The sequence below is a fragment of the Grus americana genome, chromosome 11 (assembly GCF_028858705.1).
Source record: "Grus americana isolate bGruAme1 chromosome 11, bGruAme1.mat, whole genome shotgun sequence".
Classification (NCBI taxonomy): domain Eukaryota; kingdom Metazoa; phylum Chordata; class Aves; order Gruiformes; family Gruidae; genus Grus; species Grus americana.
In genome coordinates, this window is record NC_072862.1 from 2,062,074 (window position 1) to 2,132,461 (window position 70,388).

Here is a 70,388-nt window from a genome sequence, read left to right on the forward strand (position 1 = left end):
TATTTTCTTTTAAACGAAAACATGACATTTAGAATTCATTTAGAATTAGCCTCATTCACATATTCAAGGTCATGGTTTTATGACAGTTTAAAACGTGAAGTTTCCTTATTAGGCCAAGAAACACTTCTTGAATTGACTACCTGAATGCATCTGCCTACACGGAACTGGTGCCACCTACTCTTCATGGTCAGAGGAGTGCTTCAAGGAGTCAGCCTGTTTGTTCCTCTCACAGATGATCTAAAGAATTAAATCATAGCACAGAAGTGTTTAGTTTAGCTTGAGTGTAACAATGTTTCCCACAGTTTGGTAATAAGGGCTTCTTACATATTTCTAACAATATCAAAAGCAGCTGTACTACTACAGATGAATATGCCAAAGAATGGTTTTCAACAACACTTTATTGAAGCACTTCAAAACGGTCACAATGATAGATGTTGCCTTTAACAGAATAAAACCTGTACTGTCATAATTAAAAGGCACTAATCCTGGCACAAAGGTCTACTTACCCACCTTCCACTGTGACAGAAAAAAAAACATCAAATATTTTACTTCTCCTTTAAAAGAGTATGTGCATACCCCCTTGACTGCCATTCCATCTTTATCATTTCAGTGACATGTAAAAGAACCCACCCCCCCCCGATGTTTCACCAAGGCATACTTTAACGTTCAGCATCGGTACTCCTAAAGCTGTAGACTACTCATTGAAGGTTTACGGTTTAGTGAGACAAGTCCTTCCACACTCATGTTTTGGGAATAAAAGTCCTGAAGCACAGACTAGTCTCGGGCATTCACACATGACTTCTTTAACACGATTCATTGCTTTGCTGCTCCTGTGATCAGCAATGCACCGCTCTCAGCAAGACAGCTCAAGTAACCTGATTTAGACGCCCTATTCAGAATTCACATGGCTCTCTCTAGTCAGGGTCAGTGCAAAAGCAAGCCAGCATGGAGCAGCGCTGGGGCATGCTACCAGGAGGGAGCACATTTCTTTCACATTCAGTAAACACGCACAAAGCAAATCACAACATGCTAGTGCACAGCCACAGTAACTATAAAATTAAGCATTAGAAAAGTTAAAAGCTTGATAATCCAGCTAAGTCATACTTCAAGTTATTATAGATCCCTGCACAACATTCCTATTCATTTAACCAGAGAGACTGTTTAAGGCATTTTCTTTGGCCTCCTTTCTTCTACCAGAAAGTGAAGATTATGCAGTTGTATGTCAGCATCCAAAAAGGACCATCTTCCCAACCTGCTTCCATAAAGATGCAAAGAGAAAGCACACATTGGTAAGAAACTAGATTATTAGTTCCACAGACCACAAAACAGCTCCACATTGTGGATTTTTCATGTTGCCAAGTGGTAGTACAGAATTGCTCTGTGCAGCTGCTAGGACACTCAGCTGTACTCGGGGCGATGATGAGAATTACGCTGCACTGTAATTGCACTTAAGAAACCACCATCTACACTTGAGTTCATAGGACTTTAATGCTCCAAGGAAAACTTTCACACAGCGCGGTGCTGTGGCTGTACGCACAAACGTTTCTTCCTAGTCTAGTCTAGAGACGCACTGTTTTATGATCAGTAAGAGTGATCACTTGTATGGAGCAAAACCGACAGCAAGTTCAGCAGACAAGACTGCTAATGCCTACCTTAGGTTCCACACCTTTACTAGAACAGAAAAGGTCTGACCTTGGACTTCACTGTGCCAGGTGAGCAAGTAGTTTTTTCAGTCCAAGGCTGAAAGGTGGCAAGAACAGCCTCACCTCTGGAAAGACTTACTACACATCCCTTCTGTTTCAAAATGAAGGTAGTTGGGAAGTTAATCAAGCCCTCAAAAAGAAAAGTGTAATCCTCTGCACCGGATTCAAATAGTGTCTTCAAGGTCTACATTTCCGCCATGTGAGTAACTAAAGGCATCTGGAAGAACCATACAAGGATGGCTGTGAAAACCTAGGTGGAGTCATCTCGGGAAGTAATGCAAATGTACTTTAAGAGTACACACATCACAGGTGGCCAGCGTACCTCTCCTTGCCAGTTACATTTAGAAGTAGAAACTCTTACTTAAACACCACATCAAGCAAGCAGCTGTTGGCCAAGTTCACACCACAGCTGATTTAAGTCATTAGTACTGGTATCAGACCAACCAGGGTGACAAATCTTACAGCAGCAACACTGTTTTCAGGTTTTGCATCAAGTGGCATTTTGCTTTGAATGCTAACTACAGGTAGCTTGTTTTGCATGCAGGAAACCCCATCAACTGAAGAAATATGCACATGATCTTTTACTCAACAGTTCATTAGTCCTTCCCACCAGCCGAGTTACACCTGAAGGATGCTAAGTGACCAGTACTCAGGCCTAAAAACTAACCTGCTACAGCTCAGTCAGTCTGAAAGCTTACATGGAGACAGGCCGTGAAGAGAAGACATGCAATTTGTTACCGTTACTTGGAAGATGTTGACATACGGTCCTGTAAGTTAATTGGTGACCCAAGAGAAATTAATGCAGCAAAGTATTTGGGAAGAACAGTCAGCATAACTTCATACTACAATCACGACAAAGATTTTGTTCAAGACCTCAGTCAAGGAAAGCCTCACTTTCCAATGAGATATGAACCTTTACACTTTAATTGGCAGTGAATGATCAGGCACTGCCTAGATCTGACACTTGTGCTAGAAAAGCAAAGGTTTTACTCTAGGCTTGACAACAAGAAACAAGCTTGTAGACACATGCATTTTTCTCCTGAAAACAGAGCTCCAGAAGGCCGCCCCTACTCAAGACCCTTCAGCTGCCCAGTGCTTTTCATAAACATAAAAAAGCACCAAAGTCTGCTGAGAGCGACTAGCTAAGCTTGCTCGTGTAAACTGAGAAAGCCCCAGGCCTGGAAGGTAGTTTTATAGGCATTTCACTTGAATAGTTGAAGCACAGAACATGAAGAAGCTCAGGTATTTACCGAGCCTTCTTCCTACACTGTAATCTTGTGGGAGAGGAGACGGATATCCCATAACATATTTCCATGAGTTAAGCCACATCAACTCAAGTCAGTTAAGTGTCAATACAACCCTCAAAACATAAGTTTATTGAATAAAGCTGAAGAGCAGTAAACCAACATATGCATCCACCTAAATAAAAAAATTCACGTATTTACAAAGTTCAGTAATTGTATAAGTTGTTCACATGCAGAGAGTAATGCACAGGTTAACAATTGGTAGTGTTTGGATGCCATAAACGCTGAAAGCAGTGAAGTATATAAACACCAAACACATCAAGTTTAGCTATAGGCCAGTTAACTAAACAGTGACCTGGTCCCCCACAAAGATTCACACATTCTAGTTTATTTTCCTTATTTAGGCACAAGCAAGTTTGCTAAATAAAAGTAACTGTAGCAGTTCCTGGTGAACTAGGGACTACAGTAGCAAGTTAATATACCCTCTCCTCTACAGCACCAGAGTATGAATTAACTGAAATCATGCTTCAGAGAACTGAAAGGGGACAAAAAGTTAAAATGCAAGTTCAGACCGAATGCAGGCAGCACGTAGTGTCTGTGCAACAGCGCGATAGTTGGTACAGAACAGTAAGGCCATGGCAGTCTAAGTTAAAACTGGCTTGTCGTAACTGATATGGACTACACGGTGTTTCCAACCAAAGGCTCTGACACAATGCAAACTACATTTAGGTGAAGAATCACACACAGTGTGAGGCAACACAAGCAGGTGTACGATGTATTTGCATACACTAGTAAGCTACACTGACATTACTGTATGAACAAACCAGTCTTAAGTCTGTTCCTTTAAATATACTGAAGTCATTGAGAAAGTAAAGCTACAAAAACATTACAATCTTTAGTTTGTACATACTTCCCTATACTGTAGGAGCTAGTCAAGAAACAGGATCGATTCATTGGCTCTCTTGTGCTTTGACACAGTAGAACATTTCATCTTGCAACTTACAGACTTTGCACATGGTTACATCAAGAAAGCAGGCAGGTCTAGAGTTGTCACAATAGCCTAGATATTCCATAGCACCAGGTGAAACTGTGCCCAGCCATTTCATGAGCAGGAGAGACACTAGACAATTACATAGATATTGTGCTAAAGGTCGACTGACTCTATACAAAAACACCAGTAACTTAAGTGTCATGCAGCTGCTCAGAATGTGTGTTCTGGTTTCAGATAGAGACCACTAGTATCTGTAGATAGAAAAATGTATTTGAACAAAGTCTGATGTTCCTAGCAATTTGTTTTCATGCTGGAATACTCCAATTTTTGTAAGCTTGACAAAACAGTCCATCCCCATCCCCCGCACAAATGTTAAACAGAAGCAACAAAATGATTTTAAACAGTTGACTCTTTCCTAATTCATCATGAGAGTTTTCTTTTTCAAGTGACAGGGTAAGATCTCAGCTGTAGATTAGTGATGCTGATCTATGCCTTGTGCTCCCCTCTGCAAACAGTTTCCATTTCTCTGCTTACATACACACATCACATGCATTTGTGAGATAAATCAGTATCCCACAACTCACGCTTAAATGTTTTCTAACTACTGTATGTGGCATCTTACAGAATCTTAATGCTGTCAAGCATCAGCATCTTCAAGCCACTAAACACTAGAAATAAAACACTTGCTGAAAATCATATAAAAACCTGGCCCTGAAAAACCAGAACAGAGTGTACCATCATAGTTAACATGGTAGAGAGATTTTTTTTTAAAAAGCCCCCCCACAACCCACCCACCACAGATGGTTGTAAAATAAATATTTGTGCTGACTTTATCATGACAACTCTAGTTGTTTTGTGACAGAATAGGAATACAAGTCTTCAGCAGTGCACATGAGAAATGAACCGTGAAAAGGCAGATTCTTGATACAGGATTTTTGGGTAATATCTCATTATGGAGGGAAGTGGACAATTGAGATTATGGCCAACTGGTACTGGAGATTCCAGGAAGACTTCAGCTTCTTCTAGATTTTGAATGCTGAATAAGCCACTGAAGCGTGATATCTAAAGAGAGAAAGAGAAGTTCAGTTCCGTATTCAAGTGTCTATTTGTATAACTGGCAGGGCTTTGGTATGCCAGTGTCCTCAAATACATGACAGCAATATCCAGCCCCTCTCTAGAGGATGGTCCAAGACAGATCAACAGAAGGATTTTTTTTGAATGCTTGCTGTCAGTGCTTTGGTCCTATAACTGCCCAGCATCCTTTAAGTAACTTTTCAAGGAATTGCCCCAGTCATCCTGGTTCCTCAGTCAACTACACCTCTAGGAAAAAGACATCCTTTAATCTGATACTTTGCTATGGCTCACATAATTAGTTTCAGATCAACATTTGTCTATTTAGCCAGTCTGCCTCTCCTCACTGGTGAGAACAAAGTCAGTTTAGCCCTACAGTACAAGGCATCAGGCTGCCCCATGCTTCAAAGTGGGTCTCCCAAGGAAGTGACATGCACTAGCGTCACACCAGCCCAATGCTTCCAGCAGCACCTTCCCTATAGCATCAGTGGTGCTCAGCTGTGCTGTGAGCCTTGTGCAGGAGACAGGATAAGAAGGGAGTATCTGCTCCTCCTAGCCACCATGTTCGAATCTTTTACTGATGGTAAGGTGACAGGGGCTTCTTGGATAAGAAGCCAGAAGAGTTCCACAGGCTGTTCATTCTTCTTGGTAAGAAGTTGAGTCCTTAATAAAAGCAGTCCTAGTATCCTCTATAGCTTCTTCCTGTGACCACCAACCTCCAGTTTCCCCCATCAGTAAACTCACGTCAGCTTGCCAATGAAGCAATGTTAATCTCACAGCAGCCACAAGAAGGCATCAGGAGAGGGATGGCCAGCATTGTTAAGTACTGTGTTTTCATTCAGTTGCAAATACTCAGTTTACTTACAACATAGTGGCAAGACCTTGGTATTAAACAGTAGCAGGGTTTCTGCCTTTGAACTCCAGAAATTCTAAAGCAATTGATGTCAGCACCAGAAAAATCTACTGTTTGGCTGCATGGCATAGTGACTAGCACAGGCCACAAGATGAAGCGCTTTGATAAGACAGCAAGGGAATATGATTATTTCAAGGGAGTAACTGTTGAGGAAAAACTTGCTGCAAGTATTTGCTAGCCTGATGAAGTGAGGCAGAGTTGAGAGTACCAGATAGAAGTATAAAATCATGTAGGCCAAGCTAATAGTGAGACTAGTCAGCTATTTTCTGCCAACTAAAGAAAGGCAGCAGATTTCACAGGAGACTGACATGTGTTTTGATAACTACAACCCTTACACAACTTTAATACCAGTCAAGCTTCCTCACTGCCATCAGGAGTTATACCTAATTTAACCAGTGAGCTTACACACTGTTCTTTGATTTGTTACCAGTTTCCTGAAGCCAGGAAGCTTGTGTTTAAGAAGTTACAATCCCCCAATCCATCCTCCAACAGCACTTCATAAAGCTTAGCATTTTAAGTGAATAGTTACCTATATTATCTTTCTCTTTGCACGAAATTGAGTAGCAGCAGATTTCTCTGTCCTGAATAGCAGCAAGGTTCCTATGAAAGACAGAACATTTCAACATTCACTTCACTTATAACAAGGACTCTTATACTGAGAATCTAAACTGTTCCACTTCTTCTCCACATAACTTGTTTCTGTGCAATGTTTTGGCTACCTCCCATTGCTTGGTTTTCAACTTATACATGCAAGCTTCTTGATCTAACAACCCTATATGGACATTAATTCACTTATTGAGTAAAGTAGCCTTTCTTAGAAGAGTTAGACTTACATTTTTTCAATTAGCTGTTTCTCATCCAAAGCATTAGGAAGGTCTCTCTTATTTCCAAGTACTAGAACCTGAAATCCAGAGCAGAAGGAAATGGTTGCAGCTTTGCTTTTTAAAAACAACACAAACCCCCCAAAACCCCAAAACCAACACAAGCAACCCACAAACAACAAACTTCAGGGGAGTCTGACAAGCAGTTTGCACTAGGCTATTAAATCTAACTGAATGAGACATTCACTATTAAACCAGATCAAGAAGGAAGATTGACCTAGTCACAGGGAAAGAGGGGGTACAAATAAGCAAGCATGAGAACACATCAGCTGATAAAACTGAGAACAATCAACTTTCAGCTGAAAATTCCCCAAACTTACTCTATACTTCTGTACTACAGTCTGGTTAACCTGTACTATAGTAGACTCTAGAAGAGAGCACAAACTCATACTGTGGAATACTCTAAACCATTGTTCCAATCTTTTTTTTTTTGTGGACACTGAACAAGAATAAGATCACTGAAGGATTGACTGAGTTCAACAATTTGATTTAAGGCACTAGAGGCAGGTATTGTTCATGCTTAATCAGTAAGGTTAGGCCTTACATGTGAGTTAAGAGTTCAAGTTGGACTTCAGAGTTGCTGAAGTTATGCACATTCACTCCTCAAGCAAGTTTAATACTGTGTAAGGCAATACTACTTACAGGGATCCCTTGTAACTGTGGCTTATCTAGAAGATTGTGCAGCTCATTTCGAGAGGCTTCTATTTTTTCACGATCTGCAGCATCTACCATGTAGCTTTAAAGAGAATTTAAGGTTAGGTCAGCGAGACTGAACTACTTCAGAAACAGCAGCGTTTCCTTTACACTGTCAGTTTTGAGCACATTCAACAAGGCTTTAAACAAAGCTCAGTCTTCTGAGCAAAGAATTTGGTTCTTTTTTAAAAGTTCTCTAAGATCAGAGAACATGAAAGATTCTTTCAGTTAGATAGCACTGCCACCCAGTTCAGATAGGATGTAGTTAGTACTTCAGATCAGACACTGATAAGAAAATAACCCATCTTGAGCCCTAAACTTAAGGGTAAAAAAAGGTCAATACAGTTGCAGTTCAGTTTCAAAATTAAAACGAGTACTACAGAGTCAAGCATGCACTGTTAGAAAGGCTACACACAGAAGAGAAGCAAATCTGCAGTTAAGTACTAGCTGAAGGAAGATGACACTTACACAATAGCATTAACTCCTCTGCAATATCGCTCCCACATGCTTCGGAATCGTGGTTGCCCTCCTATATCCCAAATCTTAAGGCAAGGGAAAAAAGACAATTTAGCCATGCACTATGTTTAAATGTGTCACACAAAGATAAGACAAGAAATCAAACCCCAGTTTTTCCTTTCTCCTTAGGCCAGCTGCATGACCTCTCACATATTAGAACAGAAATAATCCCTCGTACAGCTGCTCAAAACTTGCAGGCCCAATAGCATAAGATACAAACTAGAGCATCTCACACCAGATGCAAGAACACACTTGTGTGCTAAGTTTACATACTGCAGTATACAAGAAAATAAAGTAAGATACATTGACTTAAAACTTTGCTTTTGATGTAAGGTTTCCCTTAAGCAATGTTGATGAGCAGAAGAGGAGGATCTCTTGGCCCTAAACATGTGAAAATTAACTCAGATTAAAGCCAGACAGCATTATCACAACATTGTTTTAACTATTCCATGAACCTGGAAATCACACCCAGGTTCTCATTTAAGAAACCCCATAAATAAACCTAAGTGTATTCTTAAAGCTATTTGACCGATTTAGCTGAGCCTCTGCAGTTTCCTGTATTTGTCCCAACGGTGGAAGCAAACCAGAGCAAACATACAAATTTTAAACTAGAAGCTGAAGACAACCTTGCATGGGTTTAACAAGAGGCAGTCATTAATGGTGACATACCTTTATTGTAACATTACCCTTCGTAACTTTTCTCATGTTGAAGCCCACAGTAGGAATCATATCTTCACTGAATTGACCTGACTGGAAAAAAAGGAAGTTAAATTTAGTGCTTATCTGATGCAGCTAGTTTACATAGTAAAATATCATAAGCTTTTCCTAACCATTTGCCTTCCAAACAAAGGTTTTATAGTCAAGAAGTCATAGATGTTATATTAATGAGTACTGAAGCTTGTGTGAAGTCAGTCATTTTTTACAAGCACTTACATAACTTTTCAAGCCTTGAAACAGTCAGGGGAGCAAAGTTACTCGGGCAGAAGTGTTTTGCATAGCTGAACAGATGGACAGCCAGGACAAGTATAGGAAAAGAGCCATTCACCTACTTCTGCTGCAGCCATGTTCTGTACGTCAGGATCTCCTAGTTACCTGGAAGCTAGAAATATCCAGAAGATTTTTCCTCTGATGCAAGCTACTCTATGGACAGCATTTACAGTAATAAATCACTCTTGTGGAGTACGCCTCCAACCCACAGGTTAACTCCCTGAGGAGTTTTAAAAGGCTGGAAAGTGGAAGGACCTGACAGGTCTGCTTCCTGCTAGGCTACACAGCATCCAACTTGTTCAGCAGCGGAAGAGGCAATCGAAATGCAACCGGAGAGGATTTCAGCCTGTTTCCACCAGAAGTTCAGCATCATTTTAAGCTCTGACATAACTGCTACAAAACAGTGTCATGTTAGAGAGGTTCGTTCTCTAGTGGCAGATGTTTTTATCTGTAACAGCTTGAAAGCCAAGTTCACAGCTATGTCCTGTAGCTAACCCAGGAGCCATAACAAGCATTATCAACAGGAGTACAGATTTCTCCCATGCTCCCTTGGCTATTTGGCAGAAAGGGAATCTCAGCCACAGTAGTCATTACGTATCTACAGCCATTATGTGTAATAAAAACAGACAGTCAACTAGATTTGGAAAAAAGGTCGACTCAAATGCATCCAGTTGTCTAATTAGGGTTCAATATCATAGCAGCAGAAAGTCTGCTTCTCTCCTCTGAAGTTGCACAGAGAAGCTAGTCTGAGTTAAAAGCCCTTTAGGATCCCTGAAGCAAACATCACATTGCCCTACAGAGTTAGGGCCCAACTGCTCACAAGCTGGAAGTAGTACCTAGGTCTGCTTTGAGTACATGCTGTTCAGAGTTTGCAACCAGAAGACGAGCAGCTTGTAGTACCAATGCTTTGTCATTCACTTCTATGTCTAGAACACCACACTTTCTTCAGTTTGTTTCCCCAATTTCACCCCCTAAAAACCCTGTGATTTTCCACTAGCAAACCAAAGTGGCAAGCCTCACACAATACAGACTCCTGTATAATGCTGATAAATATCAGAAGTCAACTGAAAACACAGAGATAATAGCAGTCTCATTTGGGCTTATTTGGCCAAGTCCTTCGGCTAAATGGCACATAGATCTTGCTGTTGACCTCCAAAACAGAAACACATCCAGAGCTTGGATTTGAAGCCAGCAGTCCCCTGAACAGGTGGTAATTTTTCACATTTAAGATCTGCTGTTCAGTGCATGGCTACACAGACTAACAGTCTCTTAAAAGGAGTAAAAAAAAAGTCTTGGATCCAAGGAATGCAACAGTAAAAACAGTGATGACCTGAAAAATGGACAGCTTAAACCTCATTTGGCAGGTGTTTGGCGTTCTCATTTGAAAGAACTTCCAATCATTTAAGTTATGCAGAAGAGGATGTATCAATCTCACACAGCACTGTTTCAGCAACCTCACTAATCATTCTGCTAACTTAGCAAGGTAGGTGCAGGACCTGAACGCCTGCTCATTAGCTTCCCGTTCCTGCCCTGGAAGCCCAGTGCATGAGTTGTCCACCTCAGCCAGTTTCATGATGTGTGGCTCAGCAGCAGATGGTTAACCATGCTTTCCAGGCCAGATGCAGTTCAGTGCAGTTCATAAAGCATGCACTGTCAATCTTGCCTTTGAAGGGTCAGCTTGCCACGGTTGCTCAAGAACCACTGCATTCCTGCCTCTCCAGTCGCACCCTACACCCACATCTGCTAACCAAACATCTCCCAAGCACTCCCTGAACTTCCATCTCTGTGCTACTTCGTATTACCCCATATGCTGTCAGCTGTTCCCACTTAGATACTTCCAGATTCTTCACTTAAGAGCTGTTCCTATCAACAGTTCATGCTTTCTCGCCATTCTTTTAGGATACAGATTCCTTCGGATGGGAGCAGCGCCTCATTTGCCATGTGTTTAACGTAATGTTGAAGAAATCACTGTGATCCACCACAAGGAAGCTTTTACAGAATCCTCAGAAATGCTGCTGCACCTTATACTACTTTCCAGGTACTCTCTACCCATGCTACACATCCAGGTGGCATAAAACACTGAAAAACTACTCTAGGGAGTTGCTCAGTTACAACTTGAGTTTCAGCTTTCTGTACTCTGCTTTGAGGTGAGACAAACCAGCACTACCCAACATACTTTCTGATGTGTCAGAAACAGAAGGAAAGGGTAGGAGGTGCCTCCACTGAGCTGCCTCCAACACACAAGCATGTCCTTTCTCTCTATAGGAAGGCTGGTGGCTCTGGATTCTGAGGTGAGGCACCTTTGAGAAGCACACCTGACTGCAGGTTGATCAACTCAGATCTTCAATCGAAAGACCTTACTCTGATATAAGTGTGGGTGTTCCTCTGTTCACAGTTAGTGTACCTAATGAAAGCTACTGGCAGTCATCTTTTAAGACAGGTCAAAAAATGGTTAAAACGATTGTAATGAACTGTGCTAGCAGGCAGTGATCTCCTTTGATAGGTTCTGCGATGGTCTCCAACTGTCTTGGCCCAGAAACAGTTCTCTAAACCCAGAATTTAGAGTGCTTTTGTTTACTACCTCTGCAGAGGAAGAAAGGCGGGAATTCAGCTGCCTCTTAGAGTACTCATATGCAAAAGCTATTCACATAGCAGAACAAAAAGAATATGCTTTTATTAGTAGGCAGTTCTGTTTGAATCAGATTTCCCTGTCCCCCATAGAGCAGATTACTCAGTCCTATCACTGTGTGTTCACAATACAATGCTTTCTCCTTCTAAAATAGGCATCAGCTTTAAAACAAGTTTGATAAGCACAGAAATACTTTCAATTCCCAATCTGAAAGTGCTTGGCTGTTGTCATACACATTAGCATTGCTCAAACACTCATCAAGGACAGCGAAACTAGTTGCTTACAAATCTAGCATCTGTTTTCAGCAGTTGCAAGCATTCCAATAGGCAGACACTGTACTTCATCCAGGCCTCCTTGAAGATCAGTCTTGTGTACTAGAAGTGATTACGAATTAAGCCATTAACTCTGAGATCATACAGACCATACAGCAGTAATACAAACAGTTTGCTGAAGGTCACAAAACAAAGTTAACTCTAGCCCCTATGTGAAAGATAAGAAAGAGGGAGACTAAACAGACCAAAGTTCAGAGACCACATACAGAAAGAACCTGTGGGACTAGTCTCTAAGCCTCCTGGTTTAAGAGATATTCCCCTTTCAATACTCCAAGCTCCTGGAGAACCCAAGCATTGTCATTTTAGTGTAACATGAACCCATTTACCTGCTTGAGTACTTATGTTAGATAAGGATTATTCAGAGGAGCAAAACTGCTTCCAGATTGAACTCGGTCCCTGCACTGTATTCCAGTACTGTAGGACTACAGGGCAGACACCCACCTGCATGAATCCGTTTGGGTTCAGCACACCTCCTGTCTAGTATTAGCACCAAATCTTGAACAGACTGTACCATTTATCCATTGCACTCTCCACCTCACTACCAGATCCAAGTCTGGCCCACCTGTTACACACCAGCTATCACTAGCTTTAGCATGTGCTCTGAAACACCACCATACAAGCCGAAGCAGAGCCACATTCACAAGCATGCTTTTGGCCTGTAACTCTGGCAGACCGCCTCTCCGGGTCTGCACCCGCTCCCTCAGCCCCCCAACAGGCCAGGGGCAGCTTTGCCAGCCAGCACCCGCACAAGTCTTGCCTCAGGAACATGCCAGCAGTGTGCCAGTTATGGGTACGCTTCATTCCCACAGGGTAGGATCAGAAGACTTTGGACAAGTGTTTAACTTACCATCACCTAACATGCCAGAAGTGTACAAAGGATACAAGTTTAGTCTTTTTTAATACATAGTTAATATTAAAACAAGCTGCTTACCAAACCTACCATTTCCAGCTGTCTTGAGTAAAAAAGCCATCCCAAAACAAACCACACTGGCTACTTCATCTGTCTCTCCATAGCCATAAGCCACAGCCAGAAGACTGCCAAGTTCCAGGGAGTTATGCCTACCAGACTGTCAGCATCAAGCCCTAAGCAGCTTGATCAAGTAATTGAGTGTAAGACTGGAATTCCTGCTTCCTGCATCTTCCTTAAAAATTCATTTCAATACATTAAAGGAACCATTAAAGGCAGAACTCAGACTGCAGCAGTAGAACTGGCATTGCCGCCTCTTTCTTTCCAGCCAGAGCAGTAGCTCTCTCGTGCTGGCACTGGAAAGCACGCTGCCTACAATGGTCTGTCCACATGGTCTTCAACCACCAGTTCACAGCTACCAGATTCTGATTCCACACCCTGCACAAGAAGATTCTTTATATCAACAGAAAAGGCCAGGGTAGCCTTTAGTTTGCATCTCATAAAGCTAACATGATTCATTACTGTTACAGGACAAATTTCTTCATATAGGCTTTGCTACTACACAAAGATTTTTTTATCATCTTTACTCATCATACTTTTCATCCATCCAGAAGAGATCACAAACAGGCTTAGCCAACTAGGAGACAACATCATTGGAGTATGGATTCCAAGCAGGACACTCCCAATCCACCTGAACCAGCACAAAAGCCCCGCTGTTCATTCCTGACTATCTTTCTATTCACACTAAGAAAAACATCACATCTCTCAGAAATCTCTTCTTAACAAAAAAAAAGCAGAGTCATTTCAGCATTACATAAAGCTACCCCTACACTAAGCCTCCTCTGCAACATTCATAGCCTCGACCAAGAAGTGATGGACAAATCAATTCTCTAGTTTCTGTAGTCCAGCTTCCTTCTTGAAATACTTCGGTGTTTCAGCTACTTGTTGTGATCACATTCAGAAGCCTGAACACTAGTTTAGAAGCTTCAATCCTTGTGATCTAACAGTCCCTTGAAAGGCTTTACAACAGCAGTTCTATGAATGATTGCTGCAGAAAGCAAAATAGCAGTATCTGACAAGAAAACACATTTTTATTCCCCCAACCCTTACTTCAACTGGATATTTAAAAGGACATGGACTGTTTATCATGCAACTACCACACAGCAGTAAAACAAGACCTAAAAAGGCATATTTCTATCTAGCAGTCAGTCAGGTAAGAGCTTAGGACATTTCATGCCTCTGACAGTCACGAAAGCATCTTTTTCCAGGTGCTTAAAGAGTGCTATTCAGGAACTTAGGACCACGATGGAGAAAGTAGATTCCAATTTCAATCACCTGTTTCAGACCATGTGGGGTATAGCAAGCAGGACCTCAAAGAAAGAGTATTAACTGGAGTATGAGTCACCTCATATTAGCTTTATTACCCAACGAAGTGAGGCAATCCATTTAAAGAGACTTCTGCGATTAAGAAACAGTTCACTTAAAAACATATCAACCTTCTTTCTCGCTTAACTATTATGTGTATGAAGTGTCAACGTACGCTATTTATGACCTACTTGGGTGTTTCAGAAGGCACTAAAGTAGCAGCGAAGCTCTTTAGAGCCATCTCTTTCCACACTTCTCCTGTGTGGCTTAAGTCAAAGTTACTTATAATAGTCCTGAGGACTGAAGGAAGCCACAGCTCCCAACTGGCCAAAGGAATCTTTAGTTGAGAGGCACTGCAAAAATTGCCTCTCTCTCTGGAAACCAAGACCTCACTCAAAGGCTTGTCAGATATTCCAAAGTTAAAAACCAAACCACACTAATTCAGGCTTTGACACAAATCCTAAAAAGGAATCTTATTTATCTTATCACCACAAACAGAACAGGTTGAGTTTAGCTCTTAAACCTGACAACTGTATCAGGAAAGTCTGCCTGCCTCCCACCCCTGCAGTTCCCCTCTCCTGCCCGCTGAGGATCAGGCTATCAAGCTTCAGCATTCCAGTGCCAAACGCCTGGATCAAGGATCAATCTACTGGGCTCCAAGCAAGACTTCACAATAGGAAATGCCGCTCTTCCACGAATTACTTTTCTAAAACCGAACAAGTGCCCCATTATTCACCAGCATGCACTGCCCGCAGCCTGGAAGCAGAGTCAGTTTACTTGAGTCATGTTTCAGTTGCATCAGATGGCTGTGGAGCGGAGCTGCCGCTCGTACCTCCCCACACCAGCATGGCGGGGACTGCACACTTTGACAGCAAGTCTGATGAAAGCCTGTTCACAGACACTAACTGCAGAGATGCAAACGATAGAAGATCCTGCAGACTCCAGTAAATAATGGGCATTTCAAGCCCTCAGATAAGAAGCTAACAATTCAAGATGTGATACTGGGATGACATGCAGTTTCTCTAAATAAGAGCCATAGGCCATCTACATTATGGAAATTAGGACCAGGAAGAAATTATATCCTCCCTTGTGAGCAAGTTTACTCACGCACAGGGAAAACTTATGCTTAATATCTAATTAGAGACAGTGACTAATACGGAGCCTTAGCAAAGCAGAAGCTGCATTCATTGTATCCAGCTAAGGATATTCACTGCTAAAGTTGGTTTTTAAACCTTTTAGTCAAACTAAGTTCAGTCTGATTACTTAGTGTAGTGCTTGCTTGCACTGGAGGAATAAATATGGTCCAAACCAGCTACCAATCTACAAAAAGATTATTCTAGAACTGGATTGTCTGCCTTTCATGGCCCTTCCATTCCAGCAGCAGTCCAGTGTTGTATCAGGCCTCCTGTGTAATTGGCTTGAGTTTCTCCCCTAGTTACACATGCCTGATTTGATTGGCACAGATTACATTACAGATTTTTATTAGATTAAAGTCACTGCTGTCAAGAGATTGGTAACAGCCCTTTGTTAGACAAAATGCAACCTTATAGACCATACCAAGTTCCTGCTATGCAATCCAGCTTTTAGAGCCATTCTGTAGGACTAGCATCTTGCTGTGTCATTCCCTTCATTTTAGTTTTAAGGAATCCCAATGCTTGATAGCTACATCCATCCCAACCATTGACTGGCCTGCAGAGGCCAGTTATTCTTTTCCAGCACTCATTTCCAAACGCATACTCTGAATTACAGTCAGTCAAGGAAGCACTAACAAGAAGTTAGCTCTTCGTGCCATAGTCAGCACTACTCCTTCTGTAAGAAGCAATATTGCACTGATAACTGAAGCTCACACTATTATTTTTTTCAAACCAATAACAAAAACCTGAGCAAGTCCCCTCACTCTGTTTTTTTGTAAAGAGTCACCAGATTTCCTAATTAAAAACTTCAGGCATGTGACTTGCTGCTTCCAAACCTAAACCAGCTAACTAGGCTGTGTCATTATGCATAACAACTTCCTTATTTCACTCAGTTTTGCAAGGCTATTTGAATGACACTTACTCAGATAAATGTCTAGGCGTGATCCTAACGTGTGGTTGAAACCTTGCAAGATTCAACCCCTAGCAAAGCAAGCTGGAAACAGATGTCAGCTTTACTTCGGAGTACTTCTACCATTTGAGACAACTTAGATGGACTAAACTAATGCACAACTACTACAACAACTCTGTACTCTGTACTACTGCTCATATCTGCAGTACAGATTCACAGATGAGATGTGCTGCTGGTACTATGCAGACAGAACAGCAAAGCAGTACTTTGTTAAGTGTCATCACCATCCAGGACTCCAGAAGACAAAAAAATCTGCAGAGTAACCTCAGCGCTCAAAGTTGCATGAACACACCAATCAGTATCAGCTCAGCGGCCATAAAGTGAGGTTGTTCAACAATTTCAGAGTTTCATTTTTAGAAATCCAAGCCCAGAAGTAGTGGCAGCCACCACTGTGCATGAAAGAAAAGGCTTCTGGCATTCTCAGGTTAGCTCAGCAACTTCCACCTAACATAATTAGGCAGAGGAAGAGTTACCTTCTATGAGGGCAGACCCATTTCTCAGAACTATCATGTAGCCCACTGAGTGCTGGCATCCTCAACTACACAGGAGCTTGGTTACGTTTTGACAGCTAGTCACAGTAACAAGGATTACATATAAATGCAAGAGAATAAGAGCCCTTTTCCTATCCAGTAACTCACTTAACTGACAAATACATACATTCATAAAAATACTCAGTAATATTAAGGAGATAGCCTCCAAAAAAAAAGTTGAAGGTCTGAGGTTGAAGACATCAGCTTTCTCATTCTAGGTGCAGACTCAAGTCAGTCACACTCCCTGCAAAACCAAAAGGTATCCCAGTTGCCCATTTCGGTCTCCCTACAAGGGCTTCCAAATTCCAGCTTCTCTCTTTGAATGTTTTCTGCCACATGCATCCACAGAACAGGACACTAGCAAAGCTGAATAAGCCATTTAAGCAAGCCACTCTATCTTGTTCAACAATGGAAAAGCTTAATGTAGGAGGATTCCCACACCCTTCCTTCATCTGCTCCAGGCAGATCACCAGATAAGTAGGCCCAAGTTCAGCAGTCTACTGCTGTTAGGCTTGGAAGTTGGACTTCTTAGCGCATACCTTAAGAGAAAATGGATTATTCAGTACAGGTTTCAGCAGTCAGGATAAGCAAAAATCTGAGAAAAGAACCATGAGCGGGAAACATTTAAATCATTTACTGAGGAGCACTGAAAAAGAGTCAAATGGGAGGAAGCAGCCGAAGACGCTCTTCACATTATGCTACAGTGAGCCCAGGCATACTACTGCGTTCACCAAAACGGGCCTCCGGAGCACACCGCAGAGCTGTGCTCTGACACGGCTATCGGTGACTCCGCGGGCCCCATTACGCACGAAGGTTTACGGAGGCAGCACGGTATCACGGCTGTACGCGGCGGCTCGGCCACCTCCTCTGCGAGCCTGCCCAGCAAGGGCAGACATGCCCGCTCCCCACGGCGGGCGGCCCAGCCGAGCAGCTTCACCCGCAGCTCAGCGCAGCGTGCGAGACACGACCGTGAGCCAGGGCCAGCCCAGGCCCAGCCACCGGCTGCTGAGCGCGGGGCCGGACACCAGGCCGCTACCGGCCCGGCTCGGCCGCAGCCCCCTCCTGCCGGGCCCGTACAGGCCGCGGCGCCCCCTCAGCACCGCGCGGCTCCCCCGGAACCCCTCCCGGGCCCCGCCGCCGCTCCCCGCCGCGGCCTGCCCCTCGGCCTGCCCCCGGCCCGGCGCGGCCCACTCACCGCGATGACGTTGACGAAGGTGGTCTTGCCCGAGTACTGCAGCCCCACCAGGGTGAGCTCCATCTCCTCCTTCCAGAAGAGGGAGCGGAACCAGTCCAGCAGCCGGGAGAGCAGCGCCAGCATGGCGGCGGCGGGCGGGCCGGGGGCACTGGCAGGCTCGGCCCGGGCACTGGCGGCGGCGGCGGCGGCTGTCGGACACCCGCACGCTCCCACACGGCCCGGCTCGCCCCCGCGCCACGGTCATATGACGCCTCGGCACGGCCCGCGAGGCGCACCAAGAGACGCCGCGCCGCCGCCGGACCCCCGCGCCGCCCCGCACCGCCCCCTGTCGGCAGCCGCCCGCGCCGCGCCCGGGGAGGACCGGCGGAGGCGGGAGGGCGGGGAGGAGGCGGGGCCGCGCCGCGAGGGGCGGGGCGTCTGCCGCGAGCCCAGAGCCCCGCCATCTTGGGCGGGTGCAGGCGTTGGGGGTGTTCGTCTGCTCAGCCCCGCCGGCCTGGCTGGGAGCGGGGCGTCCGCTCAGCCCCCCCCTCGGCCTGGGCTGTTCCCGCGTTCTGAGAGCTGCTCTCCTGCCTTCAGAGGCACTGAGCTGGAACCTGGCCTGCAGCAAGTCCTGGGCTTGCAGAGGGCTAGGGATTAAGAAATACTGACCAGAATATCTTCACGTGACAAAGGCAGAGTATTTTTTAAGCGAGTGAAATAGCTCATAAAACCTCGTGTGTGCTCTTAGAACTTACAAAAACTAAGGGTCAGCCCACGTGACCTGTTGTTCCCAGCTATTCTCACGTAACTGGCCGTTCTCTAGAAGCTTTTGCCAAGAACCCGCAGCTCGCTGCTGTGCTGGTCGGGTAACTCTGGCTGGTTCTCCTCATTCCCGGCCAAGTTAAGCCCGGTTCTGTACAGAAAAGCCGATAGCAGGTGGAGATTAGGGATCCCCCAACTTCAAACGACAGCAGAATGAGAAGGCAAACCAATGCACGCGTCTGCGTGTTTATTGAAAAGAACAGCAATCGGGGTGATACAGATTTACAAGCTCTAGACATCTTCATTTATGTAATACATTCCGCACTTTCTCTAAACATCTGTCCTCCAGAGCGACGCCACTGAGGATCCCGGTGTTTGTACTATTCACAAATCCGGGTAGTTAAACGGTGACTTTTGCAGTGCGAGGCCAAGGCAGGAGGGACAAGAGCTGAGCAAATGAAGATGTAGCTGAAAAAAAATTGCAAGGAGTCTACGATATGCCCAAGGAATAAGAATATTTCCCTTCACCTCAAGTACAATCTTTTTCCTCAGGATTTCTTATGAAAACTTTTGTGACTCAAATGGATCATCGCCATTAAGAGACATTAATGGATATTAAACAGGATTTGTAGGTTGTCAATAGGTTGGAAAACAGCTACTCTTTGCTCTTGTCTGCAATTGTTTTCAAAACATTTACTAAGAACCTGAGCCACTGCCCAGTGTTGTATGAAGAGTGGAAACAGCGTCAAGGCTCTCTGCCTTGCTTTATTAGCCTGCTGTGCTTCATTAACTCTGCAGCATTTTTCAGGGCACAGGGATCAGGCTGAGGACAACTTCTCTCCCCAGTGAGAGCTGAAGTGCACAGCAGCCTTGGCAAAGCTGGAAACCTCCTGCCTCCGGACGCTCGCCCGCTCCCCGGCTCCTGGGGACCAGCAGCCCCCGCCATGCAGCCTCCGTCACCCCGAAGGCCCGTCCCCCCCACCGCGGTGCCGCACTGGGAGAGGAAGGACCAGCGTGGGTTGGGTTCCATTCCCCCCTCGCTCCTGGCTCACCTACCTGGTTACGGACATCCCAGCTCCAAAGGGAGCAGGGTGGGAAGCAAGTTAAGGAGTTTTATGGAGGCTGAATAATGACGAGAGAGGGACCAGGCAGCTCAGACAGTGCAGAGGAGCACACAAGGAAGCAGTACGATCAGTACCAGGGAATTTTGGCATTTTGGGGTATTGCTCATATTTGCGAAGAGCAGCAAATGGAGCACCGGGTATAACCCAGTGCCAGGAGAAGCTAACAGGCCCTTTCCTTTTTTTCAGAGGAATGCTACAGCTTAGCTAGCCTAGTCCCTGGCTAACAAAAATCACATACAGGAACTACTTTTAAACATGGACAGGCCATGCTATAGTGAATGCGACTGGCATTTCTACTCCTGGATGAAGAGAGAGCAGCGGCGTGTGCAGCTGATGACTTTCGGGCAGCCAAGCGCCAGGCGCACAGCCCTCCTGAGCCTCCCCTGCAGCAGCACGGCTCCGGTCTCCCCTCTAGTGCCTCAAGATCACAGTTCGCCCCAAACACGCCAGAAGAATATATTTCATAGCTGAGACCAACCGTATTTGGAGGTAGAACCAGTCTGTTGCGGAGATGTGGTTCCTGCGAGGCTTGCCTCCGTGTGCCTTCTCAGGCTCTCCTCTGGTTTGCACTCTGCATTGCCAGCACGAATGAGGTAAATGCAGCCGTAATGCACATCGCAAGCAGGGATTTTAGCATGGACATACATAAGAGGACAGATAAAACATGCAAGAAACACATTGGTGTATCCCAGTGCAGTCATCGCTAATCATCGTTATCAACAAAGGTGTCATCTGAAAAGACAGCGGGCACCCTGAGCTGGCACTGCAGTGCAGGGCACTCGTCAGCTTGCTGCGGGAGGCAAAATAACGGGTTGTTGTTTGTATTTCATTCTTTGTCCAAGGACCTGGCAGCCCACAATATCTTTATTAATTATTTGTTTCACAGCTGCACAGGAGAATAATATCTCCAGAAGTCCCTTTCTGACTCTGGTTTGCACTTGTGTATGTTCAAGGTTTCACGGAAGGTGGAAGCTACGCCGAGGCACTGGGATTACAAGAGTCGGCTAAGAGCCGGTCTGCGTGGTCGGTTGCTTCTGTATGTCCATCATTACTTCAGAGATAAAAGCTTCCTGAGGTACACGTCATAGCTCACTGCAAACAGATGTGGAACAGGCAACAGCACATCTTACACAGCAGTCATGTTTTCCATGAAATGATAAATGAATATTTTACTCCTGGGAGCAAATCCAATTTGCTAATTCACCCACTGGAACAAAATAGTGCGAGAGCACTTTTATAGCTGAAAACAACAACATGATGCCCCCTCTCCCTGTATTGCAAAGATATCGCAGACACTTTCTACATGGACTGCAAATTCTGCACAGAGGAAGTCTCTTCTCATTTGTGGCGTGTTTTCAGGCAACAGACTTGTGATTTACTATCAGCTGCTGCCAGAGCCAGCAAACGGGGATGCTGTGTCTGTTCTCCCAAGCCTGGTGAAGCCGCAGAGTATTTCGGGTTCTCATATGTCTGTGTTTGAACACCGTGAATATTTCTCCCAATAAAATCCTGCTGTAACGTGTAGCATAACAAAAGCTGTGTCAGTGTGTCTAAACTCAACGGAATGATAAAACTCATTATGCTAAGTTAATAGTATGTTCTTGGCATTCACCTCAAATTATGGGACTCTCCAAAATGCCTTTTGCTCTGATCAGGAAGGCAGCACTGACCACTGATCTGGGTACATAATTCTGCTGACTGTTCCACGCAGGGTTTCTCCGGCCTTTAGACTTCGACTCTGCTCCCCGTTTCCACCGTCAGCTGTCTGCATAAGCACCCTGGGGATCTTTGCACTCAGTAGTGCGTCAGCACAGAGCACTTACAGCAAAGCAATTACTGATGCCCCGGCTTGCGGGGTATTTCTGGCATCTGAGGAGGACCAGTCTCCAGATGGCCAGGGCAGAGGCAGAGAGCACACAAAAGCAGGACCAGATCATCACTTTCTGTGTCTAGACATTTCCTGGAAGTTCTCTGGAGGTTGGAGGCTGCAAAACACGAGGAGAACCACTGGATTCACCCAGTGATACAATACATCCTTCCAAATATCTTATGAATGGGTACGCAGTTTGTTTGGCATTTGTGTAATTACAAACTGCCTAAATTACCAAAGTTCTGTAATACCATGAAATGGTATATTTCTGTATCCTCAGGTGAAATATAAAAGCTCATAATGTTTGGATAATGAAAGAAAAAATACTCCGTTACTGCTCCTAAGGACAAGAGCTTCAGGTTTTTCCATGCCTGCTCAGGAAAATACCGACATCACGAAAGGTAGTAGGGAGTATTTAATCAGTGTTACATGGTGCCAGATCAGCGCTGACGAGTACGGGGTGGGGGGTGTACGGGGATATTCTGTTTCACCTGGTTACCTCAGGGTTCCAAGTCATCGCACTGAGTGATGTCATTGGGATCCTGCGACCCGATGCCACGTCTGGGTCACCTGCAAAGGGTTCTCCTTTTCCGTCACTGCCAGAAGGAAATTTTCTATATCACACGGCATTATTTTTCTGAGCCGACAGGTAAGAAAAGGAGGGGGACAAATCTACTCTTACAGACCAGTTTCAAACAAGTGCAAAAAAGCAACTGGAATGAGATTGGTGTAAAACAACTGGGGCTGCACGCTAGCGCACCATTGTCTGGCATCAGCGATGCTGGCCACATCAGAAGGTTCCACGCTGCCCTGACCGGCCCTTTATCCGCCTGGCAGCTCCCCCGACCTTGCTGGGAGGGCTGCACTAATTGGCTTCTCTCCGCAGGGCATTACGCGGGAGGAACGCTAAGTACTGCACGCAGAGGAAAAAGCTGTTTCTGTCCTTCTCGGCTGCACAGGCTGCACGGTGAGCTGTGGAGCGTTCGGGAAGGTGCCTGCTGTCAAACCGCACCACTCTGCGGCACCAAAATTAGAAATTTCCCAGCTCCCCAGTGGCAGGGAAGGCGTCTGTGCATGTGCTTTTCCACCCCAAAACATGGCTTTCCTTTGTATCCATAAAAAGCCAACTAATACACTCCTTCCAATTAAGCTGTGATATGAACTGCACTTTGAAAGTTCTTAATCCATTTTATGGTTCATTAACTCAGAAAATTTCATACCCATGGTTAGCCGTATCAAAGAGGATGGAATGCCTGGCACCAATTAGTTCTAATAATGAGCTAAATTGTGCACAGATTTCTGAGTCTGTCAGTATGAGAAAATAGGACAGCTCCTCTCAAAATAGAATATCTTACTGGACGTTTCTTTAATTTGTCTTCAGCTAAAGACTACTCCCACTAGCTGATGCAGACAAAGAAACTAATTGGTTTGATGAGTTACAGAAGCCTGCTGTGCAGCACTTTCCCCTGCTGCTGAGCAAGGAACCACGGCAAAATAATAGTGTCAGTCTTGCTCTGGGATTTTGCATTTCTGCTTGTTCATGGTTTGTACTTTAAGGAGGCAAATACACATGGCCTGTTGGTGCCCTCAGTTCGCTTTCACACTCATTTTTCTTTCAAGAAGGATTGAGCAGGTCATTTGTAAAATGCCTTAGAAAGTGCGGGTGCCTCCCAGGTCAGGCATCCCCCCTTGTCGAGGGAGGCAGAAGCTCTCTGAGCTGGGGAAGCCGAGGAGGACTTGTGCTCACAGCGTGGCCCTGGCCCGGAGCCCTGCGGCGTAGCACCGGCCCGTGGGGTCTGTTTCCAGCTCTGCATTTCCAAGTCCCGCTTAAAATATTAGCAACAGAAACAGAGGCGTACGGCAGCGTATATGAGATATGTGTCACCCTTATGTTACAAATGCTTAAAGGAAAGGATAAGATCAGTGGTCGCTTCTAAAGAGATGGACATTAAAGAACCTGAAGAAGGGAAGGAAGGATTTCACTGTGTCTTCCCCACAGCTTTCCTGAAAAAGAAGCATGTCTATTGTGCTATTATTGCTTGAGCTAAACCAGAAATATTCCTTTGCCATTAAGAGGCAGACACGCCTTGAAAACTAAACCATAACTCTTACTTTCTTAGCAATGTTTGCATGCTGCTTGCATGCCTTTCAGTCCTCCCTCTTTTCTGCAGCCCAGGACAGCATCAAGCCTTCACGGCTCTGAGCAGGAGAGAGGCAGGAGGGCAAGGAGGTGCCGGTGGGGAAGCACAGCCCCACTTCCCAGGGACCCTGGGGCTGCAGGCAGCCGTGACTCCTGCGTGAGCTGAAGCATCTCATTTCCCAGCGTCTCGCCTGTTTGTCTGAGACAGACTGGTATGTCAGAGGCGTGCGTGCTTGGACACTAGGTTTTTCCGAATCCCTGAGAGGACTGCCTATAGGTGAGCCCGGGTGAAAATGCTCGGGCTGTGGTGGCACTGAGATGACCTGGTGTCGGGTTTGCCGGCAGGCATTACCTTTCATGCACCTCCTTTACCTTCCAGTAGTCTAGCAGACTGGAAACGTGGCAGCTACAAGGCTGGCAAGCTGTAAGATTTTCCGTCACTGACAGTGAAAATATAAATTATCAGAGCCGTTTTAGCATTTTGATTTGGTAGATGCTGGCAAACACTTTGCGGTGTGAGCTGCTGCATGCAAGTGATGACCTTCAGGAATGCTGGCGTCTCCCCACGGCGAAGCAGCAGGAGCATGAATCAGCAGAAGGGAGAGGGGAAAAAATGATGGTTAAAAAAGAGCCTGCTGTTAGCAGCAAGTTAAAAAAAGTTTCCTCCAGGTCCTCCAGTCAGATTTATTAGCAGAGACCTTGGCACTTGCACAGACCCCTGCGCAAAAGCTAGGCCCATGCTTGCAGATTTATTGCACAGTCAGGGCCTTCGCCAGCTCAGTCACAGCATTTCACCCTTTCTGTGATTTTGATTTAAAATCCAAAAAAGAAACAAAACCATTCTTCCAGCGCTAAGTCTAAGCACAAACAGTCTCCAAGCGAGCCTCTGAAAGAAGGGCATAGAGCCCTCAGCCTCCAGCTCTGGGCAGCCACGTGTGCTACCAGATTTAGAGGAAGCCAGCACCAAGGGGAAGCCCGTAGCAGGAGGTTTTTAAAGGTCCTTGGCCAGGCCGAGCCATGAGCCGTCCACCCAGGCACCATGCACGTGGGGCCACGGTGGTGAGCCCCCGCCGCCACCACAGTCGCCGGCCCTGCTTGGGGCTACCACGAGCCCTGCGTCCAGCCCTGGGCTGGCGGAGAGGAAAAAAAACCTGAGCTCCAGCATCGGTGCTCGGGGTAGGGGAGCTGCCCGCCCTCGCAGCCCGGTGGGAGAGGGTGCCAGGCCCAGGGGAGCTGCCCTTGTGCCAAACGCCTCCATACAGCCATGCCTAGAAATGACACCCCCCCTCCCTCCCCACTCCCTGCCACTGCTCGCCATGTCTCTTGCTGCCGCCTGTTTCCCTGGAGCGCCGGCTGCCTCCGCCACTGACACGCTGCTCTGTGCCCCACAGCTGCCGGCGGCTGCCTTCCCGGCACGCAGGACAAGAGCTGACCCACCGGGATGGACATTTTCTCCAGGCTGATAGGGCTCCCTACCAGCTGCTTGGCAAGAAACCGTAGACAGCTCCGCAGCACCCTTCCTGACAAATCTAGGAGCCTATGGTTCAGGTTTCCTTGCGTATTAAAGTCCCACCAAGGTGTTCTGCACCTCAGTACCCATCAGCCGTGGCCCCTCAGCACCACCCGGGCTACGAAGCAGCTCCGAATCCAGCAGCAAAGCACCGACCTTGTCTGTGCAATTCTGCTTACCGATCTTCTGGCTGCTGCCAGAGCCTGCCACGTAGTCAGGACCTGCCTGACCCGCGGTATCACCCAGCGCGGGTCCCAGACCCCCCGAGCGGGACGATCCTTTGGGGACACCCAGTGCCCAGCTCCCCTCTCGTGTGCCAGCCGCCGGCATCGCTGCCCCAGCCCCACTCGCCTGTTCCCGCGGTGGGGAGCAGGCTACGCCCGGCACAAGCATCCCAATTTCTGCAGAAAATTTCTGATCGTCCCCAGCAAGAGCCCTCTCATCGCGGCCTGCAGCGGACAAACCCGCAGCTTCAGATTAGGCCGGCTGCCCGCAGTGTCCCCCGCGGCCCCCGGGGCTCACTTCCCTTCTTTGCACATTTATTTACTTTTTTTTCTCACCCCAGTTTTCTCCTTGGCCGGCGGGTGCTCTTCTGCCTTTGCTCGGATTTTCCAGCAGAGGGGGATGCAACCTCACCAAAACTGTGCTCCTCGCCCAAAGCCTTCAGAAATGCCTTAGCCTTCATCCTCACCCTCACCTGCATCCTCACCTCACCCAGCAATGGGCTCCCTGCGCAGCATGGCCCCCCCGGCCTGGCAGAGCCGGCACCCACACCCTGGCGCTCCCTGGGCACATGGGTGCCGCGGGGTCCAGCAAATCTTCTTTTTTATTGCTCATAATAAACCCGAAGCAAGGGATTTGATCTGCAGTAAGCTGTTAATGAGAGCTGAACGGACACAAACAGCGAGGCGATGTCCACATGCCAGCCCCCGCCTCCACCCTGCGAACGCCTTTGGTTTCCCCGGTGTTGTCATGGACAAGGGGAGAGATAATCCTGGGAAGGGGGTGTCGCTTTGAAATGAGGGGAACAGAGGGATGTTTATTCCCAGCCACAGTGGCTGTATAATCTACATCAAGCCCGCAGGACAAGCCGGTCTCATTTAATGCTTTTTAATCGGTGAAATTCAAAGTCCTTCATAAAGCGTCATGCAGTCGGGGAAGCTGAGGCAGAGACGGGAGAGGCGATGTGCCCGAAGGTGGCAGGCAGCAGTCAGGCACAGATCCCAGGCGCTGGGAGCTGCAGTTTCCCTTGCACGCTGCAGACCAGATAGCATGAAGCGATGCGCGAGGAGGTGTGAGATTTTGCTCAGGTATCGCTCCCCGCTGTGGTCCTACAGCATCAGCGTGGAGAAGCTGCCCCCACTCCTGCCTTGCGGTGAGGGAGCGTCCGGCTTGCTCCAGGTGTGAGGGGCAAGTCCCAGGCGACGTCTTTGCCTTCAGTGGGGGAAGAAGCAACACACCTACGCAAACATCCTCACGTGAACCAAGTCAGCTGAGCTGCACTGGCTTACACCAGCCAAATACTTGACTTGTTGCCCCAGCACCTAGTAGGGGTCCTAAACTGAACAGGAGGAACTTTACGTATGTCGATGCTGAAACGGTTTCTTGATCAGGAGCAGAGGAGCAGAAGGGAGCACCCAGCCTGCTCTGCAGTCTCTCTTGCATGGGATTCTGCGTGCTCCGGTTGTCTGTATTGTCCTTTGTCGTCTCCTCTGGAAGTTACGTTCCCCATTGGCATTTTGCGGAGCATGGTTGTCTCAGGAAGCTGAGCACCTCACACGCCATCGTGTCCGAGAGCTGCGCTCCAAGGTTATTTCCTAGCGAATGCTCCTTCTTCCAGCCATCCAGTTATTTTCTCCTTGGCTAAATCATCTGAAAATAGAAATAGTCTGCAGCCATCCTGGTTCTTCCTGCTTTGTATGCATGAGCAGGAAAGGGAATTTAGGATTTTGCTGTAATGCCATACACAAAAGCCTGCTGGAGAGCATCACTTTGATTAGCTCTTATTCTACAACCAAGAAAACAAAAAAGAATAAAAATAAGGGAGAGCCCAGCATGTGGCTTCTGTGCCTTGCTGCTTCAAGGCTCCTCAGAAAATCTGCCCGGTTGCTCAGGGCCCTCATCAATGGCATATTTGTGCATATCCCAATAATTGGTTGGGTTTTATCCTCTTTTAATAATGAGGAAACGAAGTGCAGGAGCGGTGTAATGATTTGCTCAGTGTCACATCAGAAAGCTCTGACTCCATTTGGCAATAAACCAACGCAGTGCCTACCCTTCGGGCCTCCCCTCAGTCATCGCTGTTGCAGGCAGGCAGGCACCTCCGGCATCTCAACGTGCGGTACGGGGCATGGCAAAGCCGAAACAGCTTCATAACTGCAAACAACGCATCCCAGCTTGGAGGTCTGAGATGGAAAAATTTGATTTAGATCTGGGAATTAAATTAGGAAAAGGGATGAAAAAGAAGAAAAATACCTCACATCCAAGCACGCATCTTTGGCAGAATGTGTTGCTGGAAAAAAAAAAATAAAGTTAGGATGTGAATTTTGCAGATAGCTCTGATGTGTGATGGACTGGACTGAACTCCCTGTTCTAAACTCCCTGAACTTTGAGGATTTGATGCAGATCCAGATTTAAAATTTCCATTGGGGCCTTTCTCATTAAAACCAGAAGCAGAAGGATCTCGTGTCCCTACAGAGGCTGTACCAGATACGGATTTGCCCCTTCTCCCTCTGTGTACTGTCCATCCCCCTCTCGATCCTTTTTGTTTATGTGAGTCGTGGCATAAGGCACTAACAAACCAAGCGCTTTTGGTTCTCCCTAGACACAGGGCACTCTGGATTCTGAAAAACTGGGCTACAGAATTCAGCGTGAGTATCTGCATACAGATTTTTTTAATAAACGTAATCCCAAATAAAGCTCATCCGAAGCTGTGGGCACTCACATTTAAAAACACAAGAACATGGGAGAGACAGAATGCAAACGATGCATCCCTTCTTCCCACCCCGCTGGGCGAGCACCCGTCATGAGACTCACAGAGCTTAAATCCCACTGTTACACTTTCCCACCAGACAAATCCTACTTTATTAAACTAAAGTGCAAGGGAATTAGCAAAACCGCCTGTTTCCTTCACGCTATAGGATATATAAGCCACCTAATCCATACGCCAAAGCTCCCACCGCTCCTGAAGCCCCTCAGCTGGGAATTCCCATCAGCAGCTCGCAGTCGCCCTCCTGTCAGCTCGCAAATGCCTTTCCCTTCTGGGGCACGGGAAGCAGGAAAACGCGTGGGCGCCCGCCCGAACGCATCCCCGCAGCTCTCCTTCCACTGCGTCGGGTGATCCCCCACCCGAAGGAGAAACACACGACCTGGGTGCTGGGTCAACAATTAGACGCCAGACTAATTAGTGCTCGGCTTTGCTAGTTAAAAAGACTCGTTTGGTTGAGCTGACCAAATCTTTCGGTCCACCCCGCCACTGGTGGGTCTGATCAGCTGCCCCGGGGAGGAGGGGGGGTCGGCTGCTGGAAGGGGACGGGATCCCCAGCCCACTGCCTGACCTGCCCTTCACCCCCGCCTGGCAGGGGCAGCCCAAAACTCTGATGAAAGAGAAAGGAAGTGCGAGTCACTGTGAAGACGGCGTTTCATTTACATGAGATAAGCGCCTTCATGTAGCAACTAGAAATCCAGGGTAATTGGCGTGGTTGGAGACTGGTGTCTTTTGTTACACGAAGCGTGATGGGCCCCTTCGGAGGGAGCAGAAACCTGCGTTCCTGTGAGCGAATATCGCAGCCTGGAATAGCGATGTGCTACATCCTATTTCTCAGGAGGGAGGAAGGAAGGAAGGACACGTGAAAAGAAAAATAGCAGTAAATGATCCCGCTTCATCATTTTTTTTCCTGTAACCCTTCTGGCCTTACAAACAGGAACTTCATTTTAAACTAAAAATAAAGCATGATGCCTATTTCACAGTTGCAGATGGGTGTTTCCAACTGCGCTGCTAGGTTTCAGCCCCTTTCTATATGTAGCCTGAGCAAGGCATGGTAGGAAAGTGCCTCGCTTTGCATTTGCTATATTTACATATCATCAGTTATCGGGAGAACAGGATGTCCCGGGGGATCTGAAATAGGATACACCACACTCTTCGTCTCCTGGTCAGTTCAGCCTCGGGCCAGGTCCGTATGACTGATACTGTTTGCTTGTCTGCCCGCAGCTCCGGTACCGCCGGCGGTGCCCGGGTGGGTGTTCTCCATCCCCAGCCCGGCTGGCACGTGGGCCGAGCTGCTCTGGCATCCCCAGCCTTCCTCCTGACCGAGCGTGACTCGTGCGGCTGAGGCAGAGGAGGGCTGGGGGGGAGAAGGGAAAGCTATTTCTCTTTCTGCCACACCAGTTTTTGCAAGGGCAGAGGAGATTTATTCTGCCCTCCACACAATCAGGTCTGTATTTTCCTCTGCACTTTGTTTTTCGTGCTAAATCCCCAGCAGCCATCAGAGGCGCTTCAGTACGGGGTGATGGAGTGCAAGCAAGCCATTTCCCAGGCGGAGCGGTGCCGGTGCACCAGCAGTACCCCGGTGCCCCCGGCACGGCTTCCCACAGCCCCACGGGGATCTCGCAGGGCTGCAAAGTGCAGAGTCGGAGCGGTGGGTGGGCAGATGGAGGGGGCGATACCCAGCTCTGTGCTGGGGAGGTCACACTGGCACTACAGACCCCACAAGGCCACGGGCTGGCTCCCTGGAAGCAGGCTGGATGCCCTGCCTACCTTACCACCTTGGATGTGAATGCCTTTCTCACACGTTGGGCGTAGCTGCGAAGTATTGTGCCTTCTGTACATCACTCCACCTTGATTTCAAACCACTTCAGCTTGTGTTTGGGAGTGGTTTCCAAGCATTCAGCTCACCCATATCTTATCCACACTGGTTTCCTTTATGAGCTGCACCCACTGCAGGTCCAGAGCTTTAAATGCAAACCCAAACAAATATGTGGTAGTGCTTCCCATTCCCACTGGGCTGGCCTGGAGTGGGAGTGGAGTGAGTCAGGAGCACCATAAAGGAAAGTGAAATAGATCCACCCTGAGCAGACGATAGGATCAGGGCAGATTAGTAGCTTTGGATCAGATTCAAGGGTCAGCATAAATCTTTAATCTTTGCAAAGTCCTAGAGACTCCCTCCCCTACACTGTCTCACATGCATACACACCAGGCATGACTAAACAGCTCTCTGCGGGGATGGCAGACACTTCAGAAACTCCCGGCTGGTTTTGGTTTGCAAAATAAAACAATAAAGCTGCTCTCTGTTCTGTAAACGTGAGAACTTCCCTATGCAGGCAGATCGCGACTGATGCAAGCCCAGCTCTGGGGATGCTGCCCGGTGTCACGCTGCGGCCGCCGCCCCCGCCAGCAACCGGGGGCTCTTTGCCGACGGGTCCCCTCCAGTTTGCTCTGAGCTCACAGTCAGATTGTAAAACACTCGGCTGCTTGATGCAATCGGGTGAGAGCTAAGTACAATCCCCACCTTGTGCCTTATTAGGTCCCGACAACACGATCTGCCAGGACGTCATTACTTACTGGTCCTCTGTATTTGCTCCCCACTGACGCTGTGCTCAGTGGACATAATCTGGATAGTTCCCAGGTTTCACGTGGAGCTGCAAGTGGTTCGCTCAGGGTAATCGGGGTGGGGGGAACACCGGGCTGCACCGGGAGGGGGCCATCCTGCGGGGCTGCACCCAGCTCCGTGGGGAGCGGAGGGGCTGGAGGAGAGGTGTGTGCCAGCTTTGCACCCAACTGATGCGCTGAGGGAAAGGGGAAAAAATAAATGAGCAAAAAGTCCTGGCCTAGTTTTTGTTTCACTGCACTGGGCTCAGGCTCGAAGGATGTGGTTTGGTGGTCAGTGCGTAAGACAGCAAATGAAAAAAAAATTCCTTTGATTTAATCCAGATCGGGTCTGTGCATGCTCTTCCTGTGGCCATCGGGAAATCACAGGAGGGAAAACTCTGCCCACGCTGCCTGCAGCTGGGTGCTGAGGGACGTGGCGCAGGTCCCGTGGTGGCCCTGTCCTGCTCAGCAGGGTGCTGCATCCCACTGAGCGAGGTCTCCATCCCGGCGCCTGGAGGACTCAGTCCCCACCAGGGCTCCAGGACATCCATCTCCTCGCCATGCGTCATGCCCCATCTCAAGCTTTCTTGATAGATTTATACCAATTCAAGTTACTTTCGCCACCACGCTGCACGCGAAGGGCCAGGCAAGTTCTGAATAAGTGAATATTTGTATATTCCCATAAACATTTTTAAGGGGAAATTGCCTAATGTGTCTTACTAAATGTAAAGCGCAAGCATCTGGCCAAGGGAGCCTGGCGGTGCTGCTGCCGGTGGATGTGTTGGTGCTGCTGCACCTCGCAGCTGTGATCGCTTCAGGAATCCTTTGACTCATCTTCCGAGCGGCTCCAGGATCTGCGCGGAGATCTCGGTCTTGCCGGTCTGCTAAAAAAAAAAAACAAAAACCACCTTTGCCTCACTCCTGGGTTCAAAAAGCTCGTGTTGCAAATACCTCCTGACCTCAAGTGCCCAGGTGTTTGCCAGAGCCCGGCTGCAGCTGGAAAACCCCTCTGTGGTTAATGCCTCACCAGCACGCAGCAGCCAGGGTCCGTGTCATCACATAAGTGCTAGCGCCTGGTTTTGCCGGAGCAGGTGCCTCGCTGGCCACCGGCACGGCGTTCGCACCAGTGGGCCCTGCGAGCCCCAGCGTGCAGCCGCTTGCTGCGGGCACTGGGGACGAGCGTCTGCCACCAGCCCTGGGGACAAGCCTGGGTCACCAGCCATCCCTCGCCCCACGCAAGCTCCCACCCAGCCCCGCACCTGCCCGGCTGCGCCGTCCCCTCGGCCGGCAGCTCTTGTTTGCTTTTCTGGGGCTGCAGAGACACAATGAAAACTTGACATGCTCTGACGTGCAGGAGTGTCATCCCCGGGCTTGTGCCCCACCGAGGCGTTGGGGTATGGCACGGGCTTTGCAGGTCCTCGGGGACCAGGGATGTCACCGAGCGCTGCAGTGCCGGGCTGCTCTGTTACTATGGGGACAAGCATCGCAGGGATGACAGCAATAAATGCAGACAAATCCCCGGCAGCTTTGCTCCGGGCGGCAGCGGGGATCACCGGGGCGCCGTAACCTGCCCTCCCTCCCTGCCCCCTGCCCGGCTCCATGGCTGCCCACCCATTGCAACACCCAGCTCCTCCGTATCTTTTCCCAATCTGCAAGGCTGACGACTCAGAGCTTTACACGCAGTTGTGGTTACACTGGCCCGGAAACGCCTTGCGGCAGAGGCGGTGTGCCCGCTGCCCTGCCCGCTGCCCTGCCCGCTGCCAGGGGTGGGCCACCCCCGCTGCCCGGGGAGCATTCCTGGGGCTGTATGCCGCACGAGGGGCCTTGTGCAAGGCACACGGGCTGCAGGCACGGCATGGCGGGTGATGTGCACGCTCCATGCTCTCTGCTGGCACAGGTTTTGCAGCAGCTGTGTCAGCACGGGATGCAAAGCACCCGGCAGGTTTGCACACGGGAGTGGATTGAGTCAGGCATCACACACTCACTCCTTATTCATTCAGCTACGTGAGCCGCCGGGCAGAGGCTGAATTCTCTGTGACCTTTGGACACTCACTTAAACCATGGGAAGGGTGACGGGCAGCCAGCGGGCAGGAAAAACAGGCAAATGGTTTTCGTGAGATGGCAGTGGATGCTGCCGTCAGAGCCTCCCTCCCAGGGTAGTCCCCGAGCTGGGGCAAGTGCCCTCAGAGGGTAGCAGGGCTGACCACATCCTCTGGCCTTTTGTCCTCCAACACCAAGCGGTGCGGCTCGTGGGACACCTCCGTGCTGGTGGTCACTCACCTGTCCCTCCTGGGGCAAGCCCCGGCTGGTTCTGCAGACCAAAAGCTGGGCTCAGCCCCTTGAGCTGAGCCCCAGCCTGGGGCTCCTGGGGCTCCTGCACCCCTGGACCTGCTTTTGCTCATCAGACACTGCCATCCAGCCAAAGCGAGCAGAGCTGCTCTGAGAGAAACGGGCCCGAGAAGAGACGGAGACCAGCTGTGCTGCAGGGACAGACCCACCGCGCCGCAGCGGAGGCCAGTGACGGCTTTCCCGAGGGCATCGTCTTAGAAAGCGGCGCTTCGGAGGCGAGGTGATTCAAGGGGAAAGCTCTGCAACAGTCATTCTGGGAAGTTTCCATTTGAATTGCTGCAAAGAGCAGTTTTTCCATGATAAACAGATTGCTTCAGTTCCCCGGCAGCACTGGAGGGGTCACCACCACCCCCTCCCTCTGCAGCTTTCCTGCGAAGGGGCCCTGAGTCGACCGTCCTCCACCCAAAGGCTCGGCCGGTGAGCCGGGCGCGTGGTGGGGCTGGGGCCGGGCAGGGTCCCGCTGGGGTCCGCGCTTGCAGCCGCCGCGGTGCCCTGGGGAGCCCTCCCGCATCGCAAGGGGAATTCAGCCGGTACGGCTTTGAGGTCAAACGCTTGTTGGAAATCAAGAACCAGAGAAAACCCCTCCCCAGCCGACACCTGACCAGCGTGCGCAGAGTCAGGGCCTCCTCAACGGCTCCCGTGGCACGCTCGGGCTTTTTAATTTGCGAAATGGGGCTCTGGCGTGCCGGTGGGGTCGGACGCTTTCACTGCACGGGCAACACTCACGGGAACCCCATCCCACCGACGGCAAGCGGAGCCTCCCCGCCTGCCTTGCCCCCCCCCCCCCCAGGTGCGCTCATTCATGGGGGTTGCCCAGGTACGCTCTGGGGCTGCCCAGCACCTCACATTTAACCTGCCCCCCCTGCCCCCAGAGCAGCCACCCCAGCCTTGGCTGACCTTCGGGAGCGTGATACGTCGGCACTGCTGCGGTTGCTGCTCGTACGGCTGTTGCAGCCGCCGTGGAGAAAACACCGCTCGTCTCCTCCCTGGGTAGTCACCGAAACCAGGTCGGGCACCTCGTGTCCCGACCAGCTCCAAGGCAAACATGGAAGCGGCAGAGATCAACGAGGGAGAGGAATCCCACTCCCCGCGCCTCTTTAATCCTAGGGAATAAAGCATACTATGAAGTGAAATCTGGATCCGGCCCAGCGCTCACTGCAGGCAGTGACGGACCTCCCACTGATTTCAATGGGAGCAGGAGCGAGCTGGGGCTTTTAATCAGCACGGTACCAGCAACAGCCACGGCTCGTCAAGCCCCGGCGTTACCCGTGCAGCGCAACGCAGCCAGAATACATCAGAATGCGGTTGCCTGTGCCCATAGGTCACATTTCGTCTCAATTCACACCGATTTCACAACGACACGTGCTAATACCATGTGATAATCATCAGCGACTGCTTCCATTCGGGATGAAATATTACCCCCGCTGCGCATCAATCGATAGCTGAAGTAAAACTCTGCCAGCAGGTTTCCAAACCCCCCGTGCAGCAGGAGGGGAGCGCGGGGAAAGGCCCTGAACACGGGCATAACCTTATTAATAATTCGCCGTCAAGAATAGAAATGAGTTAAATCTTCCATAAGCTGCTCAGCTCCACATTCGTGTTGCATACGTCCTCAGGCAAAAGTGCAAATATGAACTCCGTGCATACCCTGTGACAAGGATAAGTAATATTTCAGGTCTAACTGTTTGCATATTCATCAGTGCTTTCAAAGCAGAATATATCTTTGCCTTTTTCCCAGCTGCCACTAAAAGGAGGCACGCAGCGAGGCTACTGGGAGAGGCTACACGGGAGAAGGGACCGTTGCAATACTTCCAGCCGCGCCACGGGCTGAAGGGAAGATAGAGCTCTATTGCGGAGAGAAAACTCGTTATTCCTTCTTGTGTGACAGCTCTGGTGACGACAGACTGCTGCCACCATTTTTTGCCCTGAGCTCTTGTTCGCAAAACAAAGTGGTGTCCCGTCCTGGGTAACAGGATAAAAAGCAGCGGTCGGGAGAGTAGGTAAAATGGACCTGTGGGGACAAGCCCAAGGCTGCAGACATCTGACCTGGCTCTTCCCCGGGCATTATTTGCACCCCCACAGAATGGGGTTCCCCAGCCGCAGCCCGCTGCAGAGGCAGACGGACACGCACGGGCGCGGGGCAGCGCTGAGCCGGCCAAGGGTCCAGCGTCCTGCGGCAGTCACAGACCTGCCTTAACCAGACCTGCCTTAACCAGACCTGCCTTAACCCGGCCATGCCGGGCAGGATTGCGGCTCCGCGTGGATGTGGAGCGTCGGGTACAAGGAGAGCGGGAGCAACCAGCCCGGGACAGACCTTGTCCAGGTCCCGTTTTCCTGAGGGCAGCAGCGTGTACGAGAGGAGATGGCGGATCCACCTTGTTATTTTGGGGCATTCCTTGGCGTTGCTTCTTGCAATCCAGCCCCGAACTCCTCTGTTTTCCCTCAGCTCTGTGGCGTTACTCAGCCTTGCCCAGTTTTGCAGTTTTTAACGAGGCGTACGCAGTGAGAAGCCCTTCCCAGCCACAGCTTTACTGTTTTGCTGTTTCCAAAGGCGCCGGCTGTAATGGCAATAACTGACTCCACGGAGTGACATGCCCGGAGCAAAAACACACCTGGGAGAGATGTGTAAGAAATTGTTTCAAAATGCCAGGTAGAAATATTACCCTCTATTTCTCAAAATCCCAACACAGGAGCGCGGTGCCCTGGAAGTGTGGGCACTCCCCGCCGCCCTCCATCGCACCCACCATTTCTAACGGTGCGAAGGTACTGCCTGCCTGGCCATCGAGCCCAGGGGTGGTAACGGACGTATTCAGTGTAGGGGCCAATTAGCGGTTTTTACCTGGCCGGCTGCCACTGAGAGGTATTTGGATATTTCTCGAGTGCCATGAAGTGCCTGGAGAAGGGCGATGGGAAAGGTCGGGAGCGCGGAGCTGGGGGGTGCTGCGAGAGCCGCGTCTCCTGGCTCTGGCAGCATGTCAGGGTTACGAAACGTGAATACCCCGTGTCGCACAGCGAGGGTCAGCGTCACCGGCTCCGCTGGCCGTGGTTACGTGACTGGAGCCAGGCAGAGTAATTTTGCCTCCAGCCCTGCGGAGCTCGGCAGCGGTACGCAGCGCTGGCTGGGCTCATCCCGCCTCTGCCCCCGTCTGCCCGGGCATTCCCAGCCCTCTCCTTCCATCCCGAGCATCACACCAAATGTCTAAAGGGAAGAAAGACTTGCTCAAGACCTGCTGCTTTTTCCACGATGAAGCAGCTAAAGCAGAAACAGCAATTATCTGGTTCAGTCTGGTGCTGCTGGCCTGGAACATGCCATGACAACGTGTTTCTTGTTTCAAAGCCTCTTTTGTACTAGGACACAGTTCAAGGGATCTTGCAATGCCTGCATTTGTAAACACGCGGCACTTGCAGCTACACGCTTTGCAGATGAAAGCCAGGGCAGAGCAGAAGGGCACTTCTCCCCGCCATGGCCGTGTCACGGCCGGGGGGAGCGCTCCCCCTCGGCTCGGCGTCTGCAGGCGGACGTGCTGATTCAGGGACTCGGGAGCCCTGGGGCTGGTTAACCATGCGTGGTCCTCAAAAGTCACGGCACGTTCAGAAAAATGGAGTCCTGGAAAAGAAAAAAAAAAAAAAAATCACAGCAAAAAATGTGCGTCACTGCAGATTATTTTAGGCCCTGGTCCATACATAATGCAAATAAGCAGCTCCCGGGGTACATGCCTGTAAAAACCATCCAGTCCCATAGCACTCGGTTATAGGAGCTTTCCAAACAGGTGGTGAAAAGCTAAAATTATGTGTCTCTGTGTCCTCACCAGGGTTAGGAAGGGCCCTCGCTCTCAGGAAGGCTCTTATCCTACCTCCGCAGGGCTGGTATAAAACGGGCCCGAGACATTAAAAAATTCAAGAGCATTTCTTTCCTTTTGAGGCAATCCTGCGCTCGTATTACCCAAACCATGCTCAGCATCTCCACCATCAGAGGATCTGCTCCGAACCGGGCTGCCTCCTCACACTCACTTTTCACTCGTGCTGGCTTTATTTTTATTTTATTTTTTTTTTGCTTTTTCTAAAAAACCGTTGTATCCTCCTCGCCTCACTTCAAGGAGTCGCTCGGGAAGCCCTATTTATGGGTTGAAATGCTGCTGAAAGAGTTATTGCCATGTTATTCAGCTGTTGTGCCAAGCCTGCATGGGGATCGGGTTTCTGCTGAAAGGGTGCCAGGCACGTCTTTTTCCAGGAACCAGCAGCCGTATTTAGCCTCCGGCTGCACATGAAAGACTGCAGTCGGAAACGTGACATTGTGTCAACATTTGAGGCAGGTCAGAGCTGGGTGAGACCATGAAAACAAGTCCGGGGAACTCAGCACACCCCGCCGGCACGGCGCGGCACGGGCTGCCACGACCTGGCGCCATGCCGGGGGTCGGTCCCTCCATCACCTTCCTCCCCGGCTCTGCCAGGCGGGCGACGGCGGCGGTGGGATGGCGGCGGGGAGCCCGGGCAGGGGGCTGCTCGGGGCCCGTGGGGAGGGCATCCCCCACACAGTGCCGCCACGGGCGCAGCCCTGCCCCGCGCTGCCGGCGGGGATGACCGAGGGTGCCGGACCCCGCTCTGCCCCCGAAAACCCACCTGTCCCACTGGCGCCGGGCCAGGGCAGCCAAGAGCATCCCCAGCCCGCGACGAGCCTCCGCTTCCTGCATAAACCTTCTCTCTTCCACTTTGTTTTACGATTTTCTTTTTTTTTTTTTTTTTTTTTCCTCTCTCTGTGACTGAGGATCTGGAGCTTCTGCGAGTCCTCCCACCATACGACAAGGTGGGGCAGAAGATGGAGACCGAAGGGGAGCGGGAGCCGTGGAGAGGAGCCAGAAATCCAGCCGTTAACGAGGCTGTGAACGCTGCTGCGCTGAGCACCAAATGCTGTCCCCAAAACGGGGTTACTTACAGGCGTCTTCAGTAAGATCAATATTTAGCCCTAATTAAAACAAACACAACATAAACATCGGGAGGTATGGAGGCCCCAGATAAAGTAATACGGGCAGCCCTGTATTTTTGTCTAGCGTTACTTAAGCTGACGTTACTTTAAGCTGAGGCTAACCACAGCCCAACAGCGGCCCCCGGGCACCTGCTGCTCCGCCAGCGGGGTCCCGGAGATGCTGCAGCCCAGGACAGAGCACCCGTCCCAGTCAGGGGTTTAACCTCGCACCACGTTTTGAGATTCATCTGCGTTGTGAAAATCTTCAGCTATCCCGCAGAAGCGCCCGTGCCCCATCCGTGCCCTATGCAGGCAGCGCCGATGGGAAACCGAGTCCTTCCACCCACCCCTCCCAGGACAGAGCCCCGCTTCGCCCATCCTTCGCCTGCGGGGAGAGGCGTGGGGTCCCCTCCGTTTTGCATCTGGATAACGGGCAAAGCCTGCGGGAGACGATGGATCCTCCACGGCCAGGGGCTGCCTCCTCCTCCTCCTCCTCTTCTTCTTCTTCTTCCTCCTCCTCCTCCTCTTCTTCCTCCTCCCTGTGGAGCTTGGGGCGGACGGAGCACAACGCAGAACAAGGGGAGAGCAGAAAAGCCAGGCAGGCTCTCCTGGCACCTCACCTGGATCGGGAAGGAGAAAAATCCCCGAAGGTGCCAGGGGAGTTAAAATGAAAAGATACCCCCAGGGACAGGGAAACGGGACCTTCGGGCACCGATGGCCGAGGAGCTGCCAGGGGACCCCCGCTCCTCCCTGCGTGCCGCTCTGCTCCATCGACTGCTGGATCCGACCACACGAAATGACCCTGCTCAAATATTTACAAGCACAGGAGGCAAACCCTTATCTTCCACAGGAAAAGAATTATTTTATTAAGTATTTTTAAACAACTACTTAACATTTACTCAAGATAAAAATATGTACAATATCCCACCTTGAAGAAGGCTCCAAAATATAAACACTGTACCTCTCCCTAGAGAAAAACAAAAAATTCTTCTCTTCAAAAAAAAAAAAAGACAACCCAGAAACAATACATTCATATTTCTCACTTCTTTATGCTCAAGTAGTTATACAAATAGACATCTGAAACGTTTTACCTTTTAATATATTTATATAATATATATATTTATAACAGGATTTTACAAATAAAGGCAACAACTGTATACCAAAAAAAAAAAAAAACCAAAAACCAACAACAAAATAAACGTTAGAACACAATCTGCAATCAAGCATAGTGCATCTCAACAGCTGGTGCAATGGGAGGGCAAAATGAAAATCCATACAACAGGGTTTCTGGACACGAGTTCTCAAAACCAGTAAGAAAAACCCCACCAGCACTGCATTTTGCAGTAAAGTTTTTTTAATTTAAAAAAAAAAAAAAGCCGAATTGGACATGATGTTCCTCTGCGGAGAAAGACCTCCGCAGGCCTAGGATTTAATGGGACAAGTGTCAACACCCTAACCCTCGTTCTTTAATACAGTAATGTGGGCCAGGGTTTGCCAAGGAGACTAAGGAATTTAGATGCTCAAACCCCACGGGGATTAGACTCCTTTGAAAATCCCAGCCTTTTAATTGTTCAAAGGCACTGACAGGGGCACATTCAGCGGGCACCGCGCCGTCGACTTGGGCTGAATTGCTCCCTCCCGCACGAAGCTCTCGACTCGCCCCGCGTCGGGAAGCGGCTGCTCACTGGCTGGGCCCCCCCGACGGGACTCGCCAAACCGTTCTGATTTCCAACGGACCCGGCGAGACTCTACAGCAGCGGCGAGGCAGCGGCCTGGAGTCAGGTGCACCGAGCAAAGTGATCCTTGGGGTATTTTCTCCCCTCCCCAGCCCAAACTAGCAGCTCAAGTTACAGGAAGGGGCGCGTGTTAATTTATTTATTAGATGTACGCCATGTAAAGCTTCCAAGCAGCATCTACGTTTTATTTCTTAAAAAATATATATATATATCAGCAAAGGTGTGGAGAGAAACCCGTCTTAAGTCTACCTGACTGTGCACGACCGAGCGGGGACCGCTGCTCTGCTCCTCCTACGCTTTCGGTGGCATTGCCACCACCGCTCCGCGCGCGGGGCGGCCGCTCAGCCCACGGACTGATGGGGCACCGCATCGCCTCAGCTCAAACTACCGGCAGTGGGGCCGTTGCCTTAAAAGCCCTTATGAAAAGTACCATATTTTTATATTCACAGACCCTAAAACCAAGTCTGCCTAATGGAATATTTTTTCACAGCTTTGCAATATAGTCGCAGCTGACCGAGTCAACTGTTGTTCTGTAGATGCAGAGAGGGAGGAAGGTTAGGGGTAATGCAGAAAACCTTTTTTTTTTTCTTTTGGAAGTAGTTCTGAATCGCTAACCTGGGCACATCCTTCATCCTTCTCCAAGCTACAAGTCAGAGAAAAGGGAATTTAACTTCCCATGCGCAGTGAACCTCATCCCCACACCTCAGTCCAGACAATATATAAAAGTGAAACAGTCTCAAACTGGGGAAAAAAAAAAAAAGAAAAAAAAAGAAAAAAAAAGTCACACTGCACTTAGTCTTTGGTTTCCAAGTTCAAAGGAGGAATCTGCTTCAAAGCTTGAAGCAGAGCTGAGGAGTCGATAGGGGAATGGGCCGGTACAGGAGAAGGGAGTCTCTGGGGCATCAGCAGAGGCGGGGAGATTTTATCGGGGTTCATGAACCCCGTCAGTGCTGCGGCAGAGGCTGGGAGGCTGGGGTACAGGACAGGTACGGACGCCGGGTACCAGCACTTCTCCAGCATGGGCAGGTAGGCTGTTGCGGAGGGTGGGATCAAATAGAAAGGCAGGCACAAGGGAGGCTGGTGAGCGTGGGGGCCCAGGAAGCTGCTGGAAGCACCCATCATGTCGCTGCCAAAAGGGCCCTCGTCCTCCGGCGACTCCAGCCTGCTCCTTTTGGCCGGTGGGTCCTCAGTCTCTTGCTTAATAGAGCTTATTCTCTCCTGGACAGCGTACTTGAGTTCGGTATCCTTTTTGAAATACTGCTGTTCGGATTTGGAGTCACTTTTCTCCAGCTCTCCCCCGTACCCGCTGTCCGTGTCTGTGTCGCTGCCGCTCTGCTCCCCGCTGGAGTGAGCGAATGTCCTCTGGATCACAGGCACGCAGTTTTTCCCGTGTCCCTCCGCTGCTTTGGTCAAGGAGACGGGTTTCTCTTTCAAGTCCACCATTTTAGGAGGGATGTCTCCGGCCATGCGGCCGGCTCCGCCCTGGAGCACCTCGGAGGCCATTCGGTGCAGATGGCTGACCAGCTGGGACGACTTCAGGTCCTTGCCGTTCTCGTGCTTTGCCAGGTATTGCAGCATTTCCTTGGCACACATCTGGAAACCGGATCGAAACATTTCCTGGCTGGAATCAAGGTTTCTTGATGACAGGTCACCTGAGGAAACATTAACAGAAAGAAATTAAAAATTAACAACGTGCTAAATAGTTCCATTACCATCTTCTAGGCAGACTGGAGGTGATATTAAACTTGGGTTACAGCACAGCTAGAGAGGTGAGCTTGATGGTCAACCTGAATTTTGCATACGTTTCCCCGATTTCTGCAGAAGCGTACATTTCTATTTGAACATCCGCCTGTCCGCTTCCACGCGGTAACTTTAAACTGCTTTTTCTAGTTCTGCATTTACTGCGCATGCCACCTCCAACAGGCGCTGAAGCACGGAGCAAAGGAGCGAGTGGAGCTGGTGCCTCCTCTGGGGAACACCCCGGGGAAGGCAGACTGCACCTCCACCTCCAGGCAGAGCTCCTGGAGCGCGGCTGCCCGCCCGCAGCTCCGCCAACCTCAGGCCATTTCGCTTCAGCTTAAAGCTCTATTGCACTCCCTGTGGCTGTCAGAGCAGTGGAAGGCTCTACAGAAAAACTAAATTTTACTTTATCAGATTCACGTGAGTGCCACATGTGAAAACAGAAGGAGGAAGTGCATCTAAAGCATGATAAGCCGATGCACCAGGTCCCCTCTTCGCCTGCAGAACACAGGCTAACTCGTTTATAAAGAGACCTAAAAAGGTGTGTATAAAAAGCAGGTTTATATGTATTTTCAGGAAAAAAAACCAAACCTGAAACAAACAAAACTGGATTTGATCGAAAGCTCATGAACACAAACGGAAAGATTCGAATGGCTTTGGAGAGAACCTCACAGCAAACCTCAGGTTTAAATAAAACTACTTAAAATACAATTTCATTTCAAAGCAACTCCGCAGGGCACTCTACGTTGACCGTATTGAGACACGCATCTTTTTTTGCAAAAGCTCATAAGCAAAGCAAGAGAAAATGCCGGCGATTAAAGGCAAGAACTCCTGCCTCCTCCCTTCTCAGGAACGAAGTGTCACAACTGCGTTTCAAAGACTCCGAGAGAAAGTCCATCAAGCGCACGCAGGTTCTCACACGATACAATTTGAATACTCACCCGCTTGTAAACCATTCTGCAAAGCAATTATTTTCTGCTGCTGCTGCTCAATGAGATTGGTTAGTGCTTTCACATGCTTCAAGGTGAGCTCGAGAACCACAGCCTTCTCCAAGTGACCTAGAGTCTGAAAGCAAAGGGACAGGTTGGCGTCTGCCGCGGGGTCGGCCACCCTCGCAGGAGCCCGACGGGGCTCCCAGCGTTTTCCGAATAACAGAGGAAGGACCGACGCAGTTTGGAGAAAAGGGGTAAAGGCAGAGCCTTGATCCTGAACGGTACAGGACTACAAATGACAGTAGTCCAGGGAAATAAGTTACAGAGCAGGCTGCGGAGAAGGCTATCACGGAATCTCGGGGGTATTTTGGGACCAGCCGCCTGGCTCAGAGACATATTTTATGTGTCGGTTCTGCTGCCCCTGCTGCCACCGTGACCTTCGCACAGGGGAACCGGCCGGGGGCGGGGAGCCGAGTCCCGCCGCGGGTCCCGCAGGAACCCCGCAGCCCGTGGGGCCGCTCCGGGCCCCGCTCCCGGGCAAGTTTGGGATGCGTTTAACAGCCCGCCACGGGCGTGCGGCCCCCACGGGGTGCGGGACGCAAGGGGGGGGGGCGACGGGGGGGACACCGGAAAAAAAGCAACCCAAATCCCCGCTGAAACGGCAGGCAAGGACCCGGCCGCGGAAGAACCGCTGCTGCGGAAGAACCGCTGCCGCGGGCGCCTTTGCTGGAAGGTGCCGGCTCCGTCCAGCCCCGCCGGTGCCCGGGGCCGCCCCGCCGCTCCCACCTACCGTCAGCTTGAGGTGCTCCGGCAGCAGGTCCTTCAGCTGGGCGATGCACTCGTTGATCCTGTCGCGCCTCTTCTTCTCTATCAGCCTGTGAGGCAACTTGTAGGTCTCCTGCAAAGCCGGCGGCGGGTCAGCGCTCCGCGGCTGCGGGGGGGGAAGCGCCGCCGCCGCTCCCCGCGTGTGTGCGGGGGGGGTGTGTGTGTGCGTGTGTGTGTGTGTGCGTGTGTGTGTGCGTGTATCCCCCGCCCCGGCACGGCCGAGCCCTGCGGCCGCACGCCCGCTCCCCCCACCCAGCCCCACGGGGAGCGGCCCGCGGGCAGCCTCCGCCGGGAAAACTTTGGTTCCCAGGGCGGGCTGCCGCGCAGCCCCCCAATTTACCTTATTGTCCTCGCTCCTCTTTAACCCCCTCCTGGGCTTGTAAACTTGGTACATGTGCGCGAAGTCCAGCCTGCACGGGCGAAACGAAAGCAGCGAAATTATCCCTGTCCCCGGGGGCCGCGGCGGGGCCACTCCTCCTCCTCCCCCCGAGCCCGCCGCCGGCCGCCGCCGCCGCCGCTTACCCCGGCACGTCGCCGCTCTCCAGGGCGGGCAGCTTGCCCAGGCAGACGGGCGGGGGCTGCGCGCTGGGGATCCGCTCCATGGCGGTGGGGTGCGGAGCGCTGAGGAGCGGAGCGCGGGGCGGGCGGGCGGCGCTCAGGGCGGGCTGCTCATGCCGCGTCCGCGCCGCTCGGGCTGAGGAGCGGCGGGCGGCGGCGGGCCGGGTTAAATGCGGGCGAGTGGGTGGACGGGAGCGACGTGCGCTACCCTGTGACTGCCGGCACGTCTGGCGGCCGCCGGGGCGGGCGCGCCGGCCCCCCCCCCCCCGTCACATGAGCCTCACGTGTCGGCAGCGCCGCCGCCGCCGCGCAACGTGCCGGGGGGAGGCGGGGCCGCCCCGGGCCGGGCCGGGCTGGGCCGGGCTGCGCTGGGCTGGGCTGGGCTGGGCTCGGCACCCCCGGCCGGAGCAGCGCGGCGGGGGCCTGGCGGCGGTAGCGCTCCCCCCGCAGCCCCTCCTACGGAGATCCTCCGTGTGTCCTGTGCGTGTGTGTGTGTGTGTGTTTCCGTGTGTCCTGTGCGCGTGTGTGTGTGTTCCCCGCCGGCCGGGTCCGGTGTCCCCAGCGGGAGCCAGGAGCTCCCGGGCAGGCGGGAGGGGAATCGGCGCAGCTTCAGCCTTGAAACCGTGCCGGGGTGCGGAACGGGCTGGGACGCTGTTACCGGCGCAGCTGGGGTGGCAGAGGCTGCTGCGTCTGACCGATCTCCTTGCGCAGACCGAATAAAGAGAAACCGCCCCAAAACCGAAAGAGGCACAAGCTCAGACCCCAATGAAACCCGCAGCCTCGGAACTCTGGAAACACGACACAAAGTAACCGAGAGTCCCTGTGAAACGGCTGTAGGTAAATGCCGGTGTCGCACAGGAGTTGAGGACGCTTCGTGCTTCTGCAAAGCATCTGCAATTCTTGGCTGCCAGCTGTTGCAAAACGCTGAGCACGATGATAATGGTGTGTACCTGCCAAAGCAAACCTCTTCTCTTGGAGGGCTATGGTCATTTTCCCTGCCGAATGCTGAACAAGTAGAGGCAAGCTCATCAGATAAAAGGCGCATTTACCAAGATAAGGTAATAGCAGAACTCCAGCACAGAGCCTCTGCTATCGCCTGCGAGAGTCCTGGTCCGCTCCGCATCGGGAGGAATCCGAGGTCAGGAGGTATTACATGAGAGCACACAGAGATTTTACGGGGGCGATGGAGATAGGCCTTGTAAGGCTCATCGCCTCTGAAGGTGCTTGTCATGACCAGGAGGGATCCTAAGGGAAGTCAGAGCCTTGCAGAAGTCTGCTAGGCATAAATGTAAGGTTTATAAAACCCAAAAGCCTCTTTACGAGATTCCAGCTGCATCTCCAGCATAAACAACGCAGTGCTGTATCGATGACACAGAGCTCCAAAAAAGCAGATGCTTGGGTTGTCCCACTCAATACGGTCGTCTCGGTGCTTTCCGTCTGAGCCTGCAGACCTGGCGTTTATGGCCACGATCCGCTCGCCCACCCTGAGGGTCTGCTGTGGTGCTGCAGACCCTGCCCGCCGCGGAGCAGAGGACTTACGGACTGACAGTGGAGCGCTCAGTGGAAATCACAGCTCCAGGCTGTGGACTTCTCAAAGCAGGGACTGTCTTCCATACAGGCACTCGACAAATTCAGCAAAAAACGTCAGAAAAGATGGGAGTGATGTGCTCGTCCCTTCCTGCAGCTCAGGGGAAAGTAGCCAGCCTAAGCAATGGGTACCGCATCAGATGGTTCGTTCTCTCTCTGCCCTGACGACCCAAGCCGTTATTTTCCAAACAAAGGGTGAAAAAAATGCATGCAGTTTTTAATCTGTCCCATCACTGACCCTCTGTCCAAGGCAACAGAAATAATCAGAGCTTGCTGCAGCTGATTGCTAATGAAAAATGAGGTTTGGGGCCAACCTGCTCTGCATTTTAAGTTCAGACTTCAAGTGTATGTGAACAATTTCATGCCCATGAATTGTCTGACTCCTGCATGCTCTTTCAGATATTCGGTACATTCCTACAGTGGGTGGTGAGCTACAAATCAGGGTCAGAGGTAATCCCCAATTATTTAGCCCTTTTACTGTTCTCGTGCTTGCCAAACAATTCTCCATATCAAGATTTACTCATGACCTTAAGGGACGTTGCCAAGGATTTAGGAGTCCCCCTAAAAAGAGGATCCAAATGAAGTTATTACATTCTTGGGCATCAAGTTAGATTGCTGGAGAGTTAAATTACATTTTTCTGGGGATCAGTTTTCATAAGCTAGGGCTGATGCAATCATCAATTCGCCTTCTCGATTTTTGTTTGCTGAATTATTTCTACGTGGAGGGTTCCTTTACGACGTACGATTAAGGCAGTAGCGAAATGTTTCAAAAGGCTTAATTTTCTAAAGCCATTCGTGCAGCAGCAGGTCTCCTGAGCGCTTGGTTCAGAAGGGCTGAGAGTCACAGGACAGCGGCAGCTCGTGTCCAAGGGGATTTGCAGTTATTTACAGAGGCAGTCAAAGGCGAAGGTTTGGGGGTTGGTTTGAAGGTGTGCTGAAGGCAGGCTGGGGGGGCTGAGCTCCCAGACCTGCCCCTGCCCCGGGACTGTCCCCTTCCCACCGCAGCGACTTGGGGCGAAACTTTCCGAAAATCTCTGGCACCGACGTCGGATCGGAGCCTATGTGGGCAGCGTTGGGAATTAACAGATGGGTTGTGGATTCAAGCTTACGATAAGGTTACTGAGGGTGGTTTTGTTTTAAAATGTCTCTTACTTAATATATCCGTGAAGGCCAGGCATGTGCCTGTGGTCTGTAATCAAATCGCTGACTCTCCCTCTCTCTCATTTCCAGCAATCTCGTTTCAGGTTACTGGCACCGGAGGTGAAAGAACAGCCATGTCTTGGCCCAGCAGCCACGGCTGGACGCCGAGGCTACGCCGTGCGGGAGACGCTGCGTGGACACGGCTAGCCCTCAGCATCTGACGGACGGCCTCAAGGCCCCCGTAATTAGTACCCATTACTTTTTGCAGAAGGACAAGTTTCTGTGGGAGCCCAACTGTCTCTAAGAGAGCGGAGGAGCGGGCTGCGCTCCTTGTGCTCCGTAAACGTGGCGGCTCTTCCTCCCAGGCAGGCAGATCTCCAGCCTCTGGGACGGACGCGAAAGTCCTCGGCGGGCAGCAGGGTGTTGTCAGCCACGCAGGATGGTACCCCCACCCAGCCCCCACTGCCTTTCTGCAGCCTGAGGGCTGCGGTACTGCAGCGTCTTGGTCGGTGTAGGATGTATCGAGCCAGGAGCACTCGGGACCGGCAGCTCCCAGGAGACCTGCACGTCTAATTCCCAACCGTCGTGTCTAAGGCACACGTAGAAGAGCCCACACCCTTCAGCTGAAGGCAGGATCCCGAAAGGGGCACGGTGTGACTTATTGGCGTAGGCTCCGAGGAGCGGTTCGTCACCCACCAGGGCTCTGCCTTGTCCTTCTGGTAGCCTGCAGGTAGTTGCAAAAGCTTGAATTTAGCGTGAAGTCTGGTGGTTTCAGCTCTCTGCGTGACTCACTATCTCAATAGCACAGCTGGCCACGCTCGCTGCCGCGATGAAAGGGATCATCCGCACGTTAGAATAAGTCGAGATTTAATATTGTGAGTATGTGCCCTGACCGCTGCTTAATTACATTGGTTTAGGATACCATGGGCTCTGCTTGGATAAAACACTGGGAAAACCTAGCGAGAGCTGTTGTCTCTGTGGAGTCCTGGGCAAGCGAAGGGCCGTCCCTCCGGCACTACCCTGGATCGCTGCCGGGCACGTGAGAGCTGCGAGTATGATGCTGGCACCGCTCCGTGAAACTTGCCTGAGGACTACACAAATGAAAGCCATTCCCCTCTTTGAGCAGAGATGTTTGCCAGCACCCAATGTAGCAGTGGGAGGAATATGTAGGTGGAAACTATTTGGAAGTGGCAAAATTTGTGGACGTTACAATTCATAATAAGAGACTTTAGCCCACTTTGATACTCTGTTTAATAAAACATGCCGGCTTCACGGTGACATCCTGCCCTGCCTCGCACCGCCAGCCAAACCCAGGCAGCCAAGGAGCTCACGCTGTTTAACCAGTTCCCCGCCAGCTGGTTGCACCATCTCGTGAGAAAGAACTCCAGGCGTGCACACCCGTGCACACCCATGCACACCCCTCCGGCTGCGCGCCTGGCTGCAGCCTCTCCCGCACCGCTGGCTGACCCTGCTAGCGCGAGCAGGGCCCCATGGCGTAAGAGCCATTTCAAAGGTGACGTCCCCGCTGCTGTGCCCGGGCTGTGCGGTCTCTGCAGAGCCGAGGTGGGCCAGGGGACGGCGAGGGGTTACCCACCCCGTTGGAGACGGCAGGGAGCCAGCTGCGGGCAGCACGGCTGGGCTGCCAACCCACCCCGCTCAGGAGCAGGAGCCGCTTCTCCTCCCCGGTGACAGGGTTGCCTGGTGGATGCTTTGCACAATGGTATCTGATCACATTCCTCCTTCTGCCTAACATCAAACAGTGAGTCAGCGATGAAGCCTCATCAGATGTCTCTCTGCTTCGGCTTTCATATCTGAAAAGCAGAAAGGATGGTGCTCTGCAAGTATGCAAAGCACAGAAACTAGGGTGCCTTTAGATCTACGACTTAGAAAATACCACATCTTTTAACTACAGCATTGTTTATTTCCCGCTGGCATCCACATAACCCAGCAGGAATCAAGACCACCAGGGCTCGCAGACTAGGGAGATTTGTTCTTTCTGGTGGATGTAGGTAACAACAGCTACAGGGCCAAAATACATTACGTCTGAGTCAGATATTAACACAAAAAGTATTCCGACCTTGCTAACTGGATTTAAAAAATGCCCCCCTCCCCTAAAATAAATAACAACCCCGGAACAGGCAGAAGAAGAGATCGGGGGCACGTTTGCCCTACGGTTCATGTCAGGACACGGGTGAGTTAAACCTCCACCTCTGAACCCGGAGCCTGTTGGACAGGTCTGCGCCATCTGCGTGCTCGTGGGGTACCAGGCGCCTGGGGGTCAGTTCAGGGGGACTCGATTCCAACTGTCAGTACCATTAGCAGCAGCGGCAGCACGCAGGCTGTTTGTCGGGGCTGGCGGAGGTGAGGAGCGCAGCAGTTCGGCGTGGGAAGCAGGCTGGGGCAGCACCTGGCAGGCGACTCAAGGAGCGCCGCGGGGAACTTGTGCAGGGACACCGTCAGCGCCCGTGGCTGGAGGTAAGGGAGAACGAGCCCATACGCTGCGTGCGGGCTCGCTCAGCCCAGCCTGGTCTTTGTAGGCTTCTGTGATCGAACGGGACCAAGCGCCTGCTTGCGAGGGAGCGGGGTGGCTCGGGGTTGGCTGAGGGCTGCAGAGTAACCAGGGGCTGCTTAAGGTGTGCCGATGGCTGACTACGTTGGAAGAGGAAGAGGGCTTATTGGCGCTCTAACTCGCTAGTAGTTAACGAATGTTTGACCCCTTTGAATAAATATGATGCAAAGAAAACGCAGGCGGTGGGGAAAATGCAGGTGCACGGGCTCCTTCGTAACAGGCCAGACAAACCATACACTTGAGATTGTTTCCTAGTCATGCAGACTTAAAAAACCACTTGGATGTGAATATCATTAAGCTCTGGGGTAGTCTGGAGCAGCCGTGGGAGAATGTAACCAGTCATTTTCTAAATAAGAAGCCAAACCTCTGACTCCAGATCCACCTCCTCCCAAAGTCCCGGGCTGATCCCATGTGCATCACGAGCCAGATGTGGATTGGGCATTACTCCTGCTGCAAATTCAGCTGAAATAAGCACAAACAGAAATTAAATTGAATAGGAAATATTCACAGAGGATTTGTGCCTAATCAAGATTACACACAGTTTTGCTGACTGCGTTCCTCCGGTGCAAAACAGGACCGCTCCGCACCGCGCGGCAGCCCCGGTGCCACGCTGCTGTCGGGCTCCTCACCTAAACGGCACCTGGAGGGGAACGTGCCCGTATTAACATAGAAAATACAGCCCACCGGGACAGAGGAAAAGGCGAAGTACACCCAAGGCATCCCTACGAGCTGTACGAGTTGACAGGAATGTCTCTCATAGTGCCCTTCCCTCTGTATCAGAAGTGATCTGGCCGAGAAGTCCCGGAGCAAACCACAACTGAGGGTGTTGCTGTCTTCCCCAAATACTTTCTCTAATGAGGTTTTTAAATAGTTTTGCCCCGCCTACACTGGCAGCCAGAGCACTTTCATCTCCAGGTGAATGGGAACCGAGGTGGGACTCTGCTGTCTGCTGGGGAGGATCATTTCCATATTGCAGCCGAGGCGACGGGGTTGGCAGGCAAAACCCGCGCGATGGCAGGGAAGTGCTCGTTCTCTTCTCAGAGGTGCCTGCTGATCGTGGCGCAAATACTAACCGCATGCATCGGTGTTTGAAGTGCAAAGAGCGCTCCGGCGGTGTGGGTTCACAGGAGAGGGGGTGCGTTTCGGTTACACATTCACACTGATGAGAAGTGTGCATCAGCAAGCAGGTAGCCGCTGTAAAAATGAGGTTTATTAACAGGACTCAATTTGTTGTAACCTGTACCTACGGTGCTCTGAGTAACCACACACCTTTCATTCTTAGGTGGCAAAGATCACATCTATCCTAGAGGTTTTTTGGTGGGTGTGGAAGTACTTTCCACATAAATGCATCTCGCCCCCTTCTCCTCGCCTGCGCTGGCTGCCGGCGGAGCAGCACTGACGTGCAGCCTCGGAGGCGAGCGCTCGCCCACCCTCTCGCACACGGCTGAAGAGGAGTCCCAGAGACTTGCCTTGTACCTCCGCGGGTTCGTCTCCCACGGGGATGCCAGAGTATGTGCAGCGTTGGCCTCGCACGACCGCTTTGTGGGGCCGAGCATGGGATAAATGTCTGAGAGGTCAGACGGTGCTTCGACCGTTTTTTTTTCTAAGGGAAAAAAGAATAATTTCATCACAAAATATTCATGTGGGCTATATCCCAATAATCTGGGGAAATATAAATGGCCACACAAGCTCATTACAACTGTCCCTTCTGATTTTATAAACTGCACGTCCGTATAATGAAAATAAAGTCCCAGCCCTGAAGAGCTGCGAACATCTGCAGCTGCTGCCCAGATGTGGTTGCCCAGAGCCTCTGCAAAGGTTTCAGGGGAAAACCCCCGTCCGCCTCGCACGTAACGCCAAAACAGAGGACAGAGGTTTTGCTTTATAAACCTCGACCAAGGAGACATTAAGGGCCTTTGATCTCCAGATATAAAAATGATCTTTTGATTTAAGATTATGAAAATGAATAACCATCTGCTAAGAAACAGCTACAGACCCACGTTTTATTGAGGCCATATGGTGTCCAGGGCTTCTACGTATGAATTCAATTAGCTGCTTGTGTCTGCGTCAGTAATTCTGTATCCACCCAGTCATGTTTTTGGAACAAATATTATAATATTCCCATGGATCCTCCAGACAGTGGGAGGTGTTTCCTTCACTGTGAAGGTTTTGGGAAGTGATGACTTTGTCTCATTTTCATGTTACCCTACTCTGCATTTCTGGTCCCTCGCTTCTCAAGGCTTGGAGCTTTCCCCGGGATCTCTGAGCCAGCTGCGGCGCTGAGTAAAGACATCCCCGACTCCAGCCTGCTGTCGGGGCTCACGTTTCGGCTTTCCCTATCACCCTCACGGGGAGCTTCTCTCGTCCACCTCTCCTACGCTGGGACTGAGTTTGCGGTGGTTTTTGAGAACGTGCCCCATTTCTAACCTAAGCCAGATCTACTCCAGTCTCCTTTCCACAGTGCTTACCAGGGGTTTACTCAGGGCTCGGCTCTGCTGAGAGCAAGGTATCTGCTGCCATCACCTTGCAGTCTGGAAGGGTGTAACGATACAGACCTGTTAACAGGGCGCAGGAGGGTGGAAATGACCAGTTCCTGCTCAGGAAGCCAGGCTGTGCAGACCCCAGCAAGCTACTGTGATCTTGCAAATCTAATAATCTCAAAGTCTCTTTTTTTCTTCTTCTTTTTTTTTTTTTTTTCTTTAAAGGTGTGGCTCGGCACCACATGCTGCGCTCAGCAAGCTGCATAGTTGCACTGATTTGCCTCTTTGCAGTGTTGGAAGTGGGAAAAATCACGTTACAGGAGCGGGCTAAGCAGAAGCCCCGAGAGCAGCAGGTTGTAATTAGGGGCTGGAAGGGCCTCGCTCCCAGACCGCACCTTCCTCTGCATCCTGCTAACGCATTTGCACAAGAGACAGCCTTGAAAGCAGAAAGTATCCCTACCAAAGGGATGGTGTTTGTTTTCTCCTGACTTTTTTGGGTAGGGATGGGGTTGTCAAGATAAATTGCTATTTATAGACATATTTCTCTAAAGGTTCTCCTTTTTCCCTCCTCTTTCTGGGCACATACTAGTGCAGCATAGACACTGCAGGGTTTAGCTTAGGCTAAGAGAAATCAGCTGCTGTAGAGCCCGGTGTTACGCCAGAACGACCCAGCAGAGAGCTTGTCACACGAACTCCCACTCAGACCGGGGCCGTCTCCTCGCGCGGGGACGCGCTCTGCAGAGACACCCCTGCACCCCCGGCCCCCTAGGGTCTCCTACCGCGGGAGCACAGCCAGCGGTTCCCTCTCTGTGGAAAACCACCTTTTTCCCCAGGGCTGACAAGGCTCCTTTACAACCACCACAGGCTCGGCGTGGCTGCCGCCCCGGACCTTGCCGGGAGCACCGAGCTGCAGTCCCGGCGACCCGCAGGGCTCCTGCTCCGGCTGCTCCTCATCAGCTGGAACGCCCGTTCTGGGTGTCTGACCATCACGGGCTGGGCACAGAGTCTGGAAACAGGGTCTGCTGCCCCGGCACATACCTGCGCTTTATTTACTTTCTTTTTTTTTCCTTATGAGCGTTTTTTAATCTTAATGTCTTACAGTTTCTGTCCACTACAGCTGGTGCAAGGGGCCAGCCAGCTGAAACATCCTGACATCCTTTACATCTGTAAAACACAGTCTTACCATCTATCTGAACGCTGGGCCAGGACCCCTCGGACCGTCCTCCTTCCTCTGTTACACTGAGAAAACGTGAACCAGGATGGAGCATTAAAATCCGTGGCCTGCGTTGCCCTGCTGCCCAGAACAGCACCGTCACGCAGCAACCGCCCCGAGCTGCCCATGGTAACGTCTCTTGTTTCAGGGGTTTCTCACCAATGATCTGTGTTTGACTCCGTTTCAAGAATGGCTTTACATTATTGGTACGTGGTCACATTCCTTCGGTCTGATGTTGTTGCTGGGAATTGCTGATTTCATATTTATGTCAGTACAGAGTCTCACCAAGGTCCTTCTGTGCTGCTGGAAGGTCCATCTCCTCCCTGCCCGTCCTGGGGACCAGCCACGGAACCGATGGTCCATCTGGGCATGCTGTGGCTGCTGCGCCCGGGAAACCCGGAGGGGCACCTTTCTGGGCTGGCTCTGCTCGTCGTTCTGCATGGCTACGATTAGAGACTTATTACCAAATTAGAGGATTATAAACATAATAATGCACAGCAAAACTACTAATTTCCAAAGATTTCTCTTTTTAAAAATAAAATATAAGCCCTTTGCCAGATGGGTTTAACAAAGAACAGCTCTGAAGAAGCAGCCATGAGGAAAGAGCAGCAGAGGGATGAGAAAATGGAGCAGGCTCTCATTAGGGTGCGACGCATGTAATAATTACTTGAGGAAGCACGGGGATGGCAGGGCTCATTTCATTCTGGATCCCACAGCAACTGCAAGCTGGCTTGCGTGTGCAGCTGCTACAGGCCTGGAATATAATTTTACAGCTCTGTCTAACCCAAACACCCCTTGCCCCTTCCTTCTCAGGAACTCTCGGGAACCTGTGCCTGATCCAATACACCACCTGGGTTTTTTTCTTACCCTTGGTGCTGAACTGCTTGATAAAGCAGTTACTGCTCGAAAACAGGATTTTAGGCAGTTAGTTCCACTGTGACACCCATCAACGTGGATTAGTCAACTTTACGCCATCGCTCCGGCCTCTACAGCCTCCATTGACAGAACTTATAAGCATCCCCATGATGCTGTTACCAGGCGTTCTGGGTTTCCATCCTCATGGTTTGTCTTATTCAGGGGACCCACCAAAGATGCTCTGACCTGCTGGCAGGTCCCTTGGGACTCCCTTACCGCAGCCCCCACCGGCCCAGGCAGGCGGCAGGCTTTGGGCTCCCAAAACTTGATGCAGAACCTTCCACAAACACTAAATCCGCCCACCCCTATCCATCGCCATCACACATTACTAACGTCACCCATTGAAAACTGTTTTGAGGAAGGTTAAGACTTGGCTGGTTGAAGCCAAAGCTGTGACTAATATTTTTTTGGGGAAAGTACTTTATGTCAAAACAAGTGAATAGTGAAGTGGAGACGTGGTACAGAGATGTGTGGAGGTAGGGAGGGGCTTTTTTCTGCCAAATTTCCCTTTTCCCTAAAGGGAGAACCCAAGTTGCCTTATTTCTTAATGTAGAATGAGACAGAGAAGGAAAACTTCCTTCTTTACTTCTTTTAGATCCTCACATTTCTAGAAAGCCGCTGAATCACACCCTTATGATACGCTGTCATGGAAATGGGCCCCCTCGGCTTTTACTCACGGCCACCGCAGGCCAGCCCACCCGTTGGGTTTCACAGCTGCTGAAGCCAGGAGAGCCCCTTACGTTCATCCCGCCTGACCCCTGCGATTGCACGGCAGCAAGCTCTTTTTCTGATCGCTCCTTCCCGCAGCAAGAGGCTGCAGGTTTCAGGCTTTCCACGTTCCCCCCCCAGCCAGAGCAAGCTGTGCACGAAGGCCCACAGAAACCTGTAAGAAAAGTCAGGGGAGTCCAGGCCCGGGGGCAACTGGTGCATTCAGCAGACAATTGCAACAGGTTCATTCCTTACGAGCTACAAAGACGACGAGCCAGAGTCGGGTATGTTCTACGGAAACATTTGGGTTCTGTGACTCTGTAAATGAAATAAAACCAATTATTTTTAGTCATTTAGAGCAGGCAAAGGACCAGCCCTCATAACTACTTTGTTTCCAAAAGTTATTCAAGCCCTATGGAGCCACATATATTTGCTTATTAACTATGTGACTGTAATAGCAAAGCCTCCTTCCTCTCTCTCAAGCTAAAATGTGGTATGTAAAATGGCAGTGCCTTTTATAGCCCTCTGCCCACAAAGACTCAGCTGCAGAAGTAATTTCCTATTCACATTAAAAAAAAAAAAAAAAAAAAAAAAGCACAGTTCAGCAAAGATTGCTACGACTCCAGCCAGCAAGGTGCTTTCTGCAGGTGTGGACGGGTGATTCACCCTCCGTCGGCAGCCCGGGGCCGGGCTCCAGCCAGCACCCTCTGCCCACAGGTTATCTTCATCCTCCGGCTCCCAGTGCTTCCCTGGGCCCAGGCAATTCCAAGCACACCCAAATAAAGTCCCAAATCAATCATGTCTGGCCTCACCCTCTTTCTCAGCAGAAGGTTAAGATCATTTCCGTGTCTCTTTTTCTCTTCCTCCCGGAGGAAGTCCTCCTTAAAAGGAACTCCCTTTGAAACCCTGAGCTGGAAGGTGGGACGTCACCTGCCTGCCCCGCTCTCCTAATCCCTTCTGACTGGAGGAACAACCCTCCAAGGCTCTCCTACGCCTCAGACGGGCTTTTCTCTTCCCCCCCCCCCCCCCAGCATCCCCTTCCCTCCTGCCCTCGTTAACCCTTCCCCAGCCACCACGCTATTTGTGCTGTGCTGGACGTGGGGAGCAGCGGGCGAGCTCCGCAGCGCTCGGGGGGGAACCCGTCTGGAGGCGTCTGGGCCTGTTCCCGCTGATAACTACACCGAGGCAGCAGGGAATTAGGAACTGCACGCGGAAATGAAACCTCCCATGGCATAAACAGCAGGCTGGAGCCCGTCAGTTTTGGCTACTCTTTAAAACTTATTGGAAATACTAAAATACACTGATTTTTTTGCTAGTCATCCCTGGGGAACGCTGGTGTTGTTCCCAGCCAGCAGCGAGGAGTTGTCAGGATGCCCAGAGCATGAGACGACCGGCCTCTGGCAACCCCAGTTTCACTGGAAATCGCGGTGCTGGGCTGGGCAGTCTGGTGCTGTGGCTTTGCACCGTCCAGACGTCAGCCCTCTCGGTGCTAACACATAGCAAAAGGCACTTCCTGAAGAGAGATTTTAAAAAAAAAAAAAAAATGAATTTTATCACTGTCAGCTAACCAAAACCAGGACTTGCTTCAGATAATCTTCACAGATAGGTACAGGGGAAATACAAACCAGGCGACCTCAGGGACAACCCACCTTAGCGGAGATTGCTCCATTAATCATCTTGGCTGCAACTCGGCATCACCAAAATTAGAGAGGTTTGAGGTTAGCTTTTCAATATGAGAAGCCGTGTCACATTGTGACTAGATACTGTGCTGAAATTCAGTTGCCGGAATTATGGAGGTGGAAGACCTTTATTTAGCCCGATCCTCCATCGTGAAACCTCCTCCAGATTTCCAGCAAAACCCCTCTCGGAGCGTGTCAGAGTGCTGAGTAACAGGACCAGTTCAGCTGACTGCCGCGACCTCCTCCAACCTGCTTATCCTCGTGTATTTTGGATACCAAACTATTTTCATCAGAAAGTAACTTCCCCTGAAAGTTAGTGGGAGATCTTTAGTTTTCATTTTCTTATGGGTTTTTCAAATACAAATAAATTATATTTCTGTTTACAAAGAAAACTCTGAAACCTCCTTTAACCATAAAAAAAATGGTGAAGCACATTCTGCGTTTGCTTCGGCGGTGCTCTTGCCTCTCCTACGGCCAGCCATGGGCGTCATTTTATTCATCACTTAGCAACGTTTACGAGCACGAGTTTGTGCGGTGCTGGGGTCACCACACCCACTACCAAATCACACATCCACACAGCCAACTTTCCAGAAAAAAGAAATTAAAAAAAAATAATCTACTCTTTTGGCATCTCATTCCCACTAGTCAAACATTACCGATTTGGGGTGGAAATTCCCTGGCAGGAGCTTCTATTTCCATTCTGCATGTTCTTGAGAAAAGCGGTGAAGAAAGTTTCAGGAGATGAGCTGTGGCGTGCTAGAGCTCCAGCCTCACCCAGGACTCACCCAAAACTCTTGAAACGTAACCCCAGCATGTGTTAAAGTTGGGGCAATGGCGGGGACCACTTCGAGATGTCTGCTGTTGCTTAACTGATGCTGATGGTGTTGGTTCTCCTAATCACCTGAACGGTGATGCTCTCGGGCTCCGAGGTAGGAGAGGCCGCTGTGCAGCTTTGTGAAGAGGTGGGTGCACTTGCATGTCCTCCGTACAGACAGACAGACATCCATGCCAGACCAGTGCTCAGCTCACACAGTGAGCGATAGCCTTCATCCTTGGTCAGGAGAGTATGCAAACACATGGCACTCCCATGTCAGGCGTCAACTCCTGCCTCTGGCACGGGCTCCAGCTCCAGCTAAGAACAAGATGCAAGTGGCTGAAGGAAGGCCCGACCTCTGTCCCACCCCACCACAGGACAATCAGCCATTTGTGGTACTTTTCTCAGCTGGTTCGGGAAGCACCGTTTGCTCCCGCACAACTTTCCCTTTGCATTGTGTCCTCTGCTCAGTGCTGCCACAGAGCTGTAGTGATGCCACCAGGGCTGGCAGGAGGCAGCAGACAAGGCAGGAGCACATCACCAATGGGACATCCATGGTGACAGAATCATAGAATGGCCTGGGTTGGAAGGGACCTCAAAGCCCATCTAGTTTCAACCCCCTGCCATGGGCAGGGACACCCTCCACTAGCCCAGCTTGCCCAAAGCCCCATCCAACCTGGCCTTGAACCCTGCCAGGGAGCCAGGGGCAGCCACAGCTTCTCTGGGCACCCTGTGCCAGGGCCTCAGCACCCTCACAGGGAAGGATTTCTGCCTCACATCCCATCTCCATCTCCCCTCCTGCAGCTTCAGGCCATGCCCCTTGGCCTGTCACTCCCTGCCCTTGGCACCAGCCCCTCTCCAGCTTTCCTGGAGCCCCTGCAGGGACTGGAAGGGGCTCTAAGGTCTCCCCACAGCCTTCTCTTCTCCAGGCTGAACAACCCCGACTCTCTCAGCCTGAGGTCTCCAGAGCAGAGGTGCTCCAGCCCTCTGATCATCTCCGTGGCCTCCTCTGGCCTCGCTCTAACAGAGCTCCATGTCCTTCTTGTCCTGGGGACCCCCGAGCTGGATGCAGCACTGCAGGTGGGGGTCTCATGAGAGCGGAGCAGAGGGGCAGAATCCCCTCCCTCAACCTGCTGGTCACACTGCTGGTGATGCAGCCCAGGACACAGTTGGCTTTCTGGGCTGCCAGCGCACATTGCTGGGTCACGTTGAGCTTCTCGCCGCCCAACACCCTCAAGTTCTTCTCCTCAGGGCTTCTCTGAATCCATTCTCCCCCCAGCCTGCATTTGTATTTGTTCTTGGGACTGCACAAATTGATCCACCATCCCTTGCCACCACTGTCCTATCTTGTTTCTTTCCAATTGCAAGACACAGAAAACCCCCAGAGCCTGATACTGGACACGTACCAAGGGCAGCTGAGGAGGAGAAGAGTGACTCAGAGATGGGGACACTTCCAGGTTGGCCAGGCAGCGAGGGAACCGCCAGCGCCCATGTCCCACAGGGGAAGTGAGATGGGGAAGCGGAGCAAGCTGGCACAGGAGGAGGTCAGCAATGGGTCAGGTGGGTGCGCGGAGGCATTTCTGAGCTTGCTTTCGGATGAAATTTAGAAACGGATGCTCGTTCTTGCGTCTCATGAGGGCGTACGACGTGGGTAGATACATATGTACATCTGTCTAGATGCCCTCCTCCCCCGGTGTTCAGAAGACAAGGGGTTTCTTTACTTTTATTGCTGGTGCTATCACTCAGTTGTCATATTTTATCTCTATGGACAGTTTCTGTATCAAATTCTGCCTGTAAAGTGCTCTGGGACTTTTTAGTATGAAAAGCACCATGTAAGTTTAAAACTGTATCTCTCAGCGCCATTAAAATTACCTAGAAATAATGTAATCTCTTCAATTCTGGAAACTCAGCATGATGCAGGGTTTAATCTTTACCTGTCATTGGCCAAGTACATTGTTGGACTCCACCAAGATGTCTTAGCAACTGCCCTAAAGTGAATACAATGCCACAGTTCTGCTGTTAGGCTGATGATTGATTGATTTTCACTGCTTGGATAAAGAGAAGAAAAGAAGTGAAATAGCGAAATGAATAGAAGTGAAACCACTAGTTATGCTGAAAACACAGCTTCATTAGGAGAACTGCGCTACCCACCATTTATCACAAAATCTGATTTCTGCAGCCTGGATGGCAATGCCTCGTCACTTAAATGTCAGATTACGGCCCCTGGCACCCAGAAAACCACGGCAGCACAAATCCTGTGCTGTTCCCTGCCTCCCTTCCCCAAGGCAAAGAATTAGGAACAGCGAAAACAAAATCATGGGACTGAAATAATAAGAATTAAAAAAGAAATCACAAGACCGGTGGTTTGGAGCGGGACAGCGCAGGGAGGGTGCCCGCAGCCAGAGCACTGGTGCGGCACAGTGCAGCCCTCTGTGACACGGGGAGCACCGACCGCTCGGGCTCTCGGCTCTCGCCGCCTTGAAACGCCACGCAAGACCTCTTCAGCTGGGATCTCTCCCTCCTGTCTGTCTTTTTCCAGCTCCTCAAGTCTGCCCCTGAAAAGAGGGCACAGAGGAGCCAATTTGATTTACCGAATTTTATCTTCCCCCCCCCCCCATAAGGAAACATCCTTTTTTTCCCCATGAAATTTTCAAAACCTGTACATTTTGGGCATTGAAGCTCCCCTGTATGTCTTCAGCTAAAGAGGGACTTTGACTTCCCACCTGCCACTCTGGGACTGATGCAAGCAGGAATAGCGAGCAAGCTGACTCCTATTTCCCGGGAGACGGTTCAGCCAGATTTAGGAAAAACTGAGCAGTCTCCTGTGCCAGGACCCATCGCAGATGCTGGTGGAAAGGCGGGGATCTAGCTCGAGCACTTGAAGACTGCGCTACGGCTCGTTGCCAGACAGTGCAGCAGAAGAGTCCGTGATCGGCAGCACGCACAGACGCCGGGCTCAGCTCTCCGCGGGGACCCCCAGCCGTTCAGGCTCTGCACCTAAAGACGTAAGCTGGGGTCCTCTCGCTCTGGCTTGCACGGTGAAGAGAGGCATTTGACCTTGCCTACAGAAGTCCTATCACTCCCTGGTGACTACGTAGGGACCTCAGGCAACCTTCCTCCTGCCCCGTGGCCCTGTACGTCAGAGGAGAAGTTTGGTCAGATGCGTTGTCCGCTTCCCCGCTGTGGTTGGAGTCAGGGAAAACCCCAGAACAGGAAGGGATGGGGTGAGACCTCGTGCCCAGACACGCCTCACCAGGAGGTGGATGCTCTGTGGTCTCTCCTGCATGGCGTGACCCAAGCGTACATCACATATGCTAGCACACGCGCACAGCAATGTGGCTCCCTGTGCGTTCGTACAGCAGGACGGATGCCACGCAGTGGGATTTCTGCGTTAGGAAAGATGAGGTACAGAAGAGAGGTACAATTTTCATTGCCTCGAGCATGGGGTTTTGTGGTGAGACAAGCACTGTGCAAGTGCCCTCTCGCTTGGGATGCACATGGAGACTGGCCGTTCAGATCTGCTCCATCTTCCTCCCTCCACTGCCCCTTACTAGTCTCTCCTGTACAAATCAGTCCTAACGGCCGTTTTCAAAAACTTCAGGCTAAGGCCACCAGATGTTCCTTGGCTCCATCACAGTGGAGTTCATCACCAGTAAATTATTTTGCTAAATCTGTCGAGCAGTTATTCATGCAACATGAACAGCCCAAGAACCCCAAAATACACTGTGTTTGTGGCAGCAGGCAACCTGCACGTTCCCTGAGCACCTCCGTGTTCGAAGGTGTCGGAACTGTTAACTAATATTGGCAAATCAAACTTTGCAGTAACCCAGACCGTCTGACTCCTGGTCTTGTGCCTTGATCACAAGATGATCTTTCCCTCTGCAAGAGCACTGAGAGCAAGGGATGAAACATCGCTTCTGTTGCCCAATACCTCCCCCACGGACATGTTCCACTTAGACCTTGGTATACATGGAGGAGAGCCAAGAAACCAATGTAATAACGAAAGCAATTCCAGGGCAGCCTTGTGCGGGGTTCTTCTATAAGCTCTGATCAGAAGCTCTGAGCTATCAAGGTTTTTTCACTCCCATCTTGGTAATCCCTGATTTTTGCGGCACAGATTTAGGACTGAGGTGAACCTTAGGCAGGCAAGCCTACACCGTGAGCAATACCAGATTTGGCCATGTGAAGTCTTGTTTCTTAGGGGAAAAAAAGCAAAGATAACACCCTGGAAACTAAACACAACTTTCTGTATCCTTTCTTTTTCTTCTTATGAGGCCGGTGAGGCCACTGCATTCTTGAAAAAAAAACAAATGCAATGCTCCCAATTAATTTATATGGAAACTGGCTCCAGCCTACAGTAAGGATTCAGTATCAGGATAAGTTTTGCTCAATGGAACATCTTTATAAACTGAAACCCCCGTGGATTCATCCATTCAGGATATCCCTGTTTCCTGATCCTGACCCAAAGCCCACTCAGAGCCTTTCCACTGGCTGCAGTGAAATTTGGATCAGATCAACTAAACAGAGCTGCGACCGGCTGCAAACCCCAGCAGACCAGTCAGCCCCAGGTCCCGAAGAGTACGTGTGCACTTAACACGGCTCAAACTAGCAAGAATTAGGTGTCTGTGCAGCCTGGGAGCTGAGCCCCGCTCTCCCTCCGCTGCTGGTCCCGTCCCCGGCGCTGCCGCCCTGCCCAGCCCAGCCCAGCCTGCCCAGGGGAATGAGCTCTGGTCTGCACGCACTGGAGATGCTCAGGCTCTCCGAGTATCACAGGCAGAGGTGCTCCTTGTTTGGTTTTAATTTCTAAAATGTCCCCAAATAAAATAAGGATCTATAAAGGCAGAAGCAAAGCCAAGGAATGCGTTGCTACCGATGCTCTGGCCGGGTGGGGTGGTGGCTTTGCATGCTTTGGGGAGTCATTCCCCGTCCTGCAGAACTGCTCTCATGCAGTCTAAATATTTCTCGAGCATCCTGGAGCTCACTCCACTCTCTTTCTCATTAGTCAAGTGACTTTTTCTTTCTGTAATCAATAATGACCCTCTCCAGAACTAGCTAATTTGAAAAAAGAATGTTTTATTGATCACATTTTAACTGATCTAAACTGAACTGTCTTTCCTTAGGAGACAGACAACGTGGCTTTTCATTACCCTACTCTCTCTCCCTTGGCTTGACCCGTTTCCTTTCTTTTTTTTTTTTCCCCTCTTGCCAATTGAATCGAATCCTGTAACTAACCTTTAAGGGTTCCTTAGTCTTTATTTTGTTCCTATTAACCTTCTGTTTCTCTGGATAATTCTGCAGCCAAGAGTAGGTGTGACTCCCACGTTACAAGTCTAGCTGTGCTGTTGACTCATGTGCTGTGCTCGCAAAGCCAGCTCCTTTAATGGGAAGGCTTATGCAATGTAGCGAGGTCTCCCAGAGCATATGCTCTTACTCGAGTTGTGAGATTTCTGCTTGTTCTCTCTGCTAAATGAGACTGAAAACGCTGGTGGGCCGCACAGAAGGTGCACGCTATTTCATGAGCCCTTACTATGCCCTGAATATGCACACAAATCCCCGGGCCCCCGCACAGCCCATCTGAAAGGTACTTTGGGCAGATTCCCCCCTCCTCTAGACCCAAAAAAAAAAAAAAAAAAAAAAAAAAAATCAAATATCTGCAGAGATGCTTCTTGGCTCGGGATGGCGGCGGTGCTGCAGAGAAGCAAGCGCAGCTCTGAGCGGGCAGGCTGGCTGCAGGCTGCCTGCCCTCCCCGAACTGCCCACCGAGGAGCCCTGGCTTTTTAAAGGCCACTTCATGGTATACAGAGATTATATAAAGTGAACTTAACAGCCGGTCAGATTTGGCCTGTCATGTTGGGAGGGCTCTCACACAGAGTTTTTTTTTAGGAGGGAAACTAGCAAGACATGTGGTGAAAAACACCCTATAGCTTTTGACTAATGTCTCTGAGATCTAGCCATCTGTTACCATGAACTTCAAGTGAGAAGCAGCCACCATTTTGAAGACATACGCTTAAAAAAAGTGAGAGGATTTAGCCCTCGATTCCTTGGACAGAAACCTGCTCCGGTGCCAGCCCGAAAGGCCAACGCACAAACTACAAACCTCTCTGGGCAAGACTGCATCTTCCCTGCAAGGCCGAGTAAAAGCTGAGCTAATGGCTACAGAATTCCCGATGGTCCCGCGGGTGCAGGAGGGAGCCAGCCAGGGCAGATGTGGGGGGCACTGACCCCCCCCTCCACGCCCCGAGCGGGACCCCCCCAGCAGGCAGGAGACACCGGCATCCCTGGCAGGCAGGCAGGCAGGCAGGCAGGCAGCTGGGACCGAGCGAGCCAGAGCCGCGCAGGTCAGAGCAGCCTCTGCTATTTCCTGCGACGCTCGTTGCCACCCAGCCCATAAACACACAACATTCATAAAATACAAAAATAAAACCTCCTTAAAAGCCCTGCTACGGAAGGGAAAAAAAAAAAGTCCTCTCCTGCAACCCAGCCGACGTACTGCCCGCTCGATTTTTAAGCCATGTTTTCCCACCGAGGGCTTTGCAAAACGGGGCGCTGCGTCACCGCGGCCCTTCGCTGGAAGTTCTGCGGAAAGCAGGCTGAAACATTAACCTGGGGCTTGCTGCAACGCTCCCGGTGGCACCTTTCCCAAAAGGAGATTAAACCCAGCAGCTGCTGATATGGAAACCAACTGTTTGAACTGCAGTGCACTTACATATGCTAATAGCGCGAAGCCACCGACTCCTGCAAACGTGATGCAGGAAATGACTAAACATTTAGTGCTTGTTATTTAGCAGTATTCCTGGAGACACGTAGGTGGTGTGGACAGCATGGTATGTGCATTAAAGTGCAATTTAGGTCAATGATTCTTTGAAAGGACCATTCTTTCTTCTTTTTTCTTCCCCCTCCCCCCGTCCCCCGTCCCTTCATGGGCACTTGCTACTCAAAAATTCACTTTTCCAGCTATCTTTTCCAAACAGTTCCCATCAATTCAAAATAAACTAAAAAAGGGGAAGAGACTGGAGGAATTACCCTGGTTTAATCTTGAAATATCTCTGCAGACTTTTTCTCATTTTATCTATTTTTAATACTTAGAAAAAGAATTTAAAAGGAGCTTTAGAGGGAAGAGTGCATGTTTAGACAAAACCAGTCATATTTAACGAGGTGTCTGAGTCTAACTTTTTAACAGGTGAACTGACAGCCCAAAATGAAAGCCAGCCCCGGAAAGACCAGCCAAATACGGGCAGGAAGGCGTCAGCACAGCTTCAGCTCACGCTGCTGCGTGCCAGGGCTGCGATCCTCCTTTTCCATGGACCCTCCGGTGCCCAGCGGTTCCTGAAGCATCTCTGAGAATGCGGGGCAGTGCCTCCAGCACAGCCCCGGCACCCGGGGGACCTCCTCAGGAACCACAGCTGTTCTCCGAAAGCTGCTAAAGAGCTATCAAGAGCACGCGCTGCATACATCTATCCCTGTATAATCTATCATACACGCATTATTGTAAGGGAAAGTATACATCCATCACACGCAAGCGAGCTGAAGGCTCCTTGCCTTCCTGGGAGACACGGAGACCCAGGGGAGATAAGGCTGCCACAGAAAAGCGTTGCATCTTTGAGCACGGTAGTTCACCTGCGGTGGGAGCAGACCCACGAAACCCCCAGGTTTCACCCCAACGCTGAGTGAGGAACTCCGAGACTGTTTGCAGTGGGAGTCAGAGAAATCCCAAACTAGAATCGGTGGCAAGTCTCCAGTGGGGCTGGGGGAAGGGAGCTGGGTTTACTGGGAGGACAGGCCTCCAATGCAGGCGTCATGAAAGAAAAAAAAAAAAAATTATTATTGATGGTGATGCAGTTTCCTGCCAGAGTAGCAGCAGTGAGAAATTCAGAAGGTCCTTTTCAAACAGGAATGAGACCAGGCAGAACGCTGGTCTTCTCAGGCCACCTACTTTTTTTTCACCCAAGGACCATCTAAAAAAAATCCTAAGAAAAGCTCATTTATATCCATTTAATTATTTAATCAATAGCGCTGCTTTCAGATCCCCTCCCTACCCTCGCTCAAGAAAAGCCTGGTGTCCCTCACAGTGTCTGTGACATCCCGGGGATCGCAAAGCATTTTAGGGGAGACTGCTATGAGAGTTGAATTTCAGTTAAATTTAATTAAAGAGGCACTAAATTAAATACAGCCAGTGACAGAGTGAGGAAAACAACAGCTCCAACACTCGCCAAAGCTCACCTGCGCGTTTGGGTACAAAAGCTGGCTTTGAGGAGGGCGAGCACACCACCGGGATGCCCAGGTTATCCCAACGCCCTTCCAAGAGCTCCGTGGGTCCTGCGGTTGCCAACTGGGCACAGGCAGGAGGGAGCTCGACGGATCGTCTTCTCCCCAGGACATCACCTCCAGCAGCCTCCTGCCCCGGGCACGAACCCGTCCCCTCCTGACCCAGCAGATCCCAGCACCAGTTGAGTCATCCTGACATTTAACAGCACAGACTGGCTGGCTACTGCTAACTATTGTTGAACTAGGAGAGGGATTACAACAAAATTTAAGTCCAAATAATTTTTTAAAAGCTTCTTACTTTCTTTTGCAAGTCTTTCCTTCAAGCTTTTCACACATGTGTGCGATGTAAGGAAATAGCTGTGGATGACTCCAAGATGCTATTAATGATCACCAGACAGCGCTTGTCTATCAGATAACATTTTCTGAGAAGAATTTTTCAAATCATTGGGAAATCTCAGATGAGCTCGAGATGTATCTCTGGAGGCTTACATCAGCTGGGACGCACATCTGTCTGGTTAGGTAGTCAGGATGGGTCAGACCGATGGTAAATGGATTGTGCTTTTGTATGAACCCCAGTTTTAATAAAAAGTCCTCGTGGCAAAGGGCTGCAGAGATACGTTGGGTATGAATCTCACGGGAGAGTCAAGAGGCGTGAAAACCCAAAGTAAAATGCAAAAGGGCTCAAAATAAGCCCTTTGATTATGCAAAACACTACACAGAACTGTCTTTAGTTTTCTCACGTCTCTCATTTTCTTCCCTACCTTTCCCTTGCTCCCTAGGTTTGGGTCGCTCCTGACCCATATTGCTCACCTGAGGTTGGGACCAGACAGTGGCACCACCAACCTCTCAATAGCAAGCTTTCGCTTGGCCAGTTTTCCAGCATTAACTGCCTTTCAAGGCCATTTGTTCTAAGGTATAAAGCCTTTTTTTTCCCCTAAGGGAATTGATACGGCAATGTTTTCAGGACTGCCGCCAGGGAAAGAGTGTCCCTATTGCTCCTTCATTACCATGACAGCTATTGGGACCTTTGCTGCGTGTCTCGGTATCTTGGCTGCAGTTCCCGAGACTGAACAATCTTTCCAAATGCAGGGAATTCCCTTCGGATAAAGGGAGAGGGACAGTCACAGGAAAGCTTTGCCTGCCATTCCTCAAATGTATTTCTTCATGCCCTTCCAGGCAGCTGCACACACCGCAGAAGTCAGCCGGCACCTCTGTACCGACTCCAGCCGGCTTCAAATCAGCCCGGGATACAAAGGTCAGTTAAACCTCCAGTAGCACCAGTTTTACAAGTGCAGATGCAGAAATCACAATGCACCAAAATCAAAATATAGGAGATCTTCCCTTTTTTCCTCTTAACCCACTTAAAGGCCTTACACAGTGAAAAATGCATTACTGGAGAAAAAAAAAACCACACACAAATATTGCGTATCATTAAAATACAAGTAGCTCGTACAAAAGCGGTTAGGAAAAAGAGCTCCTACATTACTACTCCTCTTAGGGAAGGGAGAAGCTGTTAGTGATCACTACAGAGTTCCTCCTCCCCGCAGCTCATCTCAGTGTCTGGATTAGAGGAGCCAAAGTGCTCTCTCATCTGTTCTGTCACCACCCCAACCTCTCCTGAATCGCTGCTCAGTATCTTGCGTGTCAGTGCCATACGCTTTTCACTCCAGACACTCTCCCTGGAGCATTTATTACTCAGAGACCTAATTGCTTAGTGCTCCCTCAATCAGTCACAAATGCAAGACATCAGAAGACATCTAAGAATCCAGCTTCTTTGAGACCCCAAAGCATGAAGACAAAGAATGACTTTTCCCAGGAAAACTTAAGGGAAAACCATGGCTATACTACTTAATGTTTACACCACGAAGCCATCTCGCATCCTTATTTTAAACAAGGATGACTTTGCATTAACAACGTCCTTTAGTGATGCATCAGCTAAAGACTCTGAGGTTGGGTTTGTGACCAGGGAAGGTGCGGTGGGGAGCTCATGCGCTTCCCGCTAACTACGCCCCACCACATTACTGAGCAACACACAGCCTATGTTTCCCATACCCCGTTTGACGTTTCAGGCACGGATCTTCGCTTTCATCTGAAAAGCATAACATGGGGGGGATTTGTTTACACTGGTATGTATTAAAGCCAAGCCGGCAACCACAAGTGTTAGAAACTGGCAGAAAGGGCAACAGCTGTTATGATGCAAAAGTACACATTTGCTTGAAGACTCTGGCTAGAAAACCATTAGAGAAATCCAGGCTGATTCATGCTCTGCACCCTCACCAGATGACTTCCGATAGAGTAACGCCAACTTTCCTGCAGAAGCCCGAACCCAGACGGCGTGCTGGCTCCCTCCCGGCCAGCTGCTTGCACGCAGGTCACCAGCGCTGGGCCGTTTGAGACTGCGGCGCTGGGACTGCACAAGTTCTTCCTTTGCAACTCCAACATGCCGTGCTGCTTTGAAGAGAACTTTCCTTTAGATAGATTTCTCTTTAATCAAAGTATATCAGTTAAGAAAGATATTAAACTTATGGTTTAACTGTAGCATCAACAACGGCTGAGCAAGCAACCAGCGCCAGACAGGCTGTGTTCCCCGCGGTGCCTGGGGAGCCCCAGGGAACCAGGCAGGAACGCTCGAGGCTCCAACACCCGCGCTGCCAAATCCGCCCATGAAATGCCCACGTACTCCATAACTGTATTTGCAAGCGGCTGTACAACAGTCTAAGCCTCATCTCTGTCGCCTGATGGAGAACAAACCTCCTCATTTGTCAGGGAAGTGGGAGAAGTCGCCCTTCGAGAGGTGCAGACTTTGGCACACGTGCAGCGGGGAGCCCATCAGGAGACTCCACAAGTTAGTTTACAATCTTTAAGCACGCTCCTCCCTCCGCAAGAGCTTCCAGTTCACCCTTCGGAGGATTAGGAAAAGATGGAGAAACACTTCTGAGGTGTTTTTTTGAGCTTCCAATTCAGATTTTTATGTTTTTGTGTGATATGAAAGGAACATAATATGCTACCTGAAGAAGCTTTCCACCGTCATGTAAGCACAATTGTCCAAAATGAGAAAAGTAAAATCATTCCCCCTAAAAAGTTCATAAATATGAAAATTATCACCAACTGTTGGTGTGGTTCAAATTTCCTGAGATTTGCAATTGTGATCTCAACATCTCAAATCTCAGTGAAAGGGTTGGGGTTTTTACCCCCTACCAGCCATACATTCCAGTATTTCATTGCTAGCAGCAACATTTTTGGGTGCTTCTCCTAATTATATGCAGCAGTATTCTCAGAATCACGCACCAGTCCTAGATATATCAGTATCAATCAGCAGTACTCTTTCTCCACATCCAAGTGACTTGACTTGTGCCTGCAAGCTCAGACAAGACATGAATCCTCAAGTAAAACAAAAAAAAAAAAAACAAAACAATCAGGCTTTCGGATTTTGTGCAGTCCACGTAATACTGGGATGGGATGGGCTTTCCCCCTGCCAGGCGACACTATGATCGACTGCACGACTGCAGATCATGGCCACCATGGTCAGACCTCAGCTCCTGGGTGGATGAGCACCTTCAGAGGTGAACAGCAATCTGGTTACTGTAAATGGGGGAAAAAATGGGCTATTCTGCAGAAAAATAGCAGTGACCCTCCCAGAATGCCGTTAGAGCAAATACAAGTCCTAGCTTTACAGAAATGAATGAATATTTCTTGCGAATATTTGTTTTGAGTAAAATCTGCTCCAGGGTGATTTGCTTTGTTCTGCTGATAGCACAACGATCTCAGGAGCTTTATGCACGAGCAGTACGTAACAGCAGCAGAGCGAGCAAGACCACGTTGGGGCCAGAGATGAATTTTATGCCTGTGTTGTACTCCCAAGATATCCTCATTCCCCTCAGGTCATGAATAGAATTTGGGGGAATTGGCTGCTATTTTCTGGGAGGTGGTAGCCTATGTTTTTCCCCCCAGTGTTTATAACAAGACCTCTACTCACAGTAATGCCTGCAAACTCACTTACCCGGCCAGGAGTCTGGGCATGTTGCTCAACCAGACCACAGGCAACGAAGCCATCAGCTGACAATCCCCCAAACCCTCCAGCACAGACCTCAGAGCGGGATGGGAGAGGGCCAAACACCAAGCCCATCAGCAGATTAACCACTTGGCAACTGCTCTGCCTTCCCTATCTGATGGGGTTTGCCCGTACAGCTCACGCAGACCTCTACGGACCGCCCGTGCGTGCGCGTAAAACCACCTCGCCCTGCGTGAGGGCTTCGGCATCAGCGCTGGTGGCCGAGGTCCCTGAGTCCAGATGGGCTGCAAAGCTCCGGTTGTGTGCTTGTCCATTGGTTCCAGTGACACACTGCCGGCGGGGCAGGGGACCCACGGCAGAGCTGCCTCGGTCCTCCTCCAGCCAGCGGTGAGCTCCCGTGCCCCACGACTGCCTGCATCCCCCCAGCACGATGCTGGCTAACTGCAAAACAAACGTTTGCAGAAACCAAACGCTAAGGGTGCCACGTGCACGTGCCCACCTAACCGCGTCCCTTTGGGTTGTGCCATATGGCATTTGGATGAATTGCATTAAGGAGTCCAACACATAATAAAGAAATGCAAGAATTTCCCCACTTTTCTCTCCCTCCTCTTTTTCAGTCTTGCATCAGCTTTCTTTCCCACCCCCCCCTTGCATTAACTCCCTCCCTCCCTGCAATCACAGCACAGAAACCCCCCAGCAATGCAGTGATTTCTCTGGGTTCTCCAGCCTGAGAAGTTTACTGCCCACACTGGATTTATTCTGTGTTTGTTTATTTAATGGCCCAGTTAGGAAACTCAGAGAGCGGGATCTGTGCACGAGATACGCACAGATCGCAGCAAGACCTGGCAAAAGCGCCTGGGAGCTCTCGAAC

At 50.3% G+C, this 70,388-nt stretch overlaps 2 protein-coding genes and 1 long non-coding RNA gene across 3 annotated transcripts; all 3 read right to left on the reverse strand.

The window, feature by feature from the left end:
* Positions 1-380: 380 nt before the first annotated feature.
* On the reverse strand, positions 381-18,380 carry ARL8B (ADP ribosylation factor like GTPase 8B). Its single transcript, XM_054837732.1, has 7 exons — positions 18,061-18,380; positions 8,682-8,762; positions 7,965-8,038; positions 7,446-7,539; positions 6,756-6,823; positions 6,452-6,522; positions 381-5,000 (listed from the first exon to the last, which is right to left on the reverse strand). Exons 1-7 carry the CDS (start codon positions 18,181-18,183, stop codon positions 4,951-4,953), a joined length of 561 nt encoding a protein of 186 aa, XP_054693707.1. The 5' UTR covers positions 18,184-18,380; the 3' UTR covers positions 381-4,950.
* Positions 18,381-26,479: 8,099 nt separating this feature from the next.
* Positions 26,480-38,232, reverse strand: LOC129211578 (uncharacterized). Its single transcript, XR_008578876.1, has 8 exons — positions 38,002-38,232; positions 36,221-36,988; positions 35,696-35,993; positions 34,279-35,029; positions 33,313-33,657; positions 31,006-31,916; positions 27,921-27,957; positions 26,480-27,850 (listed from the first exon to the last, which is right to left on the reverse strand). It is a non-coding gene; the product is annotated as an uncharacterized LOC129211578 (long non-coding RNA).
* Positions 38,233-40,238: 2,006 nt separating this feature from the next.
* BHLHE40 (basic helix-loop-helix family member e40) lies at positions 40,239-44,366 on the reverse strand. Its single transcript, XM_054838752.1, has 5 exons — positions 44,100-44,366; positions 43,918-43,987; positions 43,543-43,650; positions 42,762-42,885; positions 40,239-41,732 (listed from the first exon to the last, which is right to left on the reverse strand). Exons 1-5 carry the CDS (start codon positions 44,177-44,179, stop codon positions 40,873-40,875), a joined length of 1,242 nt encoding a protein of 413 aa, XP_054694727.1. The 5' UTR covers positions 44,180-44,366; the 3' UTR covers positions 40,239-40,872.
* Positions 44,367-70,388: the final 26,022 nt, after the last annotated feature.

Bases quoted from the DNA above. Each gene is read 5' to 3' on its own strand.
- BHLHE40 (XM_054838752.1), bottom strand. From the start codon at position 44,179: ATGGAGCGGATCCCCAGCGCGCAGCCCCCGCCCGTCTGCCTGGGCAAG. The intron at 43,651-43,917 runs GTAAATTGGGGG...CCGGCTTTGCAG, and splicing joins AGAGGAGCGAGGACAATAAG to GAGACCTACAAGTTGCCTCA. The intron at 42,886-43,542 runs GTAGGTGGGAGC...CTTTGCTTTCAG, and splicing joins CGGAGCACCTCAAGCTGACG to ACTCTAGGTCACTTGGAGAA.
- ARL8B (XM_054837732.1), bottom strand. From the start codon at position 18,183: ATGCTGGCGCTGCTCTCCCGGCTGCTGGACTGGTTCCGCTCCCTCTTC. The intron at 8,763-18,060 runs GTGAGTGGGCCG...CTTTTTTTCCAG, and splicing joins CCTTCGTCAACGTCATCGCG to TCAGGTCAATTCAGTGAAGA. The intron at 6,523-6,755 runs GTAAGTCTAACT...TGTCTTTCATAG, and splicing joins AAACAGCTAATTGAAAAAAT to GAACCTTGCTGCTATTCAGG.